Here is a 72,089-nt window from a genome sequence, read left to right as displayed (position 1 = left end):
TCGAATTCTCTGCATGCATTAATTATTTTTGGGTTGATTGATCAGTTAACTCAATGATCACGTAGTATGAAAAAAGTTACATACCCTTGACTAAACCTACACTAGTTCTACTAATAATGAGAACTAGTTACACTAACAATAACTCAAATTAACTGAAATAGATAGCTACAAATTAGCAACCAATCATATAGAACTAAACTCAAGTGTCTACAAATTGAATTTACTGATTTGATTGGGTGACAAGAGTTATTTCACCTCAGTTAACTACCTCCAAGTATTCTACTGAAATTGAAATTTGAATTTCTCCTAGTTTAATCAAGGCAAAATTAAATTAGGAATTTCTTGTTTCATTTTCAATACGCACTTTGCACTAAAATATTTTATCTTTAATACTATTGGTAACATTTTAGTTATAAATAGTGCATATTTTTGTATTCTTTTTCTAGTATTGTTTAGTTATAAATAAAGTGTTCATTGTGCGTACCTTTGCAACTGCAAACTAAAGGCTTCTATAAGTATCATTGAAAATAAGTTTTTTTTTGTTATGTTTATGAAATTAGTAAAAGAAAGCTTGTTTATGAAATTATGCACTAAAGGCTTATTCGCATCATTGAACATAATTGTTTCTTCTGGTTATGTTTCTGAAATTAGGCGAAGAAAGCTTTTACGCTTTTGTTATGTGAATGTTCGCAGTTGGAACCAAACAATTTGTTTGAGTGCAAAGATCGAGCATGGAAAAGTACAAAGTTAATATACCATACCGCAAAAAGTTCTTCATTATGAAATTTTTCTGATATTGTATAAATTACATCATATCTCTAGAATTTCAAAACGTAAACACAAGTATCAATTAATAATAAATAATGAATATTTCGATAGTCAATTTGCATATAGATGTGAATAGAATTCATCATTAAATAAATTCCATTTTTTTATAAAGTTGATTTGATTTAATTTATATTTATGATTTTTAGATTTATATTTTTTTAAGTAGGGAATTCCTTGTGCAGAGGTTTTACTGTCCGAAAAATCTTGTTTTGCACAATGAAACTTTTCATTGTAACCTTTGGACAATGACAAATATGTACAAGGAATTGATTAAAATTTGTAATGGGATAATCAAATATTAAGTTAGATGAATTTTAGTTAGTAATTATATTCTTAAGAGATCTAGGTCTCAGATCCAAAACTATTGTTAAATGTTATTTTTTATTTTAACTAATAACGCAGTATGAGATATAAAACAAAGTTTTGAAGCATATGTTCGAACACAAATAAAAAACATTATCATAAAATCGATACAGTCAAATAGTTTGAATGCAAAATAGTTCCTATAGTTCAATTTGTAAATAACGAATAGTTCAAAGTCTGTTTAGATTCAAGACATAGGCATTAAAAACAAATTTGCTCAATAGGATTAGAACTAATTTAATTTAATTTATATATATGATTTTTAGGTTTATTATTTTTTAAGTAAATCATTCCTTATGTAGAAATTTCATTGTGCACAGCAAAACTTTTCATTGTAACCTCTATACAATGAGCTAAATAACTCAGAATTAGCAAACGAATCTCAAAAAGATCAGAACTACAATACCTAGAGTTATTTCTCTATAGGAAGAAATGGTGTGTCAGAAACATAATTAATAAATTATTCCATGGAATGAAATTTGTTCAAGTCTAAAGACATTGTGCCAATATTATATTATTAAGAGATATATGTCTAAGATGCAAAATCATCCTCAAAAGTTCAATTCGTTTAAAGAAAAAAAACAACATTGAATATAATATAAAAGTTGAAAGCATATTTCTGGAAATTTATAGAAATCACAATCATAACATTGATACAAAAATAGATTCAGTAAGAATTTTATTCAAAATAAAATGACAATGACCATGGCCATACGATATTCATTTGTCTAGAGATTTCACTGTGCGGAAGGAACTTGCTTTGCACAATGAAACTTTTCATTGTAACCTCTATACAATGAGATCTATGTACAAGGAACTAAATAACACAGAATTAGCAAATGAATCTCAACAGGATCATAATTGTAATACTGAGATTTATTTCACTATAAGAAAAGGTGTGTCGAAAACATAATTAATTAATTATTCCGTGGAATAAAATTTGTGCAAGTCTGAAAACATTGTGTCAATATTCTATTATTAAGATATATATATGTTTAAAATGCCAAACCATTGTCAAATTTTCAATTCCGTTTAATGTAATAGAAAAGTTGAAAGAATATTTTTGGAAATTTATAAAAAAACACTATAGTAACATTGATACAAAATTGGATCTGGTAAGAATTGTAGCCAGAATAAAACGTCAATGATCGTGGCCATATCTTAGATTTGTACGACATCACATTCAAAACATAGTCTTAAAAGACAAAATTGCTAAAAAAAATTGAAATTGTGCAAAGAAAATTGTAAAATAAATGCATTTGTTGTAGTGGAAATTGGGGTTCTACTTCCTTGAATGACATCTATAGCCACAAAACAACAATTTGTATATAGAAATTAGAAAAGAATAGCATAACATAATCAACAAGCTAAATTCTCTTATATTGGTTAATTGAAAAATCGAATGTTGAACAATTTTAAAATACTCACACTTTGCACAACCGTTTTCCATGACTATGCTTTTGTAAGATGTATTAAAACTCCATGAATCATTGAAGAAACATGTCCAATACTTTTTTAGTGTAGTCCTTGTCAAAGGAATCTGTAACTTACATTTTCACGTTTTCTATTGAAAATATGTTTTTCAATTTCCCTAGTTTCTTCTTGCACCTCGAAAATTGATTTAGTGTTCTACTTATTAACCTTGGAAAAAATAATTAGCCATGTGTGAATGTGTTCTGTAGTAAAATCAGTGATGCTATTGAAATCCACTAACATTTTATATTTTTTCTGGTCCAATTCAGTTCATAACATGTCATTTGAAATTAACTCGGAATCTAGCAACATGCACTGATCGTCTAAGCCGTTTATAATATCCATTACACCAAGATAGGCATCACCTCTCCTACTGCATAGGATACTACAAGAATAATTGATATTCTCAAGTGTATTGATCCTCTCCGCCCATCTGGTTTCCAATTGCTTCACTCATTCAATATGTGGTAGTTGTTGGTTTTTCTTTTCGAAATCACGGAGTAGTTCTATCCTCTTCTTAAAAGTAACTACTTCATTGTTAACGAAATTCTTGTATTCTTCACAATTATTGTTAACCAAGTCCATAAATATCGCCATTTTCTCTTGCAAACACATTAAATCGAAAAATACTTTCCATGCATCACCAATAAATTCTAATATTTGGCATATGTTCTTGAGGATATACTCCTGCACTGCATTAAGCAGATTGGTAGCTTTCTTAAATATTTGCAGTGTTACAGCAACCAACCTTTATAATAAAGGTGATCGTAATTCCAGTGGAGTCATTAATAAAGGAACTGGATTTGCAATGTCTTGTAGTTATTTTAATTTCCTTTTCATCATGTGATTTTTTGCAAGCACGTTGGTAACGTTTTAAGTAATTGCATCATTGGCATATGGATGCAATACCATGAGCCTCATCATGTGGATGCCAGATATATCAATATCTCCATGTTTTTTAAGAATATTCTTTTTATTTTCAACTTCTACCTTTTCAACTCTCAATTTTTTGGTGGCCTTGTGATATTTTGCATTTCTCAATGTCACTAGATGTTCATAAAAAATAATGTCCTCTTCTACAATTTTCTCCATTATCTTTTGATTCTCTACTAAATGAGTAGAAACCCAATTAGGTGGTACACTACTATCACTTTCTAATTCTATAACCTGTTGAATTATTTCTCTATTTACGACACTTTTGGAGTTGGTTGTTTGAACTGTATGTGTTTGGTTTGGAAAGATTTTGCGAAAATTATCTTGGTCATCTTGACGACTTGTTGAGTCACCAATAACTAGTTTTCCAAAAATAGGATTTTTTCTCTTTCCTAGAGTCATGGATGACGTTGCACTAGTAACTAGTGTGGAAGGTGAAGATTGTTGTGTAGGATTTAGGGATTTTTATTTCTATTTTTCTTTAGCTATACTTTGGACGTTCATTGTCAATATTTGATACTAGATTATTTGTAAACTTAATAAACTTTGTGTTGCCTAAACATATTTTGAATTAGACAAAGATTTAGAGGCACTATTTTCTTGCACATTATGACATGTGGAAATTACATTGGTTCATTGTTTATAATTTAAGTTATTAGGCAAAACAAAATGAAAATACCAGAGGAAAAGAGAAAGAAATAGTGAATTGATAAAATGGAAAGTCGGTTGCATGTGACAGATTTGATAAGAAGCAATGACCACTACATGTGTTGGAACGTTTTCTATAGTTCATGTATTCATAAAGGGAGAAATGAGAAAATACAAATACCTAAACAATTGTATAGAAAAATAAATACGTTGTAGAGAAAATTTGAAAGAACCTGAACATTTGAGAAAATGAATTGTTGAATAACACTGAATCTGCTCAGATGTGAACACAAGAAAGTATTTGCTACTGAAAATGTTTTTGTTTCTCTTATTTTCCATTGGCATATTCAAATCCTGCTTGGTTGATTGTATAAGTCCAAGTATCTTTGTTTGTTTATGTGCTACTTATATATGTTTCCAATGTCACATAAATTAGCAATTTGCTACCCCATTCCCAATTACTAGTTGTTTATATTACTTGCATGGAAAATACCACATACAACACTCTTAATAAATAGGAAATGAAAATATCAAAGCCAAAATTTACGGGAAGTAATGGAAATAAGTATCAATATTGAAAAATCATCTTTTCCACCTACTCCGTATTTTTCTCTTGATTTAATATCATTAAAATATGTGTCATACAAATAGAAACTTTTGATATAATATAAGGTTGTTTCCTATATGTACTACATTTTGAAAGGTTTTCTAGTACATTTTCCCGCTTAAATTTCCCAAAATCTATCAATGATTTCTTGGATTCATGATTTTGGGTTGAAATTTCTACATAATATGACAGTCATACAAGTTTTCGAAATGGCTAGTGAATATATGCAGTAATAAAAAAGTTCATGACAATTATGACAATTAGTTTTGAAATTGCCAACAATACCTATAAACTATTGTAAATAAATATTATGCGTAGACGTGCTTGTCTATTACTATCAAAAAATGATTTAGTTACTGAGTTAGCCCCCACCACTAAATCATAGACGGTTTGTTTTATTTTAACATTGTAATATGGAAACGTTGAAGGGAACTTGATTTACAACACTCTGATACATGATTTTCAAGATCACGGTACAAAGCTAATTTCCATAACACATTTCAGCTGGCTACATATACATTTTCTCATGAAACAAAGGTTTTTGTCTACTAAAGCTATTAATAATTATTTAATAGTGCAATGCCAATTGTCCTTACCACCATTTTTCTTATCCTTTGTTGAATTCAGATCTGATTTATAGATTTATTGACACATTAAACACTTTCAATAAATAACAATTGAAATGGTAGTCGGTAAAATAAATATTGAAATTCGAAAATTATTTATTTCTTACTTTAGTAACTATTATTTCCTTAATGTTGTTGATATACTTGTACTAAATAACATGGATGTACAAAATAAATAAATAAATAAATATGGTTTCATGGTGATCATGTACATTATTGTACAGGTATTCATTACAAGAATACAAAAATATCATGAACATGCATGATCCCTTAATTTTAGCACAAAATGATTCCATGGCTCTGGTAATGTTCTATACTTGCTACCAGTTATCTCTAACTAATAATTAGATAAACAAAAATGGATAACACTATGGCTAGCTCAGGAGCAAAGGTGTGAAAAATGCAAGATCGATTAACTAGAAAAAATTCCAAAACATTTTACATTTAATATTGTAATGAATACCCTTAATTAATTGTTTTATTGACATCAAATCATGTTGCTAAACATTGGCATACAAATTTCTTCGCACAATGGTCACTCATTGACATTTTCAACCATTATTAATTGATGTGGGTCCCATATGTTGTGAGGAGGAAGCAATGTTTGTGAAATACATTACTAAATAGCAATTCAAAAAGAGAGGTGTGTATTTATTCTTGTGATAAATACTGGAAAACGCTTTGGGCATAGTCAAAGCATTGTCATATTGCATTTGTTGTCGAATATGAAAAACCATATTTGGATAGTGTTATAGAAATATTTGGGCATTGCAACCCCAATCACATATGTCCATAAACCAAGGGCTTCTAAGTCCCTAAAAGTGTTGTTTCATACCCTAAAGAAGCAAGGTTAGTTGATTACATCATCTCCCAGAAGTTCTCCATGGAAAGCTACTCAGAACTGGTCAAAGCAGGACCATACAGACTGCCCAGTGCTAAAGGTGCGATGTATCTCACTTGCCACATGAAAAAAGTGCGATGCATACTAGAAAGCCCTTCTATAGGGTGTGATGAGCGAGAGCAGACAAATGGCACAAGTAGTTTGCTAGGTGGAAACCCAGAGAATCTTCTAGAAACTGCTCATTTAACACTTACCTCTCTAAGTTCGCCCAAGGATGAGTAAGAGATCTAAAATCTCCATGTGGAACCAGGAACTATCAGAGAGATGACACTAATCAAAATCCCAGAAGCTGACTCACCCCCCTGCAAATATCTATAAATGGATCCCTCATCCAAGAGATCCAAAGGTTGGAATTGGGTAATTTGCAAAGAGGTGTTGGTAGTTTCTCTTTGAAGACATTGTTGGGTGATCTTGCTTTGTGTGAGCTGAAGAGGGCTTTCGAGCTGGGAGGATGGCGTTGGGTCAGACCAAGTGATTGTAATCCTCTCTTCTACTACTTTTACTAATAAAGCTATTTGAGTTTCCCTCCATATTCTTATGTATCTCTGAATATTGTGTTGATATATGCATTTGTATGGTCAATATATATCTAATCCTATATTGTTTACAGTGAAAGATCTCTATGCTTTGATGGTATTATGCTGCTGTGAATCTACAGGTGCTCTTTGAAGCTGGACAAGTGAGGAAGTAGTGGCGAGATTCTGTCAAAGGGGAAAGGAAACAAGCAAGGAGCCAAGCGGAAGATTGAGGTTGGTACTCTTTGCTTTTTTCTCATCTCTCTCTCGTAAAGGAAAAACAAATGACTTTAATCTGTTTGTTTCTAAGATATCTACCCGTCTTAGTGGGACTAGCAGCTCTGAAGAGACACTATATTTCCCGATAACAAAATAGCGACTCCACTGGGGAATGATTAGTTTGATTTCCTGTCTCTATTTGTTTGATTCATAAACCACAGACGGAGCCTGAAGTTAAGCCAGCTAGCCTTCGAACTACATTTTCTATGCAAGTACAAAGTAGATCAACGCTGCTTCCGTCAATCTTTGGGTTTGTTTATGAACTGAACAACTGACTTGCAAACATCCTAAGTGCCCTAGAGGTAGCTTGAGTAAACTCATTAGATCAGCCCTATACTTTGTAGTTACTGACTATCATTTGCTCGACCTAAATCCCTAGACTAAACTGCAAACTGTGACCAAAAACCAAGTTAAAGTCTCGTTCCTTGACCATCACACCCTCTCCTTTAGGAAATCTGGATGCATCGCACCTCCCATGTGTAGTAGGTGGGATGCATCCCTGTTTCCCTGTGTTACAGGTGCGATGATCAGACAAGGCTAGATCTGCCTCCAGATTTTGGTTTTTTCTTCACTCTCTTCAGTTTTATTTAGGAGTTTTGTTGACTGTGATCAGTAGACCACTGTAGAAACCCCCTTTCTTTGCATCATCCAACCTCTATTGTACAAAGAATTGTGAATGTTTTATATATTGTGCACCATTTACAGTTCTCTTTTACGAATAAGTAGCTTAATCGAACTGTTATCTTTTGATTTGGAAGTGTCGCAAGTGTCATTTTCAGTCAAAGAAAAGAATCCTATTGTTCTTGATATTCGATTACACTATTACTCTTGTATTTGATCTGAATTTATAAGTATTTCAAGTGTCGAAAGCAGTTTTCAATTCAAAATCACAAAGTGTCATCTTGCCTTCCTGTCGTTTTTTGAAAAGAAAATCATTAGTACTGTCGCTTTGAAAGAAGAGATAATTCAGATTTGTATTTAACATTCTTTTTGTCATTCACACATTAAGAAAGCGGAAAACAAATACATGCATGTGCATTTGCATTTAGATTGCTTGTTGATTGTGATTTAGGACAATGCATCTGGTGTGTGCTCTCTGCTCTATGTTGAAAGGATTTTATTTCTCTTTCTTTAGTAGCTAGGATTTTCATTGCAAAAAGAATATTAAACGACTGTTTATCATCTTAGATTGCATTTTAGAAATTGTATATCTACATCATGCGGTGAACCTTAAAGGAAAACTTCTTAAGAAAGATCAACTGTAAAATAAATTCAATGAACATAAAAATGCTTTGGAACCTAATGCACAACATCTAGAAGTCTAGGCTAGAGATGTATTCCAGTGTCGTAAAGCCTGGTAACTATCACTTTCATCGTAGGTTGGGTGATTCCTCCTCTTTGAGACGACAAGTGCCAGTACGGACTTGTGCTCCCACGTACCGTCGAGTATATATTGGGAGACCACAATAGGCTATATCCTTTATCCTTAGGAAGCCATGTCTTCCGCCCTATCGATCGCAATGCATTGAACACAACATTCGGGAAGATTGACTGCCGTAACGTAAAAGGTATTCTGCAGTTTTGTGATTGGTTTGGTAATCCCTCTATCTATATTTCTAGAGTAGTCTCTTTTGTTCCTTTTTAGACTCCTTCAAGGAAAAGGTCCATGTGAGCACTTGTCACTTTAGGCTCATTAAAAATCAAAGGCAACTAGAGTCATCTTTAGCTTTTTCTCGAATCTTAAAAATTGAAAAAGAAAGTTGTGTCAAAGCGTCTAAAATTTATTTTAATCAGAATAATGTCACTATTCCCTCGTTGGTCTTAGGTTGAGAAAATGGAGTCCACCAACCAAGGATTTCCCCTTGGGGGAAGTCCTAGTCCTTTCTCCTCTTGGGGAGATGTTGGTGCACCTCAAATGGCCACATTGTCCCTTCCAGGACTGACAATTGGCCTACCAGTATGGCTTTTCTCGACCTCTGTCGTTCAAAGCACCGTGATTCCTGAAAAATTGAATCAGCAACTAGATGATACCAAAGTTCCCCCCCAACCTTCTACTTCCTTTGTCTCTCCCTCTCCTTCTTCCTCTTTTCTTGGTAAAGATAGTAACACTAAAAAGCAAGTAACTGAGAAGAAGAAGAAGTGGAAGGAGAAGAAGAAGAAGGAGCCAATGACAAAAAGGGGCAACCGTGCATCGTCTAGCAAAAATCTGCACACTGCACCATCCAAACCTAAATCTCCATGTGTCATCTGCAAAGGAGACCACTATGACTGAGATTTTCCTTGCATCCCACGGATCCTAAGGGACTAGTCTCCCCGCTTGCACAATCCGGTGTCATCAACCTCTAACGATCATGTTGAAAGTGCACTATCAACTAGTGAAAGCGAAGTCACCAGACAAAAAGGAAAATCTAAATTTCCCTGCAGACTGTGTGAAGGCAATCATGCCCTCCATCGTTGTCCCTTCCTGGATAAAACTAAAAGAGTCTTGGATAATGATCATGTATCACCGCAGCGACTCCCTCATGGGTACAAGAAACTCTTGCCGAATCCATTGCTAGTTGAAAATCTGACTGACCCACCTTTGGAGTCGGTCGAAGCACCTATCATTGAAGATAAACCCTCTGAGTCCACATCGGACCAAAGTCAACAGGTCGAGATGGCAGTCGACCCCATCTTGACTTCAGAAGATTTACCTTCAGATGATACAGTCACCAAAGAGAATAAGAACGACATCGTTCAAATTCTTTTTGTAAACACAGACTCCGATGAACATGTGGGCAATCTGCCTATTCCTTTATCGTAGGAAGGAAATTCGTTAGAGTTGTATCCGACCATTTATTCAGTCCCACCTCCAATAAACCTAGTTGTTTCCTTCAATTGGAATCTACTAGGCAGACCCCGTTTACCATCTAATATACCATTTCGAATCATAGTGCAAACTTACAAAATGGTCATGGTTGGTACCATCATAGATGAAGGGGCTTCTGTGAGTATCCTTTCCTCAACTGCTTGGAAAGTGCTTGGTTCACCATTTATTTTGCCTGAGATGCGATATCTAATAGGCATCGATAAAGGAACCAGTCGGCCATTAGGGATCCTTCCAACTTTGCCTATAACTTTGAGAAGGAAAACCGTTTATATGAACGTAATGGTAGTCCAAGGACCTTTAGATTAAAATCTAATCATTGGGCGCGACTACATTTATAGCATGGGAGCCATCGTCTCCTCACTCTTTCGAGTAATGTGTTTTCCACATGAAGGCAGAGTGGTCCAACTCGTAGACCAACTTTCATTCCCCGTTTCACACATAGCTAATAGTCAAATGACATCCTTAACAGGTATTTTTGCACAAGGAATGTCTCATCAATCTCCAATTCTTCCACCTGATGAATGCGAGTGATACGGTGGTTGTGACTGAAACCCAGGGGGCATGCACCTTGGTCTACTTCGGCAGGGAAACTTTAGGTATAGGGTAGGTTTCCGCAGAGGATATATGACTGGTCTGACACACCCGTCTGTTTAGGAAAATGGGATTAGACCGGAATAAGATACCTCTGTTAGAAGGTAGGCCTTTCCCGATAGAACAAATGTTTTGTCTGCAAATTGAAGGGTAACCTAGAAAGGTAGGCCTTTCCTGATAGAACAAGTGTTTTGTCTGCAAATTGAGGGGTAACCTGGGAAACTCTACTTCGTTATACCTGGGGGCATGCAAACATTTTGCGTGAAAGTGAAAAGCGACCATTTATTTTCTTAGTTTGTAGGTTCTTAACCCTTTAAACTCGTAGGATTGGTCGTTCCTAGCTTGCATAAAGAAAGGAGTCGAAGCATAATTTCGAATGGTGCAAGCTCCCTAAAAAATGAAGCTATCGATGAGACATCCTTATTATACGACTGGCACGAGAAGTTTTACGCGAAGTTCAAGCTCGTTAAAAATTAAACCTAGCAATGAGCATATGTTCCACCAGAGTTTAAGCTCATTAAAAAATGAACCCATCTCCAGTAAATAACCATTGTGAATGCATTATCATCAGCTTTTGAGCCTTGGTCGTGTTCTTACCATCACCTCCACTCCGTTGTTGCCAATCATTCACCTCCATTTGATTGTTTACCCCTTTTGAGGAACAACTGTGACGAGTGATCCTATTAACCACCTTTTTACACTGTTGTGATTGGAAAGTTCCAAACCTTACCTGGAATCATCTGCTATCTGAAAACATCACTCATTCCTCAAAAAACGAGTCTCCTTTAAGCTCTTTTCTTCTGACTCGTAAAATATGAAAATATTGTTGAGCGCTTGGCCTCTCCAGCTCGTTCAAGTGATTGGAAGTGCTATCCCTCCTCTAGATTTTAATATTTTTGGACCTGAGGGATTATTACACAAAAAGATCGAGCATTTGTCTTGTTCGGATCGTTAAAACTATCGAAATGTCATCCCTTTCAAATTGCTTTATACTTTTTTCGGACTTAAGGGATTATATTACGAAAAAGGAATATTGGTGTTTTCTTTCCATCTCTTTTTAGACTCTCTAAAATTGAAAAGGACCAAGTTATCCTTGTCGTTAAACTCATTAAAACAATAGCGAAAAACTTGTCCATTCAGACAAGAGCGAGTTTCACTGTCACTAGGCTCGTTACAACATAGTGACGGGTTTGCCCGGAGGGCAAATTATAGAACAAGCATATGTTATCCTCCTCAAGCTTGACAAAAATAAAGAGGTACTGGTCAGAAATGATTGGGGAAATTGGGAAGAAAACTTGAAGAAACTTTATTGGTAGCAAGTCGCTCTTGAACATGAAACTTTCACTCCATCACCATGATTGAGTTGGGTTGGGTTATTACGTTCACCGATCATATCACCATTGGTCCACCGTACCATCCACTTTTGGGGTTAACGCTACCAATCCATTTTAGTGTCGCCGATATGTTCAAGAGAAGTTGCTCAGAGAATTCACCTACCCAACTTGTGTCTCATCTGCTACAATACCTTCACGCTTCATTCTTTCATGACCGCCACCCTGAACCTTGTATCATCAGATCGTTTTCACCTCTACAAAATCATTTGCTCCATTCTGTGTCATAGATGTGGGATCCATTAATGCCTTCCTATGACGGGTCACTTCTTGTTGACATCAGCTCATTATCCAAGAAGCTGACCTAGGGACAACCCTTCTAGTACTTTGAAGCTTGCATGCCTCAATGGCAAGTTTCTCACTTCTAGTGACAAGTTTACACTAATGGCCTTCGACCGAAAGATTTTGCATGGTGTTCGACATCAAGTCATGTATCCACACCACGTGAATTGTACTGCAGTACCTTGAGGGTCATCATCAACATCGGTGATTCCTCTCGCATCTGTTAACAACTTACATCATTGGCTGGTAATCAGGTGGTGTCCTTCCATGTTTGACATCAGAACATCTTTTCGCATGGATCGACTTGTACTTTCGGGTGAGGATTCAACGAATTTTGAAGACCCCGGATCTAGTTTCATCCATCCGAGCTTCGATATATTCAGGAAAGTAAAGACATCAAATGTACATCATTGCTTCATAGATAATCATCCAAACTAAGGGATGATGGCTCTACCAGAATCATCAGTATGCACACAGACGGTTGTCTGTCCTATGTACATGAAATGAATTTATCAAAGCTGAGCATGGGAATGCCCGACTCAACCAGATCATGAAAAATATTATGAAGATAATTGTTACACTAAAAAATGTCACCATGACTATTTGCAGTTAGTATGGCTCCATCTACTGTCATACTATCCTCCTTGGCAAGTCTCATGCCTCTGCTCTCCATGTCAAACTTCAAAAAAGAGAGAAAAGTCATTTAAAGTCAATTATCTCTGGTACGCAGTTTCTCTTAGCCTTACCTACGGGTACGCAACCCAAGTTCACAAAACCTGCGTACTTGTACACTCTGTATGTAAAGGGATAGGTGCGTACTCCTGTAAAGGTCAAAAGGCGCAAGTTTCACTCCAAAAAAGTTACTTGTGGTCATTTCTAGAGTCTTCTAGAAGTATGTTTGACGTGTATGAAGCGCCTCCAGATGGTTCATGTATCCCTACCAAAGAGGAACTTATCCCATCAATAGGGGAGCTATCCCATCCAAAGAGGGACTTATCCCATTGATGGTGGACCTGAATAACTTCCTCTAGAGCACTATAAATATAGGCATTGGGCCAAAGGAAGGGGAGGTTGAAAGATGAACATTCCTAAGGGTAGATGCTGCTGGAATTAGGACTTCCTTGTAGAAGCTTGTGAGGAGAGATTACCATCTTTACTTGTTTCCATTGGGAGGTGGGTGAGCTGATCAGAGTAAGGGAGAACTCTTGTGGACCCTGGGAGGAGCTTGCACAACACCAAGGCTCATGTTGTAATGGTTCCTTTTGTTACCTTTTAATACAAATTAGTCAATTCTTCTCAACAATTTGTTATTAATGAGTTGTTTCATGTACTCCTTGGTCTACATGTTAAATATATTTTATTTTATGTGATATTTAGGTGCTATTTAATCGTTTGATTGTTGGTGAATGCAGGTTTCGAAGGGAAGGAGGAGCTCATCCGGATCAATGAAGCTAGACTACTACAACAGCGTTGGATTACAGGTAGGATCTAAACACTTGATTTCTCATATTATAAAAGCATATTTAGGGAAGGATTTCTCTTATTTGTCTTGTTTGTCATTAGAGAGTCTTAGGCTTTCTAGGAAGGTCGGTTGTGTCCGCACTAATGACTCTTTCCGCGTGACAAAATGGCGACTCCGCTGGGGAATCCATTAATGTGTTTGAGTTCTTTTTGATTTGATATTTTGGTCTGAGAAAACTTGCTTGTTTTCTGATTTTTGTTTGTCTAGCTGTGTATTTGGGTGGGTTAGCTTAGAGTCAATTTAGTTTTTTTATTTTTCTTAGCCTTGCCAGCAGTACACAGTCTCTGGGTTTAACACAATGCGTACTTGTACGCACTGCGTCTTTGCGCACAGTGCGTACCCGCGCCTGTGTGAACAGATGACCTGCGTAGCCCTGTCAATTTTGAGAAAATTTCAATTTTTGCTTTTTGCTCTTTAGATTTTGCTTTTACTTTGTTTTTTCTGCCCAGATCCATCAGTTTACTGTCAAAGATCTTCACCTGAACTTGTCCCGTTAGTGTCGAGGGTTTTGGTGGAATTCATAGGGATTTTGCCCTAGGGTTTGATTTTTAACTGGTCCTGTAGTGACTTTGGCATTAGGGGTTGTCAAAATTTGGATCTCCCTGGTTTTGATCAGTCCTCTTAGGAGTCGGGCCTGTCATAGAAGTCACCCTAGTGAGAGACCTACCTTTGTGTCTTCTCTTTGCGAATCTCGAAAAGTTTGTTTGTTAAAGCCTTGAATTCCATTCTTGAGAAAAAAGAACAAAAAGATTTCGATTTTGTTTTTTGGTTAGTTTATGATTCTACATGAACAGATCCTTAGTTGCATTTTGACTAAGTAAAACATCCGGGAATCATTCTTGTAGGCTTTTTTCCTCATTATTTTTACTTTTAGGTAAATTTTCTTTTGATTTGCTTTTGAATGAATTTGATTTGATTGTATTAGATTTGTTAAATTCGATTTGATAAAATAGTTTTACATGCTTTATTAACATAGAAAAAACACAAAAATTCTTTTGGAAAAAGTTTGCTTTGGTAGCATTTGTAGACTTTTGAGAGAAGAAGGAAATTTCGTAGAGTAATTAGTGGTCATGAGTTGTGTGTTTTGAAAAGATAAAGAGAATTGTTTCTTTGATTGTCTTTACTAAGAAAGTTGTTTTCTATAAAATTTGCATTTTCCAACTCTCTTAGTTAGGAGATTCATTGAAAATGAAAAGTAGTGTAAATCATCTTAGGTGCATGTTTGTAGTGGTTGTGAGTCGAGTCTACACACCACCAGTTTCATCTCCATCACCTTTTTTGTCTTTAAGAAAAACCATAAAATTAATGCTTAAAGTAAAATCAACTTAGTAACTTTTATTTACTAGGGCTCTGAAACACCAATTTAGATCAGGCTAGTGTCTTGGAGTAGGAGAGTAATTAACTCTCCAAGACAACAAAACCAAACAAGTAGCTTATCTTGTGATAGAATAAATCCAATTGTCTCATTTGTACTCTGGGAAAGCTCCTCTTAAAGGAGAAGCACGAGCTCGTGTCCGAACCAGTGAGGGGATCAATCCTCCCTCGTTGGGAACGACGCCAGACATGCACGTATTACAAATGGTAAACCTCGAATTAACCATTGTCGAGGAGCCAAGGGTCACTTGTCGATAAATCTTCGATTATTGTCAAGGAACCGGCAAGGGGATTGAGCTTGATACTCTGCCCTTGCGTGCTGTCGGAGTGTAGACTGTTCCCCCAGGTGCATTTGTTGCGGTTGGTAACCTTAGTGACCATTATCTTTAGGATTCTACCGAGGTGACTGTGGAGGGAAGATCCCACTGTACCTGGAGCAGACGTCGGCTAGACTCACTTGGATTTTTCGGGGGGTTCACTTCACTCGAGACGGTTAAAGTGGAGGAACTTGTGCCGATCTATTCATTAAGCAGGTTGCCGGGGTAACTGTTCCACCTGCCACTTCTGTACTGAATCCGGCGATGTTGGGTTTCATCTCCAACTAGCGTTTTCGGTCTGGAAGGCTACTGTTTGTGCTTGGTTTGACACCCTAGATTCTTTAGGCGTATGATTTAAATTTGTTTGGTTCTTTAGAGACTTTAGGTGGTTTGCTTTGAGATTTTACTTTGTTTGTGTGTGCAGTAGTTAAAAGTTTTTAACTGTGGCGGAATTACCGAGATAGTCCCGTAGACTTCGGGGCAAGTCTCCTGAGGTTGTTTCTGTGGCCGAATTGTTGAGAAAATCCCGTAGACTTCGGGGTGAATCTCCTCAAGAGGTCCCAAGTCATTACAAAGGTTTAAAGGTCCTTGTAACTCCTCCTAGCGGCAGTAGAGTAGGTTCACCAGAAGAAGGAGAGTCTTCGTTGGTAGTCCATCAAGATTACCAAAGTCTAGAAACAGGTTATAATCCTGAAGCAGTTGAAGTTTCTGAGCTTGCTGGTAGTTTTTCATCTACTAGTGATATAGGCGAACAACCTGAAATATCTGAACCTGTTACTCCAACTTCTAGTGTACCAGATTCACCTAGGGTAGAAAGAGTCATCACCGAAAATCTTCCTAGTGGTTTGATAGCTATTGAAGAACTTGCTCCAGAGGAAGAATTAGGCGTATCTACCCTTGAAGATCAACCTACTATTGATCTAAGGGAACGTGAATCTATCTTTTACAGTCCTCCTAGAAGTACTACTTGGTACCTTTCGTTAACCAATTATTTAGACAACTCAGGGGTAGGATTTTCTCCACCTCATACTCCTTTTCCACCTGGAGGTATTTATACTTCGGTAAATATGTCTGGTCAGTCGTCCGTGTTTACTCAATCTCCTGAATCTTTTTTACACGGCGGTCCTTCTGTTCCCACCGGGTATCAGTCACTTTCTGGTACCTTTGCAGGGGCATCCCCTCAACCCATTGATCATGGGTTATTAGCTGGAAACAATGGTAATAAACTGTTGGGTGTAGGGGACATTTACATGATGTCAGGTTCAGTTCCCGTTTCTCAACCTCAAGGTGGTCAATTACCACCTGGGGGGCAGCCTCAGTTAATGCCTGGGGGGCAACCTCAAGGTACACAAATTGTGTCTGGGGGGCAGCTTCAAGGTCAGTATGTACCCATGGTACAATACATGCCTCAAGGTCAACCCCAACCTCAATATGTACCCCAGGGTCAACCTCAGTATCAATATTTACCTCAAGGGTATCAACCCCAAGGGTATTTACCCCAAGGTTATCAACCTCAAGGTCAATACTCGAGTCAAGGTTATCAACCACCTCAAGGTCAGTCATATGTTCAAGGTATGGGAACTATGCCTTTCAGTTATCAATCCTATCCTCAATCTGATTATGGATCTCAGTATCCTCAACCTGTTACGGGTCAATACCCCGAGATGATAGTGTGGGATCCATCACAGGGTCAACAGGTGTTGCAGCCAAGTATACAGTTGTTACCTCAAACTGGACAACCCGTAGTTTCTGGTTCACCCCAACAACCGCAACCTGTCCAGTCAAACGTTCAAACTTCTGTAACTTTGGTAGTTACTCAGCCGCCAATTGCACCTAGTACTCCATCTCAAACAGCTGCTGCAACTACCGCAACATCTACCGCACTTACTTCTAGAGTATCGACAGCTCCGGTTTCTACTGTCTTTGCAACCACTCCTCAGACATCTTTACCGTTGTCCGGATCCACGATTCAAACTACGGTCCGGATGCCTGTAGGGCAGCCTGGTATAAGTACTGTTGTAACAACTCAACCTCAATTTACCCACCAACAGTACCAGGGACAGTACCAACTCGGTCCTGCTGTCCAACAACCGGTTTACCAGTATCAACCGTATCCTGGGTACACTTATCAACAACCTCAACAACCCCAGTACGGTTCGGTTAATCCTGGTTTTCCAGGAGGATATAATATCCCTAATGTGATTCCTGTTCCTAGTTATCCTGGATATCCTCCTCCTGGGACTGGTCTTGTGACCCAGAGTTTTAGAGATCCTAACCGGCAGTTACCGTTTATCGCAACTTTGGATTTACCAGACTTGATGCGCCTAACGAACGATCCAATTCAATATCTTCCGTTCTGGCCGCCAATGCCAAATAAGTTGCCCAGTGATATACCCAAGTTCGAAGGTAAGTCTGGAGAGGATCCGTCCAATCACGTGATGACTTACCACCTCTGGTGTGCTTCCAATTCTATCTCGGATGATTCAATCCGCTTACGTCTTTTCCAGCGTACGCTCATTGGTCTCGCGGCCAAGTGGTACATTGAGTTACCACGGGCCTCTTTTTACAATTTTAGCCAGTTAGCTACATCGTTCCTAACTCATTTTCAGTTGCCGGTCAGATACGATAACGGCACGGAGTTATTAACTTCATTAAAACAGTCGACCTCCACTTACATTTCCGATCATATTCATGAATGGAGACGTCAAAGAAGTTTAGTGAAAGTTTTTATCCCGGACCAAATCTTAGCTGAATGGTTTGTAAAATCATTATTACCGAAGATTACTGAAGATGTAGCTAAGGCCGGCGTAGTTACTGAGGAGCAAGTCATTGCTCAAGCCCAGTACCTTGACTTAGTTTACACTCAGTCGGGTACGTTGCACGAGAAGATCCCAGATCTTCCTAAGTCGAATCAAATTGCTGCTGCTCCTTCGGGGTCTCATGCTGCTGATGGCATGATTGGTACGGTGAATACTAAAAGTAAGAAGAAATCCTCAAAGAATTCTTCTCCAATAATAACCTTACCGGACTCCCCGACAGGAGAATCTTCTCCTGAAATTACTGCTGATATTCATGCTGTAGAGTCATCTACGGCTAAATCAAAAAACGGTGGTAAGAAGAAAGGCAAGAAGAAGGATAAAGCAGACAAGGCTCCAAAGGAGAAAAAAGAGAAGTCGGAATCTAACGACGAAAAGCGCAAACCTCGCTATCCTTGTTTAATTTGTGAAGAAGATCATTTCACAAGAGATTTCCCTCATCGGGCAGAGGTTGTGAAAATCGTTAAAGGTTCCCCAACTCCTGCTGTTTTGAAAGATCCCTTTCCAAAGCAGGCGAGTAAAATGATAGGTTCTTCCTCGAGTGCCAGTGAAGAACCCATATTGATGATGTCTCATGTACGGATTGCGACTCGATCACAAGATTATGGTAGTAAGAATCCTGTTGATGGTAAAGAAGCAGAATCTTCTCATTCTAATCCATCAACCTCAGCTCCCGGTTCCGATCCACTACAGATCGAGAAACCTAACCTGGACTTGATAATTAAACTGCCCGCCAAGGGTATACTTCGAAAGTCTACTTTCAATCCACATGCGAGAGCAGCTCAGAATTATAACATTGTTGAGGATTTAGTTGTTTCACCCTCAGCAATGTCGGCTTTGGAAGTGCTGCAATCATGCCCAGCACAACGAAAATTACTTTTGTCTGCTATAGGTGCTATTGATATTCAGGACCCGAACCTGATAATCTTTGATCTAGAAAATAGTACACCGCGTCTCCCTCATCAAATGGCTTTCCAGATTCCAGTGATAGTAAAAAACAGGCCTATTCATCGGACTGTAATTGATGAAGGAGCTTCTACGTGTATTATGTCGATTCAGTGTTGGAGATCGCTTGGTTCTCCTTCACTGAACCAATCCCCAACGATTCTTAAGGCCTTTGATGGCCGTGGGTTCCATCCGTTTGGCATTCTACAGGATTTGCCTATAGGGGTTGAAGGAAAAACCGTTAGTCTGGATGTGGAGGTGGTTGATGCCCCTCTAGACTACAACCTTCTTTTGGGTCACAGTTGGTCTTACGCTATGACAGCAGTCGTGTCATCAGTCTTCAGAGTTATAAAGTTTCCACATAATGGTAAGATCGTGACGATAGACCAGCTGGCTTACTTTTCATCCGACCCAGCCTCTTCAGAGAGTATCCAGCATGTCGGTAAAACGACGATCCCTTACAAGGATGTTGGTGTAGGATTGGTTAAAGATTCCGGTTTACTGGGAACTTTTCCCTTTCCTTCGATCAATGCAGACCCTTCATTCGCATCCATTCATATGATTACTTCAGACACTATTATTTACGATGATCCTTAGATTGTTCCATCTGAATCTGAGATAGACTCATTCGGTAATGCAATGCCTTTGAGTCCATATGAAATTGCTTATGAGGCCGTGCAGTCTTTTTCCGACTCCAGTTCAACCCAATTCAACCAAATGAATGTGGTTCGTGAGGAATCACTTTTCACATGAACCTCAGAATGGATAACGTTTCCCGAAGTTGTGTCATCTGACGAACAACTTCGCGAAATCCTAAGTGTAGACGATCTACCATGGGAAGATCTTCATCATAGATCTTCGTTTTTACCTGAGGCTGATGACTTTGGAAATGATTTTTCATCAATTTTCTTAGCTGAATATGTCAAGGACGCTCAGAATCCCATGAAGCATCTTGATTCAGAGTTAAATTTGGGAAATATTTCCCAAACTATTGCCATCGACATTTCAGTCAAAACTGGAGTTATTGAAAACATTCATATAGGTGCCTCGTGTACAGATAACGAAATTCAAACATACAAGGTCCTATTTCAAGAATTCCGCGACGTGTTTGCCTGGTCCTATGAGGAAATGCCAGGAATTGATCCCTCTATTGTTGTTCATGAAATCAAGACTTACCCGGACGCTAAACCCGTTCGGCAACGTTTGCGTCAGATACACCGTAGGAAAGTGGCTGCGATTAAAGCAGAAGTCGAGAAGCTAATGAAAGCAGGTTTCATTTATCCGATCCCGTTAACGGATTGGGTATCGAATATTGTTCCGATTAAAAAAAGCAAGGAACAATAAGAATATGTATTGACTATAGGGATATAAATCATGCTTGTCCAAAAGACAACTATCCTACACCCTATATCGATCAAATAATTGATGATTGTGCCGGCAGTGAAATATTTTCCTTTATGGACGGTTTTTCTGGTTACAACCAAATCAATATTCTACCTGCCGATCAACCAAAAACGGCTTTCATTTGTCCTTGGGGGACATTTGCTTACTGCAAATTACCTTTCGGACTTAAGAATGCCGGAGCCCCTTTCCAACGGGCAATGTCTTACGCGTTTCACGACATCAAGCACATTGTGCAACCGTATCTCGATGATTTGCCTGCTCATTCTTTACATCGAGCTGATCACCTTGTCCACTTACGCGCTATTTTTATGAGGTGTCGGCATTATCGAATTCGGTTGAACCCACATAAATGTGTCTTCTGCATAGAAGTGGGACGATTGCTAGGATTTGTCGTTTCAAAAGCCGGTATCCGCGTCGATCCCTCGAAGGTCGAAGCTATCATCAAGTTGCCTCCTCCTTCGAGTTTGCGCCAACTCCAAAGTTTGCAAGGGAAAGCAAATTTTTTACGTCGATTCATTCCTAACTACGCCGAGCTTACAAAGGGTTTCACCCGGTTGTTGAAACAAAACGCTCAATTTTCTTGGGATGAGATAGCTCAGAAATCTTTTGATGCACTTAAGCACGCGTTGACCCATGCACCGTTGCTGCATCCTCCCAACTACAACCAGGACTACTTTTTGTATCTCGCCGCCTCCCACTCCACCATTGGAATGGTCTTAGTTCAAGAAGATGAATTCAGAACGGAACATGTGATATATTATCTTAGTAGGACATTAAATCCCACTGAGCTAAAATATTCGCATGTGGAGAAATTGGCCCTGGCAGCTATTCAGGCTGTCCAGCGTTTTTGTCATTACATTCTTCTTCGTAAAACTACAGTGATTTCGGATTGCAACCCTATGATCTACATTTTGACAAAACAATTGCTAGGGGGCAAGTACTCCAAATGGATTGTTATCCTGCAGGAGTTCGATTTGGAGTTCAAGAAGTCCAAGTCTAAGAAATCCTTAGTTTTTGCGGAATTGATGTGTGACTTCCCGCGTGCTGACACGGAGACTGTGGCAGAGGAACCCATTACGGACGAATCTCTGTTTCTTATCGGCACTTTAGATCCTTGGTATGGAGATATAATCGTCTATCTCCAAACCCAATCCTTTCGGCCCGATGCTTCAAAGTCGGAATGCCGGAAAATTCGATTCCAGTCCCAACAATACAGAATTATTGGAGATACTCTTTATCGTCGTGGGACGGATTTGGTTTTTCGTCGTTGCTTAACTCATGAAGAGGCAGAAAGGGTTTTGAATGACTGTCATTCTGGAGCGTGTGGCGGTCATATGTCTGGGTATGCCACAGCTCAGAAGGTGTTGCGTGCTGGCTATTTCTGGTCGTCCATGTTTAAAGATTGTATCATTGCGGTCTGAAAATGCCACAACTGTCAAGTGTTTGATCGCAAGATGCATGCACCACCTACTCCTCTCCACCCTATAATTGCCGTTGGTCCTTTTGCGAAATGGGGTATCGATTTTATTACTTGTAACCCTCACTCGGCCGGGGGGCATGCGTATATCATCCTTGCGGTTGATTATTTTACTAAATGGGCCGAGGCGATGCCTACATTCGAGGCAAGTGGCAAAACAACAACGATTTTCATATTTAATCATATTATTGCTAGGTTTGGTGTCCCACAAGTGATAATCACTGACCATGGGCGCCATTTTCGAAACATTATGATGACAGAACTTACAAGCCAGCTTGGTTTACGCCATGATAGTTCTACTCCTTATTATCCTCAAGCAAACGGTTTGGTTGAATCCATCAACTAAGTTATAGTTATCATGATCCGACGAATCATTGGTATTCATCGGTCGAATTGGCACAACATGTTATTCTCAGCGCTTTGGGCGTATCGAACCTCAGTAAAAACATCAACAGGGTTCACTCCTTTCCAACTAGTTTATCGTTTGGAAGCAGTGTTGCCCATTGAATGTGAAATCCCATCACTTCAAATGGCTATCGAATTACTCCCAGCTACTTCCGAAGAGGAGAAGCGTCTGTTATATTTAGCTAAATTAGATGAGACTCGGCGTGATGCTGCTTTGGCAATCGAGACTCATGCAAAAAGGATGAAAGCTCAATATGACCGTAACGTGACCCCTCGTAATTTTTCGGAAGGAGACTTAGTGCTATTATATGATCAAGCTAACGATAAATTAGGTGTTGGAAAATTCGTTCCCATGTGGCATGGGCCCTACATTGTCAAGCGAAAGCTGGCAAAAGGGGCCTATGAGCTGGTAGATTTTGATGGGGACTCTTTGGATAAGCCCAGAAATGGACTTTACCTAAAGAGGTATTATGCTTAAATGGTGGGTATGGAGATTTAGTTAGTTCTAGTTAGGTTAGTTTTCTTTCTAGTTGGAATGTTTGCTTAGTTTAGGCTGTGTGCTTAGTTTAAAGAGTGTGCTTTTGTCGTTATTCTGGCTTATCTTGGTTTTACTCTTGATATTGCAGATGTCGACGCCTCTCCAAACATACATTGGATTTGCTGATGGTGCTTGTCGTAGTACACGGAATATCTCTTCCGCAGCTTGGGTTATCTATTCGCCCTCTGACGAGTTAGTTTCTATGCATGGGGTGAACCTCGGTCAAACAACAAACAACATTGCAGAATACAGTGCAGTGATTGAATTATTATCTGAATCTATTTCATTTGGGATTCGGAGTTTGATAGTGAGGTTAGATTCTGAACTCGTTGTATTACAGCTTAATAGAGTCCATGCCATTAGAAATCCAGTGTTATTAAGATTGTTTTTGAGGGTGCGTCTCTTGGAACGTGAATTTGATTACATTGAATATCAGCATATTCCAAGGTCTTTAAATACATTAGCAGATGCAATGGCGTCTCGAATGTTAAATAGACATTTGTAACAATCATAAATGTAAATTTATAAACATTTCATCACACATGTTTAACAAAATAAGCCGGTAATAATGATATATATAGATAGGAGTGTGTCAAAAATATACATCGTCTTCGATCATAGGTTGAAAAACACCTTATGATCGGCAAAAATGATAAGTACAAAAAACCAAAAATGTCATATGTGTCTACAAAAGTGACTAGCCAATCACTGGTGGTGCTCTCTATACGAGACCACTGCCCGCACTACCCTACACAGGAACCTCCTGAAAGGTCCTGGGACTGCGACCAAGTAGCGCTGAAGTCAGATAGGAATGTCATCTATAGTGGTCTCTGGTATATCCGTCGTCAGACAGTCTAGATCCTGTTCCAGCTCGGCTAAGGTCTCTGCGGCCGCATCTTGTGGGGCTGGTGCTGGTACAGCTGGTACTCTCCTCTCAAAAGCCCGGAGGTTGGCCGGACGCCGTGGACCTACATCTGCATTTTGAAAATTTGTGCTGTCAGTTTTGAGACGATATATAAAAAAACAAAAAAAAATACATAATTTAAAAACTTGTGAATAATGAAGTACCTCTGTCGTCCCATTGTTCTCCCTGTGGAAGAACCATGTCCGGATCATTCCGAAAATCCATTCCGACGTACGGAAAATCTTGAATCACAAAGACCTGGCCCTCTAGCCAGTGAAAGTAACCATCAGGAAATTGAACAACTGCTGCTCCCTCATCAGGATGCCAAGCCATTACTGCGACCCATCTCGTCAACTTAGGCTCCCGAGGAGCCCCAACTGGAACTGTAAGATGCTGGGGGATCAGCATTGGAACTCTCTCTAGGGCAAAGCTCACAACTAAAGGCCTGTATCCAAAGGTCTTCAATTGTCCTCTCTTTGCCCTAGTTAGTTGGCCCTTCATATTGGCCAACAGAGCATCGCACCAGTTGAAAATGGTGCCTTGGAAGCAATCTATAGCCATCCGCATTTGGGATCCAGTGGCCATGTGCAAAGTGGCAGCACCGCAAATTCTGGTAACTGTAAAGGCAATTACCATAAGTTCATGTCGGGATATATATTTGATTTCTATCCCCTTCTCCTGGTTTTGATTGTTGCACCACTCTAGCCGGAGACTAGCAAGGGATTGGCCACCCGACCTAGTCCCGAATAGAGAGAGTTGCTCACGCCTGTTAGGCAAGCCAGTGAGAAAGTATATATCGGAGGATTCTATATCGAGCTGGTGTTCTCCGATGTAAAAACATTGCTCCTGAATGTTCCACCTTTCAACCAGCCACTCTAAGAATGGCACCTGGGCCCTCATGCCAGGTATGGCCCAGTACTTATAGAGTCTGCATGCCTTTAATGCATCAATAGAAGGTTGATGACCTATTGCGGCCAAATCAACGTCTTCGTGCTCTCTTTCACGCCAATCCAGCATGGTGGGTGACCTACACACCAAAAAACAATAGTTAGAATTCATTAAATAAAATTTGGTTGGTTAAAATTGGAGTTTGGGGTTTAAAAAACCGTGTTTCAGGGGGTACGCACCCCGCGTTCAGAACACAGAGCGGCGGTACGCAGCTGGTCTCAAGGCAGGCTGCGTACCCCGACCTTTTTCCCATATACAAAAAAGTCGGGGTACGCAGGTCGCCCATGGGGCACCTGCGTCCCCCGAGAAGCACATTTTAAAACCCTAAACCCTCCAAAAAATCAAACTAAAACTTGAAATGAAATTCTAAACAGATGAAATTGAAGAGAGGATGTTGTGAAATACCTGAAAGAGACGACGCTCGATTCTGACGGTCGGATTCTCCGCAAAGTCCACGTCAAGTTTTCTTGTCAAAAGCCCTTTTCTCAACCTTAGTAGTAAAATGGTAAAAATGACATGGTAAAAAGTCCTTTTATAGGTTTTTTGGATGAATGAATGCTAAGTTTGTTTATTTTTCACCATGAAAGGTCATTTTTCAATGTATTTTTACCCATCTTAAACAGGTATGAGTAATGTGTTGTTTTTGTGCAGGACAAAAGGACTTTAGAGCAAAATCATCATTTTTCACGAACCAAAACATCAGAGTCATCTTTTAAGCTCTTTTCTGACTCCTAAAACATGAAAAGATTGCCGAGCATTTCTTTTACACTCGTTAAAACGGAACTAAAAGACGGTCCCCTTATAGCTCTTTTCTGACCGTAAAAATAGGAAAAGATTGCCGGGTTTTTGTCGTTTCAAACTCGATACGGAAATAAAACGACGTGTCCTTCATCGCTTTTTACTTTTCAGGTCAGAGACACTAATCATGAAAGTACTCCTTGGTCGTGAGATCAAGCGGTTCTCTCAGGTATTATTTTATATTTTTTCGGGCTTGGGAGACACAAATTTACGAAAAAGTTCACCGTGGAGTCTTCTTTAGTTTTTTCAGACTCTCTAAAAAAGAAAAACGCTGAGTTTCTCCTATACTGGACTCGTTAAAATTTCACAGTGCAGGACCTGTTCAATTACAAACAGGAACGGACCACTCCTTCTTAGGGTCCGAATCTAAACTAAGTTGGACTCATCCGAAGGATGAGCTTATAATCAAGCATATGTTATCCTCCTCAAGCTTGTAAAAAATAAAGAGGTACTTGCCAGAAATGGTGGGGGAAAAGAGAGAAAAAAGAACCGATTTGTCATCCTTTGTTACAGAAGAACCTTATCACCACTCTTGAACACGACACTTTTCATTCACCTGGGTTGGGAAATCCTTTGCCTTAAAAGTTGATCAAACCACTTTGAAAGTCTTCAACTGTTTCCGGGTATTAACTTTGGGTCAATTGTCACCAAACCATCTTTCGTGTCGTTATGTGTTCAAGAGGTCTCTGCAAATAAACCATTCATATGCAAAATACTTGTCATCCATTTGACCATCCTTGAGTCAGTCCTTACAGCAACATTTCTTCAACTTGAACAATGATTTCGTGTTGTGGGCTTGCCTGCAACGAGTCGCTTTCTATAGACATCAACACATTATCTAGAAAGATGACTTAGAAATCGACAGTACCTTGAAGTCTGCATGCATCAATGGCAGGTTTCTCGCCTTTGACGACAATTTACATCATTGACTTTCGATCAAAGGATTCCGTGACGTGTTCAACATCAACTCATTCATTCACATTTCATGGATTGTACTGGGTACTTTGAAAACCATTGACATCACTGGTGGTCTCTCTCACACTTGTTAACAATTTACATCATTGACTGGTAATCAAGTGGTTTCTACCATGCTCGACATCAACTCATTTATTCGCATGGATAGAATCGTACCAATTCGGGAAGTAGAAATGAAGACCCTGGATCTAGTTTCCACCATCCAGGCTGTGAGGAGTTTTGTATTCATTATACAGTAGACTAATCATAAACAGATGGCTGTGTCCATACTGTGTCTACAAAAGTCTATGATTGTGATGTACTGCAAAATGATTCTTGTATCAGAGCAGTAGTTAGATCATTAGTTAAAGTTTTCAATCTGAGTATGGGAATGCCTACCTCAGCGATGATATCATCTTATATATGTATTTTGTGTTGAATATTTGCAGGTTTTGACCGGGTCCTCCACAAGATACTCCTTGAAATGATAAAGTACTTCACCCTTCCAAGATCATAAAAACCCTAATCTACTACAGGCTTCGCACTTTAGGGGGCAATCTGTTACACTAAAAAATGTCACCATGACTATTTGCAGTTAGTATGGCTCCATCCACTGTCATACTATCCTCCTTGGCAAGTCTCATGCCTCTGCTCTCCATGTCAAACTTCAAAAAAGAGAGAAAAGTCATTTAAAGTCAATTATCTCTGGTACGCAGTTTCTCTTAGCCTTACCTGCGGGTACGCAACCCAAGTTCACAAAACCTGCGTACTTGTACACTCTGTATGTAAAGGGATGGGTGCGTACTCCTGTAAAGGTCTAAAGGTGCAAGTTTCACTCCAAAAAAATTACTTGTGGTCATTTCTAGAGTCTTCTAGAAGTATGTTTGACGTGTATGAAGTGCCTCCAGATGGTTCATGTATCCCTACCAAAGAGGAACTTATCCCATCAATAGGGGAGCTATCCCATCCAAAGAGGGACTTATCCCATTGATGGTGGACCTGAATAACTTCCTCTAGAGCACTATAAATACAGGCATTGGGCCAAACGGAGGGGAGGTTGAAAGCTGAACATTCCTAAGGGTAGATGCTGCTGGAATTAGGACTTCCTTGTAGAAGCTTGTGAGGAGAGATTACCATCTTTACTTGTTTCCATTGGGAGGTGGGTGAGCTGATCAGAGTAAGGGAGAACTCTTGTGGACCCTGGGAGGAGCTTGCACAACACCAAGGCTCAGGTTGTAATGGTTCCTTTTGTTACCTTTTAATACAAATTAGTCCATTCTTCTCAACAATTTGTTATTAATGAGTTGTTTCATGTACTCCTTGGTCTACATGTTAAATATGTTTTATTTTATGTGATATTCAGGTGCTATTTAATCGTTTGATTGTTGGTGAATGCAGGTTTCGAAGGGAAGGAGGAGCTCATCCGGATCAACGAAGCTGGACTACTACAACAGCGTTGGATTACAGGTAGGATCTAAACACTTGATTTCTCATATTATAAAAGCATATTTAGGGAAGGATTGCTCTTATTTGTCTTGTTTGTCATTAGAGAGTCTTAGGCTTTCTAGGAAGGTCGGTTGTGTCCACACTAACGACTCTTTCCGCGTGACAATAATGTACTGCATTGTATCTTATTACAGGTCACCTTCCAGTGTGAAAAATCCTCGGATCCTCACTATAAAGCATTTCACCCCACATCAAAAGATTTACGACCTCATGCTTTACGGGGCAACTTTTATAGACATATTTGGGCACTGCAACCCCAATCACATATGTCCATAAACCAAGGGCTTCTAAGTCCCTAAAAGTGTTGTTTCATACCCTAAAGAAGCAAGTTCAGCTGATTACATCATCTCCCAGAAGTTCTCCATGGAAAGCTAGTCAGAACTGGTCAAAATAGGACCATAAAGACTGCCCAGTGCTGAAGGTGCAATGCATCTCACCTGCCACATGCAAAAAGTGTGATGCATACTGGAAAGCCCTTCTATAGGGTGCGATGAGCAAGAGCAGACAAATTTCACAAGCAGTTTGCTAGGTGGAAACCCAGAGAATCTTCTAGAAACTGCTCATTTGACACTTGCATCTCTGAGTTCGCCTAGGGATGAGTAAGAGATCTAAAATATCCATGTGGAACTAGGAACTATCAGAGAGATGACACTAAGCAAAATCCCAGAAGTTGACTCACCCCCTGCAAATATCTATAAATGGATCCCTCATCCAAGAGATCCAAAGGTTGGAGTTGGGTAATTTGCAAAGAGGTGTTGTTGGTTTCTCTTTGAAGACATTGTTGGGTGATCTTGATCTATGTGAGGTGAAGAGGGCTTTCAAGCTGGGAGGATGGCACTGGGTCAGACCAAGTGGTTGTAATCCTATCTTCTACTACTTTTACTAATAAAGCTATTTGAGTTTTCCTCCATATTCTTATGTATCTTTGAATATTGTGTTGATAAATGCATTTGTATGGTCAATATATATCTGATCCTATATTGTTTACAGTGAAAGATCTATATGCTTTGATGGTATTATGCTACTTTGAATCTATAGGTGCTCTTTGAAGCTGGACAAGTAAGGAAGCAGTGGGAGATCTAAATCTCAAGGAAAACATGTAAAGGTATGTTGGTAATGTGAAAAGGAAGGGCACTACAAAAAGGACTATAGATTAAAATCTCCTAAGAAATGAAATGGATCTGATGACGCTCCTTCTAACAGAGGAAAAAACCACCTCAGATGAAGGTGGGGATGTGTACTTAGCTTCTTATTCAAGTACACATGTAGATCATGAGGCATGGTTGATTGACTCAGGTGCATCCTTTCACTTCAATCCCCATAGGGAGTGGCTCTGCGAGTATGAGAAATATGATCATAGTGATGTCTTCTTAGGGGATGATAGGAAGGCTAGAATTGTTGGACACAGAAAATTCAAACTAAAGTTGCAAGGTGGAAGGATTAGAACACTTCCGGGTGTTCTGCATATTCTTGCATTGGCCATAAAGCTGATTTTTGTAAGAAATATGGACGATGCAGGTGTAAAATAATTGTTCGAGAAAAATACCTACAAGATGGTTCGAGGAGCACTACTATTGATGCGGGGAGTTTGGATTGGAACTCCTTACAAGTTTATGGGTAGTAATGTTATTAATGGGTGCAACAATTCTGTGGTTCCTGAAAATGGAGCAGAACATCTAGTGGTCTCTGGAGAAAAGACAATGCTATGGCATCAAAGACTTGGACATATTAGAGAGAAGGGCCTTAAGATACTTCACAATAATGATATGGTAGAAGGTATGTCTAATTTCTCTATGGATTTCGATTTATATGAACATTATGTATATGGGAAGTGGAATCGGGGGAGTTTCCCATCTAGTGCAAAGAGGGGGAAAGGGATATTAGAGATTGTGCATAGTGATGTGTTTGGACTTATGTTGGTTCCATCACTGCGTAAGTTTGAGTACTATGTATCATTTATAGATGACTTCTCAAGGAATACATGGATATATCTCCTCAGGAAGAAATCTGAAGTCTTTGACAAGTTTAAAGAATTTAAGGCTCTGGTGGAAAACTAGACAGATAAAAGACAAAGGTGTTGAGGACAGATAATGGTTGAGAGTTTTGCAAGAAGGAATTTGAAGAGAGTTTTTCAAGAAGGAATTTGAAGGGTTTTGTAATAATTGTGGTATAGAATGGAAGAATACTACTCCATACACACCTCAGCAAAATGGAGTTGTAGAAAGAATGAACGGGATGTTGATGGAAAAGAAAAGAAGCATGCTCAGTGGTGTCAAGTTAGGACAGGAATTCTGGGAAGAGGCAATGGAGACTGCATGTTACCTCGTTAATAGATCACATTCATTAGTGTTGGACAATATGACTCCACATGAGGTGTGGAATGGGAAGAAACCCTCCCTTTCACATCTGAAGGTATTTGGTTGTGATGCATATGTACATGTTCCAAACGAGAAAAGAACCAAGTTGTATAGCAAATCTAAAAGGTGCATCTTTATTGGGTATAAGGATGGTTTAGAAGGTTATAAGCTTGGAACCCAGAAACAAGGAAGGTTTTGTACAGCCAAGATGTGCTGTTTAGAGAGGTGGAAGATGTTATTAAACATGAAGTCCTACCAAAGGAACCTGAGAAGATAGAGTGTGCTCTAAAGGAGGAAGAATCATACTCTACGATAGAACATGAATCATAATATGAAGAGCTGCAAACTCTAGCTGTGAGAATATCAGTTCGAGAAAGAAGGAAACCAAAAAGGTATATTCCATATGCATTCTAATCAAATTTTCCTTTATCTATTACTGATGATGATCCCATAACTATCAGGGAGGTAGTATATTCAGAGGATGGAAAACTCTGGAAAGAGACCATGGTTGATGAAATGGCATCTTTGGACAAAAATGAGGCTTGGGATCTAGCAGAGTTTCTAGTTGGAAAGAAACCCATTGGAAGAAAATGGGTGTTTAAGAAGAAGATGAATGCAAAAGGTAAGGTGGAGAAATAAAAAGATTGGTTGGTAGAAAATGGTTATTCCCAGGTGTCGGGAATGGATTTTAATTTTATTTTTTCTCCTTTTTCCAAGGTACCTTCTATTCGATTAGTTTTATCTATTGTTGTTTCTTTTTATTTTGAGGTGGAACAAATGGATGTGAAGACAACATTTTTTTACAAGGATCTAGAAGAAGAGATATACATGAAGCAACCTGAAGGCTTTGCGGTGAAGGGAAAGAAATAACTGGTATGCAGGTTAAAAAAGTATTTGTATGGGTTAAAATAGTCACCAAGGATGTGGTATGACAAATTTGATACATATATATGGGGACTTGTCTTCACTAGAATAAAAATGGATCACTATCTGTATTTTAAATTAATTGGTGACTGTTTTCTTTATCTAGTCTTGTATGTGGATGATATGTTTCTGACTGGAAATGAAAAAGAAATTAGCTAGGATTTGAAGACCCAATTTTCCTCCAAATTTGGCATGAAGGATCTTGGTGCTGCAAACTATATTTTGGGCATGGAAATTAAATAAGATCAATAAAAGAGGAAGCTCTGGTTAAACCAGAGGAAGTATGTCGAGACAATACTACAAAGGTTTAATATGCAAGATAGTAAACTAGCAAAGGTTCCTATTCCTGTAGGTGTAAATTTACCTGCTAAATAGTGTCCCAAGACACAAGAAGAGGAAGAGGACATGTCCCATGTTCCATATGCAAGTGTAGTCAATAGCCTGATGTATGCAATGGTATGAACTATATCAGAAATTTCACATGCAGTGGGAGTATTGAGCAGGTTTATGTCAAAACTAGGGAAGGAGCATTGGACAACAGTGAAGAATGTTTTTAAGCATTTGTGTGGCATTAGTGATTATAGTATGTGTTACCGAGGAAGACTATGACTGGATAGAGTTTTGGAAATCCATGGATTTGTTGATGTTGACTGGGATGGATATTTGGATCGGAGAAGATCTACAAGTGGGTATGTGTTTAAACTATTTGGAGGTTCAGTTGGTTGGATGAGCAAGAGACATTATGTAGTGGAAATTTCAACTACAAAGGAAAAATGCATGGCAACCACTCATGTAATCAAGGAAGCGGTTTGGTTGTACAGATTTTGTTCATGAGGTTAGTGCAGTGAGCTATAAGGATATACTATGATAGCCAAAGTGCAATTTTCTTCGAAAATAACCTTGTTTATCATTCAAAGACAAAGAACATTGATGTTCAATATCACTTTGTGATGGATATGGTTGAGGAAAAAAAGGTGTTGTTGGTAAAGGTGGACACATTGAAGAATGTTGCAGATGCATTGATGAAGTCTCTGAGCACTAAGAAGTTTTCTTGGTGTAGAGAAATAATTGGAATTACAGGGTTGTACTAATGACTAAGCTCTCTTGTGACCCCCTATGTGGAAAAGAAAACAACAAGTGGGAGAATGTTGGGTGTGTGTTATATTCTTTACATGACTAGTAGCACAAGCAGGGGGGTCACAAGGCAGGCAGAATATCCCCCTATTCATTGCGTTGGTCACAATAAGGGGGTCATAAGGTGGGTGATAGCACCCTACACAGGGTCCAGTGCAGTGCCCCTAGAAAAAAAATTGGACCCTTTATTAAGTGGGCAGACCTACCTATGGTTTTTTGGATGGGTTTTGCACATGGTATTTTTTAGATCCGGTCAAGGGAACTATGGTTATCTTCTAATCTAGGGTTAATGGATTAGGGTTTATGAATGCTTCATTATGTATATATATGTATTGTAACATTGAAAGGAATATAATGAAAAATAAATCTAGTAGTCTTGGTTTTGGGATCCAGGGAAAAATCTTTATGTACTTGTTTTATATTCTCATCATTGTTTACTTTTTGTTTTTAGAATTCATTTGCAGGTAATTTCTGTATAGGGTTAAAACCTACACCAACAAAGCTCCACACTTATGCATGTCAACATTAAATCTGTAAAAGTTCACTAATTGAAAAAATAGTTCATTTAAAATAAGATCATCCCAATGGAATATTCATCATACTATCCCCCTCTACGCACACACAAATATGTTTGCACAACTTCTTTCATATATATATAACCACTTTCATACAACTCCCTCTACACAACCATCTTTGTATACACACGACCAGTTTCCCACATCTTTTTCCACGTAGCTAGTTTAAGAAGTTCTCAAGATTTCATTGTTTGAACTTTGGTACTTCACACAACTCTATGCAATTTATATTCCACATAGATGATACTAACGTATAATTTCCAAACAAAAGAAGAAAACTTAACATTATCCTTTATTATTTGATTGAAGAATCTAACTATTATCGAATAGCTTTTCTGGTTTATTGAATCATTGAAATATGGTTTAACGTTATAACTAGCAATATCTGAATCTATGGAACTTCTCAATAATGGTTTCTTTGCATTCTCGCAAAATAATTTTCTTCCACACTAAGTACTTTGGACTCTATATTTTTTATCTGAACACGTACGAAATTACAGAGCTTTGTTTGGATGTTGAGAATAAGTGCGGAAATATCATAGCCATACAATATCACATCTCATTTATCAATCTTAGTTTTGTGTATTGTAGTGCTTTCCAATGAAATTAATAATCATGTTTATGACATATTGTATCTCGTAATCATCATACTGATAGTAGGAAATGCACAAATTGTTGAAATAATTCTCCACATTCTCGATGTAGAAACTTGGTTTTTGCACTTGGAATGCAAGAATTAATTAATGCCAAGTACTGCTATTAACATCCATTCAGTAAATGCACACACAATGACGTTATCACAACTAGTTGCAAAGATATTGATAAGGTCATATATATAGAAATTATAAAATACTATTTTTGATATCTATTTGGTGAATTCAGTATATATATTGCTTTTGAAGGACTAGTATTTATCATTCGGTTAAGTCATCCTAGATTAGAGAAAATGCTATGAGTTTTGGCTAGAAGTGTTATTGGTGTTGGTGTTTGTGTGCCCCTTGCTACTGTAACTATTGTTGGTGTACTAATGAGTAGCCCGTATATATATGTGACTAGTGAGATAAGTTAGTCATAGATAGATGACATGTGGAGAAAGTGAAGCTAATGAATTAGAGACTAGGCTGGAAACCAAATGGTGCTTACGCAAATAGACTTGTTTTCATTCCTTGCATCATAGATTGAGCATATTTCATAGAATATTTTTCAACTGGATAGTTTGAGGCTCATTTCTATTACGTGTGATAATATGAGGTTGCAAAATGGATATGGATTGGCATTTTTTTTTAGTTGTGAGTTGCAGAGTACTATTTGATGTTATCTTCCTAAAAAAAAATGTGTGAAGGTGGTTGTGCGTCTACAAAACCAATGGCTATTTTATTATTAATAGATTTTGTGAAGTGCAGACAATAGTAAAATGAAAGCTTGAGAATTTTTGTGCATTATGAATTTTCTGTGCAGTTTTGCATGTATGCATTTGTGTTATGTTTATTATTATTATTATTATTTATGAATGTATTCCACAACTATGAAAATAGCTATGCGAAGAAAGTTGTGCAAGAGTGGTTGTGCGGCATTGGTTCTAAGAAGAAAGTGTGTGCTAAGAAGAAAAAACGCATGTGCTTAAACATAGAGATCTTTGCATACGCCACAATTTTAAACTTCGATAAATATGCCTCATTTACAATGTTAATTATAGCTAGATTGTTCAGTTTCAGAATTGCTAATGTCTAAACCATTTGGAATAGAAAACATTTGCAATTTGATTTTGACACTCATGACTTTTGATACAAGATCTTCATTCTGCAGAGCTCTCATTGTAACCTTTACAGAATGAAATTAATATTACTAATCTATTTTCTTGAATGGTTTACTACAAAGCTTGAACATGGACATGTTATCGACATATGAATTTTTTTAGTTGTTGGGATTACTAGTCGTGGCTCTTATTCTCATTGCACTTATATTGGAGGACATCAGAAAATATGCAAAAAAGGAGAATATCATAAGTTGTAATTCTAATATCATAGGTATTTTTCTACTCTTTGAAAAAGAAACTTTACAAAATGAAATTATTATTATCTATTTGAATAACTAATTTCATTTAATTGGACTATTTTGAATTAGAATTTAACTAAAAAAAATATGATTTAAAGTAAACATTTTACAATAGTATTTTCTGATCAAAGATTAAGCAAATCAGTACTAGCAAAATTGCAAGATTGATAACGACCATTACTTAATGAATACCATTAAAATTGATAGTAGTTAAATGCCATTTCATATATAGTCTAATTAATTATGATAGGATTAAGGTGGTTGTAGGTTATTTTCAAAAACGAGGGTGGGAGGAGAGAGCAGGAGGTTGAAAGAAGAGATTTCATTATACGAAGTATGGAATGATTTCAGACATTGGATATCAATTTCTGTTGTTAGTGAAAAAAAAAAATTAATGTTAAATTTCTCTAGTCTACAAATAACATAACATAGCAAATGGTGTATGAAAAATAGGCCAAATGAAACCCTAGCATAGACCTGGTGTGAAAATGGGGACTCCCTTGAACTCGGGAGTGGAAGCAGGGTGAGGAGAAGGACAAACCCACTGGCAGACAAGGCACAAAGCGTCAGGTATTTTTTAACCACGATGTTTTGGAGCCACACTTGGTCACGTGGATTTGTCGGGTCAACAGACTAGGGGATCGAATGATGGAGGTAGTCAGTGGAACTACTGGTCCAGTGTCTGTCGGAGGGTGTTGTGCATAGTAGAGCATAGGGACAGTGAAATGGTGAGAGTGAGAACACCATTTTTGCATGGACAAGTAACTTTTTGATTATTCCTTAGATACAATGGAGGCTTCCCAAATATGGGTGGAGGAGCCACATCAACACCGAACTAGGGTTTCACTGGTGCCACCCCATGAATTGGAAGTCCAGGTTGATGCTTATATTTCTAAGCTGGTTGATGTGGAGGGTTCCTTAAATGCCCTAGGTTTTACTCACCTGAGCTCAGTTGTGAACACAAAATTTCTACAGCTATAAGAGGACTAGGCTCACCCGTTTCTATATATTTGATCTCCATCGGACCTACAATATTGGGAACTCAAGCAACACGAACAGGAGAAAAATGTACAGGGTGCATCATTCATGGCGGACAGGGCCACGAGCCATTATGGGGCTGACACATATGGTTTTTTCAACTCAGGGCATAACGTACAAGGCTTAACAGGATCCAACCCCCAAGGTTCGAGACCTCCTCTCGCGGCACACACATCAAGGTGTTTTGTTGGAATTCCTCATCAAGAACAAAGTAATGAGGACACTAGAGCTTCGAACTCAAATGAGTATCATCCTGAAGAGGATGATCAAAACCCTATAGCCCACTCTTAGAGGTTAGGTGGAATGAAAAAATCAAAATGTACCAAGGTATGTGAGCAGGGGTGTTTGCTAGTATTTAGAGAAGGAATCAGTATAGCACAAGCCACCCTCACTGAGAGCATGGTGCTTTTTGGAAAGGTTCGAGGCTAGAATTATACATCTACTCGGTTGAAGTGGTGGATAGTGGAAATATAGGGTCACTTGTTGGACTAGATGACAGTTGTTCTTACCATGATGAGAGGTTGGTTTTCACTTATATTTCCACAACCGAACCAAGCCAATTGGGTCATGTCCAAATATTTTCATATTGAGATGACTCTAGTTCTCCTCAAGAGGTCATCACCACTATTCGACCCAAAGAAAGAGAAATTGGGGGCAGGTCCAATATGGGTTAGACTCCCCAGTTTTCCACTACAATTTTGGTTGGAAGAGGTCTTCAAGTGCATTAGGGACGACCTAGGCATCTATCTCGACCATGATAGATCATATATGGAAACTGAAAGTTTAGCAATTTCCAAGATTTTGGTACACCTGGATACTAGAGAGGGTTTAGTTGAAAGTTATCAGCTTCAAGTCAAGGAGATAATAATATGGTAAATCATAGATTACAAAGGAATCCCATTCTGGTGCATAAGGTGTCATGAGGTGGGGCACTTGTATAAGGATTGTCTGTTGATTATAAATGTGCATATCGAGCCCCCGAGAAGATTTGTTACTACTGGTACTCAGACACAAACGGATGTTGATTCGACCTCTGAGCAGAACATTACAGCAGAACCCCAGAGGAGGTGGAGGGTGGTGGTGGAAGATCTTCATCATGTGGGCACCCAGAATCCTGATGCTCGGGTCACTGGAGCATGCTCAAAGGACTTGAAATTCTATCGGATAATCTTAATTTCCCTCCTCCCTCTTCTCATATTTTATGAATTCTGGCATTGCTATGTTATATTTAGTAGCTTCGAGTTTGGTTTTATATGCATGTAAATTGAGTTCCATTAATTTTCCTATTGCATCAGCTCCCCCCACTGATTTGGTTACTGCACCTACCCTTACCTTGGATTCCCTTTCAATTCTTCCTGATAGGGAGGATTCTTCTTACAATGGCTCTCATAGGTACAACCTCAGACCTTAGGCCCACCCTCGACCCCTCACTTTTGGACTGGGAGAGGACCCCCCCACTAGAGCTCAGAAATTGCTTAGGGGTAGACATTCCAATATTTATAAATCTATTCAAAAAGCAGGTATCGAGGTGGCGACTCCTATTCAGATTCCAATTGACCGGGTTATTAGAGCATAAGGAAACCCTGATCAGGTTACCCCATGAAATGCATTTCTTTCAATTGCAGGGGTTTCGCTAGCCCAGACAAGAAACTAGTGCTTAGGTGACTTTTAGGCTTGGTTATGATTGATGTATTACTGCTACAAAAGACATTGGGAGAAGGGGGCACTATTAACACTATTTTGTCGAACATTTTCTCGGGCTAGATTTTCCATACTATGGATGTGAGAGGGAGATCTGGGGGATGCACTTTGGGTTTCAATAACAAGACTGTCAAGATTGACAATATTTGGGGTGGTGAAGGATTTTTGGGGGTAGACTTTAAAGCCAACATTGATGTACCTCACAGATTGATAAATATTTATGGACCCTCTCATAATAGGGAGGGCTTTGGGGATAAGTTGGGGACTACATCTTTTATGAATTATGAAAATTTCATCATAGGAGGAGACCTGAACTTCTCCTTGGGTCATGCCGAATCATTGGGTAATAGGGCACATACTGACCCCTTGACGGAATACTTTGAACACCTATGGACTACAATAACCTCATGAACATTGACTTGGCCAAGATTTTTCCAAATTGGTGGAATAGGAGAACAAGTGATGATACATTGGCTAGAAGATTGGATTGTTTTATTATTAAATCACCCTTGGTGGAAAATCTGGATAGAACTATATAATGGGTGGGTTCGGGGGGGGGATATTTGACCACTCCACGATTTAGTTGGAAATTAGAATTCCAATTACAATCCAAATTCCCCTTTCAAATTTAAATCGACATGGCTTGTAGAAGAATACTTTCACAAAATAGTTATGGAATCCTAGATTCATTTTGGACAAGAAACAAACTCCACACCGGCTGTGGAGATTGCCAGTAATTTAGACCGAATTAAACTCAAGACTATAAGTTGGGCTAAATATAAAAATAAAAGGGATGAGGATACTATTCTGAAAATTGAATCTGACATATTGGAGATTGAGGGCTTTGGTATTGTTAGTTATTCATCTATGGAAAGTAAGGAACACCTGATAAGGTTGGAAATAGAAAATATTCACTTCCTGAGACAACAAGAGGAGAAATGGATATTGAAGAGTAGATCCATATCTCTAAAGGCTGGGGATGAAAACTTGAAATTGTTTCAACAATGTGCCAAGGGGTGGAAACTAAGCAATGTAATTTGGACTCTAACAGACCATACTAGAAGGGAAGTCAATACTTTCAATCAGCTTGCTGGCATGGCTATTAGACATTTCTTCCAAATGTTTAGGGCGCCTAGAGAAGCTACCATTACAGAGGTACTCTGCATAGCAAGGACATTGCCTAGATTTGTAGAGGTAGAGGATATAGAGAAACTAAACAAGATGGTTACTTTGGGGGAGATCGGAGCTGTTTTGAAGTGGTTTAAATGAGATAAAAGCTTGGGACCAGATAGTTGGCCTATGGAATTCTACCTTACCTTCTTTGAGCATATTGGTTTTGATATTCTAATTGCAATTAAGGAATGAAGACTTTTGGGGAAGATGCACGAGGGGTTCATTCGACTTTTATTGCTCTCATACCCAAAGTTGATAACCCTCAAACATTTGCTGATTTTCATCCTATATCCTTATGTAATTGCATATACAAAATTATATAAAAAAATTATTGCAATTTGTATCAAGCCTATTTTATCCAAGATGGTTTCCAAGGAACAATTGGCATTTCTCGATGACCGCCAAATTCATGAAGCCATTGGGAATCCACAAGAAGGGATCCACTCTATTAAGCTCAAGAATTCTAAGAGTATCATACTCAAGATTGACCTATCAAAAGCATTTGACGGAGCTAGTTGGACTTACCTTCATTCTGACCCATATTGGATTTCCTCACTCATTCATTAAATGGATTATGTGTTGTTTCACATCTGCATAATAGAGCATACTCATTAATTGGGTTGCATCTGATTTTTTCCATGTTAAACATGGACTGAGACATGAGTGTCCTTTATCACCCCTATTATTCCTCCTGATCATGGAAGGTTTAAGTATACTTATATCAAAAGCTCATGTTGAAGGGTCATTATGTGGTATCAATATGATAGATGTCTCCTATCTTTTGCATCTATTATTTGTAGATGATGTACTTGTTTTTCTAGATGGTTCTATCTGTGATACCACTTTCTTTAAGAATATTCTATCCTTGTTTTGTAAAGCTATAGGTATGGAGCCCAACTACAACAAATCCACCATTATACATGTGTCTTGTTTACAAAATGAGAAAAGACATGCACTTCATCATTTTCAAATTGTTAGGCTTGAAATGGAGGTCGGACTCAAATAATTTGGCTTCAGGCTCAAGCCAAACGATTATCACATAGAAAACTAGACATGGCTTATTGCAAAAATTGAAGGGTGTATCAACATATGGCAGTAGAGATGGCTTTCCAGAGTGGCTAGGCTAACACTTATAAAAGTTGTGTTGGAGTCCATCCCAATATATTGGATGGCACTTGCCTGGATTCCAAAAGGCATCATCAACATAATACAACAAATTTGTTGTAGATTCTTATGGAGAGGGAAAAAATTTGGGAGTACTTTTTCTTAGGTTAAACGGGAAAGAATTCGAAAACCAAAAAAATGGGGAGGATGGGGTATTAAGGATTTGAACTTATTTGCAAAGGCACTTGTAGTGAAGGTGGGCTAGCAGATTATTACATCTGATAACTTATGGAAAGAGGTGGTTTGTTATAAATACACACACCCTCTATTAGTAATGGCTTGGATTCATAAGCTGATTCGAGGCAATAATGGATCCTCCATCATTTGGAAAGCTATCATGCACTCCATAAATGTCATTAAGAGAGGATTGGCTTGGCGAGTTGGAAATGGTGAGTTGATTCGACTAGGCATTGATGCTTGGTTGGGATATGGAAATACACACATCCTACCACTAGAGTTCAAACAGATACATTCACTATATGGTATCACACATCTCTCACATATTGCAGATGGTAGGAGCACATCCTAGATCTCTAAGAAATGGTTAAATGAATAGGACCTCAAGATACCATAGAGGTGGAGCATGGATTAGAACCATTTCATTGGGGCACTTGAAGAAGATCATATTATGATTATTTTTCAGGAGGATGATATCATTTGGGCTGCAACATCACATGGTTGATACACTCCCTGGGATGGATACACCTATCTCATATCAGCACAGGAACCAGTGGAGGCGATTTGGTGGTGGTGTTCATTATGGAAGATTAAGGCACCGCACAAAGGTTGTTTATTCATGCGTTGTATACTATCAAATAGAGTGCCGAGGGACAATAACCTAAATTGATGTGTCTTTCATGGTCCATCTCAATTTTGTCTTTGCAAAGACCGAGCCGAAGATATTGATCATATATTCCTCCACTGTTCAGTGACAAGTCATGTGTGGCTACAGATTACTAGCTCCCTTAACATCATGCATAGATGGAATGGGACTCATTTATCAATTGCTTGGCAATCTTGGTGGAATTCTGCAGCATCATAGAAAATCAAGAATCTCCCTCTGCTAGTTTGTTGGGGTATTTGGCTGGTTAGGAATCAATCTATTTTTCAGGATGCTCCCATCCAATGGAAAGCTACATGCAATCACATTTTTGAATTATATCATTTTATTCCTAAGGAACCTGCAACAAAACCCGTCTATGTCATCACTCCTGAAGTCATTGATAAGAACTTTCCTTGGGCCTATTTTGATGGGTCGGTTGAGGACGCTGGATACGGGAGTGGAGTTGTACTTCACATTACTGAAACACATTTTTTCAAGCTCAAAATGGGATTGAGGAGAGGCACCAACAATTTTGCTAAACTCAACAGTCTCAAACACCTTCTCATTTTGCACTGGAAGAAAAATACAACAAGATTCAAATATTTGGGGACTCTAATATTGTTATAAACTACATCAACTTTCCATCTCATTGTCACGTGCACACACTCAGGGTTTTATTGGATGAATTCATTAATTTAAAATAACATTTTGATTTTATTGTATGATCGCATATATACAGGGAAAGGAATTCGATCACTGACATTCTTTCCAACGAGGTTGCGCATCAACACAGGGGGCGGTGGATAATTCAAGAATTCAGATACCTAGAGACCTATCAATACCTCCATGGGCCATTCATTGAACTAGATGTGGAAAATTCTGAATGATTTACCATGATCATTCAACGGTTATAGCAATTTTGTTTTTGTTTTTTTTTTTTTTGAACTATGTGAACAACTTTATGTTATTACTTGTACATATTTATGTATTTTATGTATATGTGGATGGTCTATATGAACATTGCACTGGATAGAATGGCTTGGTCCATTTCTGAGATTTTTCATATTCACATGCAGATGATACAACATGTAATTTTCTTATTGCTAATGAAAATTACAATTTTTTTCTTGGGAAAAAAAAACAACACAACAAATTACAAATATTGGTCAAAGCTACATGACAATATTCAAACTAAAATTGGACTTTGTTATATGTGTTATAAAAAAATAAAATACATCATTCATATAACAAGAATTGTATCCAGGTTCAAATTTCAATTACCATAGCTATGATTAAAATAAAAAACAAAGCTTAAACAAATTTTCGACAATCGAAGTCGCATGTTGATAGAAGGGTGGAAAATGTGCAGAATGATGGAGCGGTCTTCATAGGTGGTAAGCATTAGCTCGCGTGCCCTAAAATCTCTAAGCAGAATTCCTAAATTTCACATGATTCGCCTAAGTGGGTGACACGTGCACTCTCGGTCAGATATCAGTCATGCAAGACTTCACGCGATATTACGCAATATCTATTGGATGATGCGGGATTGATCAACGGTGGAGATCGGCCAAGCTAGTTGGCGAGCGGGTGACGTGATGGAGTGGTCTTCATAGGTGGTAAGTAGTATCTCACGCACCCTAAGAGCTATAAGCAATATTCCTAAATTTCACGTGATTAGCCTAAGTGGGTGAAACATAGCATGGGAAAACCACTTTTCTCACACGCTCTCGATCAGATATTGGTCATACAGGACTTCACGTGAGATTGCGCAATAGCTGTTGGATCATGCGGGATTGATCAATGGTGGAGATCGGCCAAGCTAGTGGGTGAGCAGGTGACGCAATAGCCATTGGATCAAGTGAAATAGATAAAAAATGGAGATTTGGAGTGCCTAAAGTCAAATGTTGAAATGAATACGTCAATTATGCGACCCGTTGTTGACAGTGATTGGTCAAGTTCGTTGTGGATCGGACAGTAAGGAAATCCACGGGTATAATATAATTAAGATGTGATTTATTTTGTTCTGCATATATTATGCATGAAGAAAGTGCTGAAGGAAATGAGAATATGAGTGAGATCTTATTACAGAAAGAGAGTGATGGTAAAATATGATAATGAAATAAACCAAGTACTGAATCAAGACAACAAACTCCAAAGCTCATGCAAGAACTAGAAATCTGTGTTTTTGGGGTTGCTGAAGGGTATCCTCCTCAAGTCATGGTCCCAGAGGGAGGAGGTGAGGCTGAGACACCTACTGACAACCTTATGGGGATCTTTTTCTCCTTGCTAACCTACTAAATGAAAGAAGGCACAAATGGAAGAAAACTAAAACACAACCAATTTACTCTACATTGTTGTAATGGAAATGTCGCTACTTAAGCAAATGAACAATTAAACCATGAATATATGCTAGCATACACGTACAATAAAGAGGAGCCTTGGCTGCTAGGGTTGGGCCCTAACCCAAGAGCTTCATCCTCTGAGTTAACTCAGTGTTGGCTCAAAACAAAACTCATTCTTATTATCAAAACCATGGATTACATCAAAAACTATCACAGATCTTGCAGCTCGAAAATAGAGTAGAGTTTTACAATAAAAAATCTGAATCCTACTGAGGTCCTAGGCCTCTCTACTTATACATCTGAAGTCTCACAGACTCAAGATAAACTGGTGCTTTGACTTTCACTTACTCAACTGCCTTCTAGTCCTCATGATTTGGCTGTTTGCACTCCGAGATGATGGAGGAATATTCAAATGGAGGGGTAGTAAATGAGGAGGATTTACCTCCTATAATTCCTCTCCCTTGTCCCATTCAAGTTTTGACCAACGTATTTGCCAAAATTCCTTGCTTTTATCCTTTAATCCTACATTAAATGCACATTAGACCACAAAGAAAAATATCCAACTCTAACTCATCTCATAAAAAAAATATAATCAAAAGTATGCAATAAGTTGTGAGAATATTTGGTTTGACTAAGCTAGGAGGTGAACTAAGGCCCATATAATTACCCAATGATGAGGCTCATCATCACCCCCCTCCTGAAAGTGTTGCTCATCTTCTGAGAAACTTAGTCAATTTCCATGTCCTTCATGGCTCTGGCAGTCTCTCTGACATCCCATGCCTCTGTTGTGGTCTCTTCTTCTTGTTCGTAGAAGCTTGCTTTATTTTATACTTCTTCCCACTGCCTCTTTTCCTCTTCTTATTTTCTCCCTTCTATCATCCCTAGGAGTAGTGGTGGAGTGATTTTTAGACCTATCCAATTGACCTTCAACTTTTGCATTGATTGCTTATACATAGGTGTCATGTTGAGTGTCGCTCTCAACCTTTGAGGGGTGTGATATTCTCTTAAGTTCAAGCTCTGTGGCGGTGTGTTCCATCTCCTTAAGTAGGCATGTATACTATCATCTCCTATTAGCCTAAACATATCCTCAAAATGTGAAATTTCTTGCTCTTGGGTAGCAAGATGTCTAGGTTCCAGCTGAGGATCATTTGCAATTAGATTATGGATGCTGATTAGGGCCATAGGTTTTGATTATTTAGCTCTGATGATAAGAGGTTCATTTTGCTCTCTGGCCAATATCCTTTTCATCTCTGCAACCCTTGACTACTCATGGTTCATCCATGATGCCAAATCCATTAACTGTAGGTCTCCTAGCTTGGCATTAGGATCCCAAATATTCATGTCTGTGAGGGCCATGTTCTGCAAGTAAAACTCTACCATTTTGGACCTATCCTCTAGTGTACTTTGATCACAAAGATCAATAAACTGCCTGTAGTCTTAAAATAGCATGGTGCCCCTTTGTGCTAGTGTTTTAATATGAAATTGCAGCCATTTTTCTCTGAGGTAAAGAGCATAGGATTTACTTGGCATCCTACACTGGATGGCCTCCAAGGAGAGGATGGCCATACATGCTAATTGGTTTTCCCTTTATTGCAACTGTCCTCTCAACCATGTATTTTCCCTCTCGAGTTGATCTCTCATTATTGCTTCACCTTCCCTTAAACCACTTAGCTCTTTGCCCATTTCCTTGAGCTTCTCTTCCATGTGCCCAATGTCTTCCACCCCTTTTGACTTGGTGATTTGCATCCATTTGTGGGTGCTGGCCCTCTCCTTCTCAAGTTCGGAAAACAGTGGGATGGAAATTTTTTGAGGTATCACCCTGCCTATTTCAATAAACCGGTAGTAGGAGTCTAGGTTAGGTTGGAGACTTGGTTCCTTTTTTTCAGGGTCTTCCTCTTTTGTTTCTTGCTGCTCCCCTACCTTTCTTTCCAATTTATGTGCTTCTTTTAGTTTTTTCTGTGGATCCTATAGGATGGCCTTACCCTCTAAGGAAGTTGATCTGGTACTAGGACTCCTTACATAGGTGATTGGTGACTAAGGGGAAGTCATTTTGTCTCTTGGTTAGGGGAATCTTCAATCTAATAGGGATATTTGTTGATATTTGTGGCTCCCCTTGTTTGATTCTTGCGCTCTTTCTTGTCTTGAAATATAGAGGGGTTTTCCTCCTTTTCCTTTTTTGCTTGGCTGGGGTGCTGAGAGCAGTAAGGGTAGTTGTTGCCTCCCTTTCAGGGGCCTCTGGAGACACCTTAGGTGACTCCTTCTTGTGTTCTTCCCCTTCTATTTCAATGCCTTCTATTGAAAATGGCAACAAGAAATGCTAAAAATAGAAGTGCTAAAAATAGCACTACTATAAATAGAAGTTCGGGTACCAGTGTTGGACATAGCAATGAGGAATGAAAAATGGAACTGATAAAAATAACATTGCTATAAATAGTATTTCAGGATAGAGTCCAATTTTACTTATTCCCTGAACTAAAATTGAGAATTAACATCCGAATTTGATTTTAGAAACTGTTTGTAAAATAATTAATTAATTCATCTTCAGTTAAATAGTTGGAGAAAATCAAACATGAAGTCTATGTGAAGACATGCAATAAGTTTCCCTTTGATTGAGGAAGTTATCCCTTAATTAAAGTGATCATGATGAGTTGTACTTTGAGTTGTAATTAGTTAGCTCAGTTAATTGAGTTAAGTCCAGTTAGATTAGTTCCAACAATCTATGGAACTAATTGTGAGTTCAGTTAGTTAATGCATGCATGCATGTAACTGCTGCACTTTAGATAACTGAATATTCTCTCATAAATAACTCATGCTTGTTATTTCAATCAGAGACCCAGTTGAAATCAAAGGAAGGGAAAATGTACTATCAGTTGGAGGAATTTTCCTATATAGGAAACTCATCCATGCAGAAGGAATTATATCCTTCAGGATCGCGTAGTCACTTCTATGTTTGGTGAGCAGTGTGAGAGGTGAATTGACATAGGTGGAAGCAATGGACCATAGGAGAAACCGCGCAAGAAAATAGGAGGCTTGGAGGGCTGAGGGAAGGCATATCTTGTGTCTATTCAGTCTGTGAGCTATATTGTTTGATTGCAGAGAGAGAAGGATAGCTTGTGTGTTGATTCTTTTTGTAATCTGAACATATTTCCACTTGTATGATAATACAGAGATTGGGGTTTTAGGCTGAGGCTTTCCCCGAGTTATTCTTCTGTGTTCATGTGTGGTTGATTTCTCATTCTCAGTTATATGTGTTCTATTTGATCTTGCTCATTTTCTATTAAGCTTCTGCAAGTTTGTTGTAGAACTAGATCTTGTATTTTGCTTTAGTATATTACATAATTTGTTGATCTACAGTGGGAATTTCTACATGGTATCAGATCCAAGTTGATCAAAGCGAAGAAAAATATACAAAGAATGGAGAAGTTCAAAGTTTCAAGTTCCTGATTACAGAAATCGAGTTCTTATCACATCTCAATTTCACCAATGGAGTTTAGCGGTTTAAGACTCGAGTATGTCCTTGATGGAAGCTCGAATTATATAGCCTGGAAGGATTGCATGGAAGTAGTATTAGAGGACAATGGTCTAAAGGACTTCATTGATTAAGAAGTCCCCAAGCCAGCAGCAGCTAATGCTATAGAATTGGTGGAATGGAAGAAATGTGTGGCTAGAGCAAGGAGAATCCTCCTGGAGGGAGTTCGAGACCACATTGTCTCGAGCCTCCATGGGAAGGAGACACCGTTTTCAATGTGGAAAACATCGAAATATTTATAACAGAACAACAATGATCAGAGGAAGCTAGCACTGAAAGACAAGCTTCGGAAAATCAAGTGTGAAAAGGGAGACACAATCTCTACATACCTAAACAAGCTCACCACCTGTAGGGATGAGCTTGGAAGTGTAGGGATCACGACAGACGATGATGACATGGTGATTCTTGCTCTCCTTGGTCTTCCTAAGAGATAGCATAGCTACCAAGACTCGGTAAATGGAAGAGAGAAACTGCCAGATTGGGAACGAATTTGGTTGGATTTGATGCAGGAGGAGATAAGGAGAAGCACCAGAGATGGTTATTCATCAAAGGAGGATGAAGAAAATTGTGCCTTAGCGAGTAAGGCATAGAAAGGGAAGGAGAAGAATTCTCATCCCAAATCAAGTTCTTCCCATGGTGGGAAGAAGTTTGACAAATTGAAAGTGTGATGCTTTCATTGTCATGAGGTGGGCCATTTTGCTACAAATTGTCCACTGAAGAAATCCAAGATGGTATCCAAGGAAGGATCTGAAGGTGAGGCATTGGCCTCATAGTTCGAGTTGGATTTCACCCTCTTCACATACATGGTTTCATCCATGGTGAGATGTGGTTGGTTTCTTGATAGTGGAGCTTCATTCCACATGACTGGTGATAAGAGTTTGTTTAGTACCTTGGAGGAGAAATATCTCTAGATACTCGTAGCGATGGGTAATGATGAAAAGTATAGTGTCACAAGAGTAGGCATAGTTGCTTTTCAACCAGAGCATGGAGCTCGCATAACCCTGACCGATGTAAGGTATGTACCAAGTCTGAAGAAGAATCTTGTGTTCGTCACTATGCTGGAAGACAAAGGATATGATGTAGTCTTCAGTAAGGGAAAGGTTTTCCTTAGACATGTCACCACTAGACAGGTGAAGCAGATCGGTTCATGAGTCAAGAACCTGTATGCTCTTAAGGTTCAAGATGCATGCAAAGCCTTGAGGAGCAAGGCAACTGTTGGAGACTTGGTGGTTGAGAGGGAGAGTACATTACCTCTCAAAATGCAACGCCAAAAGAAGTCTTAGACAATTGTGGAGGAGCCACAATTGGTGAAGTAGCTTCAGGAGGTTGTGGAGTAGCCACAACTAGAGAAGCCAAGAGGAGACCGAGTGGAGGCGTCCACTCATGAAGAGACCTCCAATAGGGGGAAATTTAAAGCCAAGTTGGCAAAGGGATCACATGCATCCATACCTCTAGGTAGGAGGTGGGCCGATGTGGAGTGACAGTCCCAAGAAGGCTGGAATAGGGGCAAGATCATTGAAGTACCCAACCTCTTTGATTAGACCTTGCTATGGGAGCCCCGATGAGAAGTAGCAAGACTGGCTGAGTGGGTAGAGGTAGATGCGAATGGAGCGGCAGAGAGAGCTACAGTACATGAATCTAAAGACAGTGTAGAGCTAGCAAGCTGCAACAATGCGAGAGGCACATGAGTGTTGCCCCAGTGCAGGATGGCACAAAGAAGTGTGCAACAGTGTGAGATGCATGGAGTGTTGCACCAGCTCAGAGGTCACAAAGGGAGAACTTGTATGCGGCAGAGGAAGCTTCAGCATCAGAGGATGTTTCTAGCCCAACAGGGAGGTCAGTTGGTAGATTTTTTCTTTCTAGAGTTGTTGGAGCAACAGCACTTGGGAGAAGTGTTGCATGCAGAACATTCCAAAGGTTCAAGATCAGGTTCGAGTTGAATGCCTTTCTTGTTGAGAGGGAGTGTTGAAAATGGCAACAAGAAATGCTAAAAATAGAAGTGCTAAAAATAGCACTGTTATAAATGGCAGTTTAGATACCAATGTTGGACATAGAAACATGGAATGAAAAATGGAAGTGCTAAAAATAACATTGTTATAAAAAGTATTTCAGGATAGATTCCAATTTTAGTTAGTCCCTGGACTAAAACCGAGAATTAAAATTCAAATTTGATCTTAGCAGTTGTTTGTAAAATAATTAATTAATTCATCTTGAGTTAATTAGTTGGAGAAAATCAAACATGAAGTCTATGTGAAGACATGCAACAATTTTCCCTTTGATTGAGGAAGTTATCCCTTAATTAAAGTGATCAGGATGAGTTGTACTTTGAGTTGTAATTAGTTAGCTCAATTAACTGAGTTAAGTCTGGTTAGATTAGTTCCAACAGTTTTTGGAACTAATTGTGAGTTTAGTTAGTTAATGCATGCATGCATGTAACTGTTTCACTTCAGATAACTTAATATTCTCTCATAAATAACTCATGCATGTCAATTCAGTCAGATACCCAGTTAAGATCAAATGAAGGGATAGTGTTCTATTAGTTGGAGGAATTTTCCTATATAGGAAACTCATCCATGCAGAAGGAATTATCTCCTTCAGGATTGCATAGTTACTTCTGAGTTTAGTGAGCAGTGTGAGAGGTGAATTGACACAGGTGGCAGCATTGGACCCCAGGAGAAACTGCGCAAGGAAATAGGAGGCTTGTAGGGTTGAGGGAAGGCATATCTTGTGTCTATTCAGTCTATGAGTTGTATTGTTTGATTGCAGAGAGAGCATGATAGCTTGTGTGCTGATTCTTTTTATAATCTGAACATATTTCCACTTGTATGATAATACAGAGATTGGGGTTTTGGGCTGAGGCTTTCCCTAGAATATTCTTTTGTGTTCATGTGTGACTGATTCTCATTCTTAGTTATATGTGTTCTATTTGGTCTTGCTCAGATTCGATTAAGTTTCCGCAAGTTTGTTGTAGAAGTAGATCTTGTATTTTGCTTTAGTATATTGCATAATCTATTGATATATAGTGGGAATTTCTACACCTTCTTCCTCTCTTTATTTTCGAATCTTCTTCCTATTGTTGTTCTTTCTCACCTCCATCAGTTTCTTCCTTCATTTCCTCCTCTGTCTTTGAGTTGACTATAGCCACGTGTGAGAGGACACCCAGTTTTGTATGTGATGACTGAATGAAGGTGGCCAAGTTAGGTAGCCACATTTTCACTTATAAACCAACTACCTCATAACCCTTACAAATTTTGATCAAATGATGCATATGAGCGAGTGAGTGGGATACTTACCTGTGGTCTCGATGCCATGCTACAGTTGTCATAGATCAGAGGTGTTGCATTGTTTATTTTCTATATGGTCATTCTTCTTCCTCCTCTGTTGTTTGTTGATGGTTTCTTGGCTTTTGCAAGTTTCTGTGACTGAATATCTAATGTTGCTATTGTTGTGGAGCTCCTAGATCATCCTAGTTAAGACCTATAGCTAATGATTGATATTTTGTGGGATAGGCTGCTACAAGATTTCCTATAGGATGCCTTGTAGCTGCTTCTCCCTTAGAATTTCTTAATCATGTTGCTGGTTGGGGCTATGAGGATACTGCAATGAATGGATAGAGGGAGTAGGAGTGTGTGTGGAGCAAGGGACATTTAGGTAATGCTCTTACTCTCCTTTTCCCTTTTTTATTTTTCTTTTCATAACTAGTAGAAACTAATCTCTTTTTGTTTTGAATGGTGAGTGCAGGGATGATGGTAATGGATGAGGTGAGGGGTTAGATCATGTCTAGAATGAATTTTGGGGACCTAACCAACCTACCATTCACCCTCGGATTTCTTCCTGTAGGCTTTTGGGGCCACTATAATTCCTACAAGATCATCCTGTAGGTTTTCATGGGGTCCTCTAGGAATACAGGGGATCCTGTAGAAATCACAATCTTCATCTAAATTGAAGCAATGAAGTGAAAAAAAAATGGAATTGATCAAGGGATGCATGGTAAGGAATGGAGGAGATGAATATATGTGAGGCAGGGTTCCCTTTGGATCTTCTCTTTGCTCCTTGATTGTCTTTCTCACCCACCTGCAAATAACAATTATGTCTTCTTCTTTTTTTAAACACTTAGGTTGCCTCAAGGAAGGTTTTCACCCAGGGATCTTCTTATTCTTTTTTTCCTTTCTTTTCATCATTGGGTCACCTCACGAGGTTTTCAACCCAAATATGGGACTCAAGTGCCTCATGGAGGTTTTCACCTGAATCCTTATTCTTTTTTCTCTTTTTCAGTGACCTAATGAGGGAGGAGTTGGAATTTGCTCCACCATCATCATTGTCTTATTGATATTGTCAATGAACTCTTGTTTTGATAAAGGCCTCTTGTACATTTTCAATTAGTGTCCATTACCATGCAATGGAATGGATTATTCATCTATATTTATGAATTTCACTGAACCATTATCATGGCATCTTTCCACCACTTAAGGTCCGAGCCATCTTGTCCTTAGCTTGCCCTTGAAGTCTTTATACCTAGAATCATATAACAATGCCCAATCACCCTCTTGAAATTGTTTCTCCTTAATATGTCTATCATGCTAGATCTTCCTCTAAAGATGAGCTATCTCTAAATGTAGGAGGGCCTACATTCTGAATTCATCCAAGCCATTCAAATGGAACAATCTTTCTTTCTATGCATGACTGAGATCCAAATCTAGTTGGGCTTCCATCCTTGATAAGGAGTGGAGGTCCTATGCTTGATTTTGTGATGGATGAGCAATTCTTCAATCATGTTGGAGGTAAACTGGCTGCCTTGGTCTGTGACTAGCTCCCCAGGGTACCCAAATTTGTAGAATACATTCTCCCTTAGGAACTCAGCCACCTTCTCTTCTGTTGTTTCCTTAATCACCTTGGTTTCATCCCACTTAGTCAAATAATCAGTGCACACAATAATGTATTGGTTTTTGCTTTGAAGGAGGGTTGATAGGCCCAATGAAGTCCATGCCCCACTTGTCAAATGGTTCGAAAGTCACTTGAGGTTGTAGGGGAATTTCATCTCTTGGAGTAGGCTTTCCCATCCTCTGGCACCAATCACACTGACTAATGTACTTTTTGACATCTTGATGGAGAGTGGGCCAATAATAGCCCACTTGTAACACTTTCAATGCTATCCTTTTTTTTGCAAAGTGACCTCCACAAGACCCATCATGATAGGTCATAAGGATTTCAAAAACTTTCTCTTCCCTTACACACCTTCTCAAGATTTGATTTGGGCCAAGTTTGAAAATATTGCCCCCAATCCAGGTGAAGGGGGTGCTTTTCTTGACTATCTTGCTCTTTTCTTTGGAGGGACAGTTTGGTGAAAAATGTGTTGATACCAAATAGTTTTCTATATCAGCAAACCATGGGGAGAGAACTGAAATAGCAAACAAATGCTCGTCTGGTAACTAGTCACCCACCATTCCTTCTTCAACTATAGGAAGATTCATCCTAGATAGAAAGTCTACAACAAAATTTTCCTTACTAGGCTTATCAACAATAGTTAGATCAAACTAATGTAATAAAAGAAACCATCTTATAATTCTAGCATTCACATCTAGTTTGTTCATTAAATATTTGATTGTAGCGTGGTCAGTATGCAAAAAATTTTGGTAGCGAGTAATGTAATGCTTAAATTTGTTTAATGAATGCATAACATCTAGGAGTTCCTTTTCGGTCACAGTATAATTTAACTCAGCCTTTAACAGGTTCTTACTGATAAAATAGATGGCATAGGGAAATTTCTCCTCTACCTGACCTAAGGTTGCTCCTATGGATTTGTGTGAGGCATCACCATGAATATGAAAAGGGAGGGCCCAGTTTGGGCCTCAAAGAATTGGTGCAGTGGTTAACTTACCCTTTAAAATGTCTGAGGCCTCTTGACAGCTTTTTGACCATATAAACTCAGAATCTTTGGCCAACAACCCAAATAAAGGAAAGGCCAACTTGCTGAAGTCCTTTATGAACCTTCGGTATTATCCATCTAACCCCAAGAAACTCCTGACATCCCTCTTCTTTTGTGGAGGTGGGACCCTTTGGATGATTGTTATTTTGTTCGGGTCCACCAACAGTCCTTGCTGAGATATTGAATGACCTAGCACGGTCCCTTCAGTCCTTAAGAATTCACATTTTTCTGGACTGGGAAACAGGTTCATTTCAATGCATTTGTGCAATACTTTTCCTAGGTTAGTGAGGGCTTCTTGAAAATCACAACCATAGGTGTAAAATCATCCATATAAATTTCCACCACATCATGTACTAATTCAGTGAAAAAACTCAAGACTACTCTCTGGAAAGTGGCAGGAGCATTGCATAGGCCAAAAGGAAGGATCCTATAGGTAAAATTACCCCAAGGATAGGTGACTGTGGTCTTATCCTAGTCTTCTGGGCAGATTTGGATTTGGTTGTACCCACTGAATCCATCTAGGAAATAAAAACACTTCTTCCTTGCCAGGTCATCTAGCACTTGGTCAATGAACGGTAGGGGAAAATGATCCTCATTTTTGCCTTTGTTCAACTCTTTGTAATCGACACAAATCCTCCACTTACCATTTTTCTTGGGAACTAACACTAAGGAGAGACCCACTCACTGTCGGAGATAAGGTAAATGAATCTTGCATCTAGCAGTTTTTGCAGTTCTTCTTTGACTATATCTTTAAGATTTGGATTCATCCTCCTTTGTGGTTGTTGGACTGGCTTGCAACCTTCTTTGATGTATATGTAGTGAGTACACACTGAGGGGTGTACTCCCTTCATTTCCTTGTAACTTCAAGCGAAGGCTTCTAGGTTTTCTCTCAACATGTTGCATAGCTTTTCCTCTTCGAGAGTAGAGAGAGATGGATTACTTTTCAAAGTTTTCTTTGGGCCAAATTATATGGTTTTGACATGGAGTGGGGTGGAATTGGCCAAGCATAAGTCAATTGGATGATTGTTTTGGCTTTCCCTCACTTCTTCTTCTAATGGTAATGAATTAGGAGTTGGACTTTGGAGCAGGTGTTCAATTAAGTCATCCTCATCTTGCTATCCTCCTCTTATGGTTGCTTCCAAAGCATAAAGTTGGGTGGAATAAACCCCATCTTCTTCCTCCTCCTCCAACAATAAAGTAAATCATGCTCTAGCGAAGGTTGAGTAGGATGGTATAGGACTAAATTTTTGGACATATGCCCATTAGTGATGGTCATATTCCCAGCTATGAAGCTAATGTAAGCATTGGCTGTGGCCAACCATGGCATCCCAAGGATGAGAGGGTAGCCAGTAATCTTAGCCTTAGGATGGAGAATTAGAAAATCTACAAGGTACTCCTAGGAGTCAATGGAGACCATCACATCCTCCACAATTACCTCACGGGTGACTGTGGAATGGTCTGCAAATTGCAGAACTGTTGTGGTCTTCCTCAATGACCATTGGAGGTTGAGCTTGAGCATGGTGTCCTTGGTCATCACATTAGTGGAATCCCCAAGATTGATCAGAGTGTGTGGGATGATGGTTCCATTGATGTGCACATCTACTACAGGGCTTCCAGTGTCCAAATATTTTGGACATATTACCTACCCTGGCATTAAGTCAGACAGCTGCCCAATGACATTAATGGTAGGGGCATCCCTTTTTCTTCTTCCTGCATGCTTGAAGCATTTCTCCTTAATCAACTTATTGTAAATGGGAGCATATTTTATTTCCTGGACAAGGGGGATATTTAGACATAGATTTTTCAATTCTCCCTGAAGTCTAGTTTCTTCTAGGGTAGACTGGTGTGGTTGGGCTAATCTCTTAGAAAAGGGTGGATTTAATTTAAGGTTGCTTTCCTCTCTTTCTTCCTCAACCTCCCTATGTGGAAAGGGAGGTTGGTTATCCGGGAGAATTCTCCCAGATCTTAGGTTGATCTCTTAGATTTCTACAACATAAGATGGGTATGATGTCTCTCCATTGTATACTTGTTGAGCCTACCTATTGTTTGAGTTCAGATTTGTCTAGGCAGGCATTTGGGGTTGCTTTGGTGGAGCAGAGTGTAGGAGTTGTGGTTGGGTAGGTGGTGGAGGTAATAGAGCTGGAGCATTGTTGTATTGGAGCCTCCACTTCTGGAGTAGGGTATTCCACTGAGGTTGTGGCGGAACGTAAGGTTGAAATCAATGGCTGGCTAGTTGGGAATGATATTAAGATGCATAGGACCAAGGAGGGGGTTGTAGACTAGGAAGGATGAGCAGGGGGTCCCCAAGAAGGTATAGTTGTGGTTTGGTTGGGGTTGTCATATGTGTTGAGTGATATTAGGTGTCTTTTTAACTCCTAATTATCTTCACATTAATTGTCAACCCAGGGACGATTTTTAATTTCAAGAGTGTACTCAGTCTGAGACGGTCACTTGCTCAAGAGTAATGTTTTGCAGTATAGTGCTTAAAATGCAAAAGTAATGAATGCTGGAAAAAAAATCTAATTGGAACAGCAAGAAACTGAAATGCTCTGAACTAAATCATTCACTCAAGCAATCATCAGTTGAGGACTTAGTAATGATAACTCTCTCCCTTGTAAACTGATGCAAATGAAAATCAATCATAGGCAATATCTTCAATCTGAGAACTTAGACAACTATTGTCAATGTTCTTTAAAATTGTTGATCTTTCAATCCACACTAAAGCAAATAACTGGAAATGGAAATTCAATTGGAAATGCTTACTAAAACACACTTGCTGTAATATCAATTAAAAGATAAAATCAAATCCTTGCAGAAAAGAACAACGACTAAGTCTATTGAAAAACTGAACAACAAAGCTTAACTTTAGTGGAAATGAATTGAACAGCAAAGCTCATCTTACAAAAATGAAATATTAATGGAAAGGAATAGTAATACTAAATTATTGAAAATGAAGAGCAACACTAAATGGAAATGAACCGCAAAGCTAAATGAACATCAATGCTAAATGGAAATGAACAGCACTACGAAATTAATAGAAATGAGTAGCAATAATAAATAAGTAGCAACCTGTAATGAATGGCAAAATTTGAAGTGAACAGTGAAGCTTTATAACCAAAATGAACAACATAAAAAATTTAAGTTGTAATGAATAATAATCTTGTTATGATGGAAGGAAATGGGAACGCGATTCAATTGCAGAAGGTAATCATTAAATAAACCACACTTGTAGAAATTAGAATGATATAATACAGGGCAGCAGCTTAATCCACTAGAGGCTGGGCCCTTAGCCGCTAGTGAATGCTACTGGGCTACTTCAGATAAGGAGAATGAATAACAACCTCCAAATTATATATTAATCATTGAACTTGAGTGACATTACAATATGATCGCGTTCTCTTGGCACCACAAGTCTGTAAATCAGAACTACAATTTGAAATAATAGAGATCCATCCCTTTTCCTCCTATCCTATCCTATCCTATCTCTAATATACTGACCCATTTAATTCTCTTTCTAATCATCCATCATGAATCATGAATCCATAATTCCCTTCTATGATCTCTGTTTTCATTTAAATACAGAGACAACAGAGAGTAGTTACAACAGAGATGATTACAATATGATTCTTGTTACAAAATTGGATTTCTCACAACAAATTGATAAACAAGATCCTATATGGAATATCTCTTCATCAATCATTCAACAGGAACAGGGCAAATTTGGCATTGCAGCTGAGATATTTTGGAAAACAGCCACAACAATGAATCTGATAAAAATGTCTTCAGATAACCTTCCTTTTCTCTTAGTATGGACAGAATTAGGGAAAATGGCTCATCCCAAAACTAATTTGATCAGTTCTGGACAAAACCCATGTTTCAGATTTTCCAGATTCTTCTCCATTTGCCCAAAACGTCCAATGCAAAATTGTCACTTCTTATTCTAGCAAATTTCTGAGTTGGCACATTTAATGATCAAATCTTCAATCTGGAAAATATCTTGGAGGCTAAAATGGTGAAAAAATTTATTAATAAACCATCATTGGTAGAATCATGCGTAATAATCAATTTATTAAAAATAAAGGAGAAGAAATAATCTTTATCCATAAAAGCATAAATAATTATAAGATGGAATTATATGATAAAACATAATAAATGACGTGATAAAGCATGGTAGAAATGGATGAATAGGTGTTAAAAAGTGATAATAATAATGACATATTAACAGCCCAACACACCCCCAAATTGAATATATTGCATGTCCTCATGCAACCCAAAGACTTTGTGTTAACCAAGAAATAAAGAATTATTCATCCCAGCTCATGAAATGGATAGAACAAATGAATTCTTCCTCAATTAATGAATATTCAATTTTAGCAACCTTGATGAAGGCATAACAAAATTTACATTGACATTCAAGTTATGTGTATATGAAGTTGCAACAAAATATGATATAAGTAACAACAAACTTCATTAGCCATTTTCTTAAAAACTACAAACCAGATTTTGTTGTAATTTTGCAAGTAAATTTCTACTATATTAATGCTTCTATGATCCAAAAATCAGATCATTTTGATGCACAGATCATGAGATATAAACAAAATGGTTGTAGGTGATAGTGCATGATTTCTGAAATTTTATGAACTAATTTAACTTGAAATTATCTGGGTTTGTGTATTTTAATGATACGTATGTGTTTTCTAGAGATCAGAAGAATTGAGTTCATAGTTTTAAAAATATGTGGAAATAAATTTCTGCATTGTATAAAAATGAAGTTATATTCCTTAAATGAGAAAGAAAATAGAAAACATCCATCATGCATAACAATTTATCCCCCAAACTGAAGAATTAACATGCCCTCATGCAATGCTAGAAAAACAATTGAGGTGGTTGCTACCATCTGTTGAATTCTATGCTTGGTGTAAAACAACATGGAATAAGGGAGGTGTTGAGAATGAATAAGAATAGCAATGGACGATAAAGAATATTAATGACATGGTCATAAGAATGAAATGAATGAAATCAACGCTCCCTCAAACTGAAAGATGATATGCCGCTGAAAAATGGGAAGTGGTAAAGATGTGGAATGAAGGATGATAAATAATACTCAAAATGAATTTTCATGAAATTCTCCTCAACTCGTAATAAATCAGAAAATTATGCTATTTTACCTCAAGTTTTACCTCCAAAAAGAAAAATGTGAAATGACATATATGTACTGGCATTTGTTGAAGCTGATGTAGGCAGAGTTGGTGCTGAAAGTGATGCAAAAGGTGGAATCCAAGCAAACACATCATGTTTAAACAATTGTTCACGTTCGCAAGTTGCTCGAGCCTTTTGTTAGTTGCAATAGTGTGGTCATGCTGCAAATAGAGTTCCCTCCCCCCATACTTGTTGTTCTCCTATAAACAAATCACTATTTTGCATACAATGTTCTTAAATCCACAGTGTTAGTTTTGAATAGCAACAGATAAGATGCATGCAAAAATTTCAATCAGAAAAACTTTTGTATACGTGCAATACTAATATTTTGTCAAATCAATAAGTTATGGCAGAGTGCAGTAATCATATTGCATGCTATCCCATAATGCATACATTCCCCCCTCCAATTGGAAAATGGATTCCATGACCATAAAGCCTATGAAAGGTGTTATGCTGACAGCAAGGCAAGGGAATGAACAATACAACAGTAAATGAAGCAGAGTACACATATCAATGATAGGACGGCGAGAGTTATGGTTATAATGAGAGCAGAGTGTGTAAAGATAGTTATGAATGAGAGATAGGACACTTTGGATTGATGATAAGTTATGAAAAAGAAAAAGGACAGCAATATGCCAAAAAAATGCTTTGCTGACGGTATTCTAGCTGAAAAATGATGCGATTGATCAAAAAACAATTTCTCATGCATAAAGGTTCAAAAAAGGAAAAATTAAGGAAATAACTTCTCTGATAAAAAGAGAGAATAAGAAAAGGGTATTATAGTAATAATTGACGATAAGATATAACTTTAATACCATAAGCAGAGCCTCTGCTGTCAACAGGCGTCCATAGCCTCAGTAGGGTTGCTTTTTAACCCATATGAGCTAGGATCCTCAATTTAGAAATGGAGAGTTTTAGTGCTTCTCTACAGAAGAGATCAGTGTGCTGGTGTGGTAACCAAATAACTACACTTCCATTCACTGGGATGTAGCAAAAGTGATCAGGCCGGATCGTGATGAGACTTCCCGTTCCAAGGATAATTTGGTTATCCAATAGATCATAATCCTGGTGTGGTGGCCATAATGGGAATGTCACTTTGTTACAGCCTTATGAACATGGTAGGTTGGCTCGTAATGAGACCCCTTATCCTCCATCTGCAAACAAAATTTTGTTGTTATTACACATTTCTATGATAAAAAGAGGGAGGCTCAGTATTCCTTAAGAGCAAGGATGGTGGAAGAAGTTGAACATGTCAATAAAAAAATATACCCATAATATCATTTAGTACAGATAGAGAAGATTATAACCATGTGAAACCAGCATGGTATTAAGATGATCAATCAGTATCATGTACATCAGAAAACAATGCAGTAAAGTAGTATATAAATAATTGCGTCCCTTTTGAAAATAATCTATCATCAAGGAGTTGTCCTGTTAAAGATCATAACGTGAATGATATTAACTTGCTTCAATAGAATCCATAATTTTTATTCTCATAAAAGTAGTGTACTTCATGCCATGAAAGGGAATCAATAAAATGTGGTTGAGATGAACTAGGAATAATCCCACGAGAGGAAGGAAGGGTTGTTCTCGAAAATACTCCCAAAGTGTTATTTCTTTGAAGGAACAACAAAAACACTGAAAAAGGTGTTGTTCTTTGTAGGGAACAGGAAAGGAAATGCAAACCAAAAAGTGTTGTTCAGAGATATCTGAGAAGAGGAGGTATGATGGATATCATAGGGTATGAGGCCATTTCATATCATCAAACATCAAGTCTCCATCATTTGTCGAGAAGTCATTCCAAGGAACAAGCCATTCACCACACATAAGGGACAGTTTTCTTCAAACTGTGTTTCTAGGCAAGAAAATATGAATTTAAGAAAAGTGAGAGAGGTTTTTGTCCATAATTGACTTACAAAAAAAAACTCTTTTATTTTTGACACAGGTTTCATGGTTTGGGAGAAATGTCAAAAACATCATTTGCCTTGGGAGGGTTAGTGCACCTTTGGAGTGACCTTGGTAAAATCAATTTTTGTCCTATATGAGATGCCCAAATGACTTGATTGATGATTCAACTGATAAGTAGACATAAATAGATTTCCAATGAGCTATCATGAGCTCAATTTGTAGTTGAAAAAGGCCTTAAAAATTTGATTGCAACATTACTATGCATTTCAACAACGTCATTCTACTCATTTGGACCAGTCTTGTGAGATTGGACTTTTGACAGAGCAAATGAACTCCAAATTGAAAAACTCAAGATGTTCTGGAAAGTAGATTTAACAAGCTTTCCAACAAGATATTGTGTACTCAATTTGGCTAAGGGAAATGCCTCCAAAAGTAGGTGGAAAGCGGTGTTGCATTTTTGACCAATTTGCCCAAAAAGTGTTGTTCCTTTGAAAGGAACAACAAAAATGCGAAAGTGTTGTTCCTTCGAAAGGAACAGCAGAAATGTGGAAGTGTTGTTCCTTTGAAATAAACAGCAAAAATGTGGAAGTGCTATTCCTTTGAAAGGAACAGCAAAAGTGCGGAACTGCTATTCCTTTGAAAGGAACAGCAAAATGTGGAAGTGTTGTTCCTTTCGTGTTGTTCCTTTGAAAGGAACAGCAAAAATGCACAATCATAAAATGCAAGCACGCAAAAAACGAATTATTTATTCACTAAATTGATGCTAAGGATGGATTAAAATTGAAAGGAAGCAACACCTGAAACACAAAATATAAGAGAAATAAAAAAAGAAACAACATTTTATTTAAAAACAGTATGTAAATAAATAAATTAAGTTACAACAGCTATGATGTTATGTAAAAAAATGACCTCTTTGAAAAATGTTTTGGAGGAAGAGACATGACATGAATCTTCGAATGGAAATCAATTCTTTATTTCTTCTGTTATGAATCCATTGGGTAATGAGTTGGATGAAATTCCCTTGTTTCATTAAAATTTCTTTCAAGAATCGTTTGTCCATTAATTGGCTTTCTTTATTCTCTTGGGACCTGCAAAAAAATGAGTGTCTGCCTACAATAAAACATTAAATCATAGAGAAAGAGAGATGATCGAGCTCCCCTAATCCAAGAATTATGAAAAAAACAACAATTAGTTACTCTGTATAACAAATCCACGGAGAAAATAACAAAGTAAAATTTATTTGTCACTTGTGGGAGAGCAGCGGCCAATCATGCTAACCTGCAGTGTTTTAATCACAAATTCTTTGTTTTTCATCAAAATTGAGTGATTCCAAAGCATATCTTCAATAGAAACAGGTTTTAAAAATTCAATGATATGATATGTCAATTTTACTTAGAACAACCTGCATAACGAAGTCATTTTCAATTACAACACTTAGAGAAACAGTGGATATTTTAAGCACAGATTCTTCGTTTGATGTCAGATTCAAATGATTCAAATTGGAAAGGAAAGTAGATTAATTTATTTATCTCTAATAGAAACAGGTTTTGAATACAAGAAGAATTGATAGGTCAATACTCTACAGGACAGCAAGAAAGACAGAGTTTTAAGAGTGCTGATTTACGATAGACAATCAGTATTTTCATCATAACTTCCTCATATGATATCAAAAATGAGTGATTACAATTGCCTTGTAAATTAGATTCATAGGGGAATTTAGCATAGAAGTAGGTCTTAAAAATTCAATCATTTAGGCCTCCAAATACTGACTGTCCCAACTCTGTTCTTGAGTCGCTCGCTCGACACCCTGTCAATGTTTTGGTTCTAACTTTTTCGTTTCAAATCCAAATTGAGTAATTAAAATTGAATTGGAAAGTAGACATCAAGGGATACCTAGGATGGAAACAAGTTTTAAAAATATAGTCATTTATTCCTCCAAAAACTAACTGTCCCAACTGTGTTCCTAAGCTGCCTACTAGACACCTTGTCAATGTTTTGGTTCTAACTTTTTCATTTCAAATACAAATTGAGTGATTCAAATTGGGTTGGAAAGTAGGAATCAAGGGCTACTTAGGATAGAAACAAGTTTTAAAAATATTCCCCTTTGGCCCCTCAAACATGACTGTCCCGACTGTGTTTTTAAAAATTTCATCAAGCCCACAAGCCAAAAAATTTGATATTCAAGCATTTTTTTCCAAATTGGTGATAAAAATGAATATGAGTGTTTTTAGAACTATTATTTCCAATATAATTTATCTACATACACAAATTAATTAAAACATTTATCATCAATGTTGATTTCCACATCGTATTGCAACAAGAACAACTATTTTTACATTAAAACAAAATATATTTATTTATTCCCTTATTTATTTTATTTTCTACACTAACCTATTCTGATTTGAAAAATGAATATGATTACGTATAGGAGTACTTCCAATGGAACCATTTTCAAAATAGGGCTTCATATATGCACATACCCAAATTTGAAAAATGCATATTAATGAATATTAGGGTATGAGAAGCCAACTTCCCTTGAAAAGATGGTGTCAAAAATTATTGAAGTATGGAGTGATGCTGCAAACAAGTGATGGAGTGAAAGCAATCTTCAATATATCCTTTACTTTCTTGATTTCCCATAGCCATCATACCATGAAGTTCTTGAGCTTTTAAAATGGCTTGTTGATGCAAACTAAAAGAAACCTCATTTTTTCCCATAACTTCTACAATTTTTGAATTTGAAACATTCTGAATCTCATTGTAATTTTTCTCTAATGGCGCATGTGAGATAGAATGGGTGGGATGGGTGGGAAGGGTGGGTAAATTTTACAGTCAACACTGTAAGAATGTTGTACTGGTTTATTATGGTGAGGGTGTGGAATGAGTTGAGCAAGAAATTGTGTACGGAATGGATCATTTTGATGATGTAGATGATTGTGTTGAGTGGATGATTTTGATATGAAAGCAGGATGTTGTGGATGAGCTGGTGAAAAATATGGATGATGTGTTTGTGCCACAAGATGAGGGAGAGTAGTCATACAATCATAAGGTGAACCATGCCAAACTTGTAGACAAGATTGGTGGTGGTTATATTGAGATTGACATGGCTGCCCTAACACATTAGTATTCCATAATGGACTATGCAAGTAAGAGAATGGAGAAAAAGTGTTTTGAACCATACATGTAGGCCATGATTTCCATGGTTTTGACCTTGTTGTAGCTTCCTCATCTCTTTGATATAATACTTCCATCCTATATAAGGAACAACAACTATTTATGGGATGCTCCTTCCGGTAATGAGGGCAAAACATTTCATCAAATTCTTGATTTTTCTAAACCTACAAAACATCCAATTGTGAATTTAGAGAGCTAATAAAATCAATTTTAAAATGTTCAAATAAATCATTGATTTCAGCTCTTATGATTCTTGTTCTTGTAGCAGATTTGGAAAAGAAAGAACAAATGTCTCTAGAATTCTTACCAGCCTTGGAGATTCCTCTTGAGTACCTTATGCACAATTCAAAAAAATCATCATATGTTAACTGAAAAACATCACCTTTTCCTATCAGATTTAAGAGTTCTAAAAATTCATTTTTGATTCCTTTGAGTATGAGTGTTTTTAAGATCTCTTTTTTCAAATGCTTATGCTTTGATTTTTGAAGGTTATATTGAAATCGCTCTACCTAGTCCTCCAAGCTTTCATCTTCCCCTTGTATCAAATCGAAAATATCTTCACTGTCATTGCAATAGGCTTGGTACTTCTTCAAGAATATGTTCTTCATGTCCTCCCATGTTTGGATGCAGTTCCCACCTAGGCTCATGAACCATCGGAGAGCTGCTCCTTTTAGAGTAAGAGGACACACTTTCAACCTTTGAACATTAGTACAATAATCATATCCTTTACAAAGTATTTCTAACTCGAATAAGAATGTATCTGGAACTTCATTTGTCAAACCATGAAAATTTGGTAGAGAAGATGGGGGAATTATGTGCATTTGTGTCACTTCTCCTAGATCTTTGACAGGAAATTCAAAAGTTGAAATGTGAGCCATTTCTTACCATAATAGAAGATGTTCTTCATGTGATTCTTCAAGGCTCCTTCTTCAAATGTTCCTGTCAATCGGTTAGTGAAATGGGTGGTGCTTACATCACCACTTGAGTGAAATCGTGAAATTTGTTTTTCAAAATTTATATTTGTTTTTCCTAGTCATTCACACAGAAATTCAAACATTTATTTCTACCCTAAGTTCTTTAACGATTCTACTGGAAAGCGGACAGGGGAGCAAGGCTTTTACATGCTTCGTATGCAGGTTCTTACCTTCTATTTTTAATACCCAATTCTTTCCTAACAGGCACACATCAGATGCACACTACTCTTTAGAAATGGCTACACTCTCCCCAGCAACGGCGCCAAAATGTTGAGTGATATTAGGTGTCTTTTTAACTCCTAATTATCTTCACATTAATTGTCAACCCAGGGACGATTTTTTATTTCAAGAGTGTACTCAGCATGAGGAAGTCACTTGCTCAAGAGTAATGTTTTGCAGTATAGTGCTTAAAATGCAAAAGTAAATGAATGCTGGAAACAAAATCTAATTGGAACAACAAGAAACTAAAATGTTCTGAACTAAATCATTCACTCAAACAATCATCAGTCGAGGACTCAGTAATGATAACTCTCTCCCCTGTAAACTGATGCAAATGAAAATCAATCATAGGCAAGATCTCCAATCTGAGAACTTAGACAGCTATAGTCAATGTTCTTTACAGTTGTTGATCTTTCAATCCACACTAAAGCAAATAACTGGAAATGGCAATTCAATTGGAAATGCTTACTAAAACACACTTGCTGCAATATCAATTAAAAGATGAAATCAAATCCTTGCATAAAAGAACAACGACTAAGTCTATTGAAAAACTGAACAACAAAGCTTAACTTTAGCAGAAATGAATTGAACAGCAAAGCTCATCTTACAGAAATGAAATATTAATGGAAAGGAACAGTAATACTAAATTATTGAAGATGAACAACAAAACTAAATGGAAATGAACCACAAAGCTAAATAAACATCAATACTAAATGGAAATGAACAACACTACGAAATTAATAGAAATGAGTAGCAATACTAAATAACCAGCAACCTGTAATGCACAACAGAATCTGAAGTGAACAGCGAAGCTTTATAACCAAAATGAACAACATAAAAATTTAAGTTGTAATGAATAATAATCTTGTTATGATGGAAGAAAATGGCAACACGATTCAACTTAAGAAGGTAATCCTTAAACATACCACACTTGCAGAAATCAAAAAGATATAATACGGAGCAGCAGCTTAATCCACCAGAGGCTGGGCCTTAGCTGCCAGCAAATGCTCCTGGGCTACTGTAGCAAAGGTGAATGAACAACAAACTCCAAATTATATATTAATCATTGAACTTGAGTGACATTACAATATGATCGCATTCTCTTGGCACCACAAGTCTATAAATCAGAATTACAATTTGAAATAATAGAGATCCATCCCCTTTCCTCCTATCCTATCCTATCCTATCTCTAATCTACTGACCCATTTAATTCTCTCTCTAATCATCCATCATGAATCATGAATCCATAATTCCCTTCTCTGATCTCTATTTTCATTTAAATACAGAGACAACAGAGAGAAGTTACAATAGAGATGATTACAATATGATTCTTATTACAAAATTGGATTGCTCACAATAAATTGATAAACAAGATCCTATCTGGAATATCTCTTCATCAAGCATTCAGCAGGGACAGAGCGAATTTGGCATTGCAGCTGAGATATTTTGCAAAATGGACACAACATCGAATCTAAGAAAAACGTCTTCAAAGAACCTTCCGTTTCTCTTAGTACGGACCAAATTTGGGAAAATGGCTCGCTAGAAAGCTAATTTGGTCTGTTCTAGACAAAACCCATGTTTCAGATTTTCCAGATTCTTCTCCATTTTACCCAAAACGCCCAATGCAAAATTGTCACTTCTTATTCCAGCGAATTTCTGAGTTTGCACATTTAATGATCAAATCTTCAATATGGAAATATCTTGGAGGCTAAAACGGTGAAAAAATTTATTAATAAAACATCATTGGTAAAATCATGCACAATAATCAATTTATTAGAAATAAAGGAGAAGAAATAATATTTATCCATAAGATCATAAATAATTATAAGATGGAATTATATGATAAACCATGATAAATGATGTGATAAATAATGGTAGAAATGGATGAAATAGGTGTTAAAAAGTGATAATAATAATGACATATTAACGGCCCAACAATATGAATGGGATGACCCTTGCATACCCTGCTGGTATGGTCTAGGCCCAGGAGGTCTCCTTTGGTCGATGTAGCAAAGATTCTCAGTGACCCCTTCAGCTCCTTGATATACAGCTTTGAGTCCGGGTAAAGAAGGTCACTTGTCTTCGGAGTGGTTGTCTTCACATACCAAGAAAAATTCAATATAGTTCAATGGACATTCATTCCTAGGATGCCTCCTGGTGCATCTAGGCCAAAATATGGCCAAGGCTCTCTCTGATTTCTCTTGCTTCCTTTTGATGTTCATGGTGTCCAATTACAAGGCAAGGGTTTGCATCATCTCACTTTTGAAATCTTCCAGCATATTTCCAATTTCACCCTTGATGGATGAGTTGGAAGATGATGTACTGGCCATAGGCTAACTACCCTTACCCTTTTTCCTGGCTACCCTAGAGTGGTTTCTAAATACAGTCTCGATATCCTGATAGGGTAATTGGTAGATATCTCCTCCTGTTAACAAATGTAAGGTATCCAAACGATCTTCCCTTACTCCTCTGAGTGGGACCAACTTTATTGACTCGGGGTCAAGTGTGCACCTAACCCTTTTGTAACTGAGCTGGAATCTTTCTTCGTAGTCTTCTAAGGGTTCATCCTGGCCCATGGTCATCATGAAAATTTATTCTTTAGTATCATTTGACCTACAATAGTCCTGATATTTGTTGTTAAAAGCCTACTGCATTTGAGCTCAAGTTGTGATACTATTTCTAGGTAAACCCATGAACCAATGCAATGCTACATCCTTGAGGGTAGATGGAAACAATTTTAACTTTTTCTCATCATCTGTATAGTCATAGGTTCGACATATAACAACAAACTCAAATAGGAAAGTGTCTTGGTCCTTTGTGGTCAGGCCATGGAAATGAGGTAGGGCAGAGGGGCTTATATTCTTCATCTTGGTGTCCCCATTGGTTTCCTTGATGGGGAAGGCACCCTCAACTCTCTATCTACTCCCTCTGTCATTTTGGTTTTCAACCATTGGTTCAGTAGGAATGGGTTCCTCTTCTTCTTCTTCCCCTATAGGTTCTTAAAATATGTATGGTTTCTCACCTAAAGGTTCCTCCAGTTCACAGCCACCGAAGAAGAGAGAATGTTGGCTGTTGGATGCAGTGGGTGTATTTGGCAAGAATTTCCCTAAGTTTTCCCTATTTCTACGAGGTATGAAAGGAAATGTTTTTGGGTTCCTTTTTGTAAGATTTTTTAAGCTGAAAAGTACTTTGCAAAAATGAAATTGCTGATTGAATGAAAACTACTGACAGAAAAAATAACTACTTGTTGAACTGAAATTATACTTGCAGAATGGAAAGGAAAGCAGATAATGACAACTGAAAAAAGGAAGCTACTAGATTACTTTTGTAGAAATAAATTAATGGCAGAAAATGGGAGAATAGAAATAGAAGAAACGAAAGTAGTAATCACATTCTACTCAGACACTTCTGTTATAGACTTTTTTGTGCCCTACAACTCCAAGCATGAAATGTCCATAAACCAAGGGCTCCTAAGTCCCTAAAAGTGTTGTTCTAACCCCTAAAGGAACAAGGTCAACAGATTACAACTTCTCCCAGAAGTTCTCCACCAGAAACTGCTCACAATTGGTCAAAACAGGATCATTGCAGCTACTCCACTGACTAGGTGCGTTGCATCTCACCCAAATGCACTGTGAGGGTGCATTGCATTTCAAAAATACCTTCTGTAGGGTGCGATGGGCGAGAAATGACAAATGGCAGTGTCATTCTGCGAGGTGGAAAGTCAATGGAAGCTTCCAGAATCTTCTCCTGTGACACTTGCCTCACTGAATTCGACCAAGGATGAGTAAGAGGCCCTCAGTCTCCAAGTGGAAGCAAGAACTGACAGAGAGAAGACACTAATCAAATCAGAATTTGACTCATCCTCCTTACAGATATCTATATATGGATCCCTCATCCCAGAGATCCGGAGGCTGGATTTTTGCATATTGTAAGGAATTGTTGTTGGTTTATAGAGACAAACATCAGATTGTTGGGTGATTTATGCTTTGTTTGAGGTGAAGAGGGGCTTCTTTGCTGGGAGGTTGATGCTGGGTCGGAACCACTGGTTGTAACTCCTCCTGGATATTTTCTTGTTTATCAATAAAAACTATTTGAGTTTTCCTCCATGCTTTTGTATCATTGATGCTTGTTACATTTTGTATGGTTAACTTAAATCTGATCCTAAGTTGTTTATGAATATAGATCCATGTCTTTGTATAGTGCTCTTCTTCTGTGATATTACAGGTACTTTGTGAAGTTGGGCAAGCAAGGGAGCAGGTAGCTGGAGACTATAAAAGAAGAGAGGGATTGGATCAAAGGATTAGCGCAAGACACAGGTTGGTTCTTTCTATTCCTCTCTATCTATAATTCATAAAGGAAATACAAAAGTAGTTTTTCTCTGTTTGTTTCTAAGAAAGCTGTCACACCTTAGTGGGATAGAGAAGTTCTAAATAGACACTTTTCCCGGTAACAAAATGGCGACTCTGCTGGGGAATGTCTAATTAGTTTGTTCGTGTATCATTCTTTTTTTTTTTGTTTCATAAACTTATAAGTAGCTTTCGAACTGCATTTGCCATAACAAATGCAAAGTAGATAACTGCTGCTTCAATCCATTCACTAGATCTGTTTATGATTTAAACAACTGATTCACAAACTATCTGATTGCCCTCGTGATAGCTCTTAGATCCTCCTTAGATCTACCCCTGACTGTTGCATTACTGATTGCTTTTTACTCGGCCAAAAACCAAGGACTGAACTGCAAACTGTGACCTGGAACCCGGACAGAGTCTCATTTCTGGCCCAGCGCAGATACTGTTCAGAGATCCTGAATTTCAGCGCACTTCCTGAAGGGGCAACCTGCGCTGCATTTCAGATTCTCTGTGTTACAGGTGCGCTGATCAGACTGGCTCTGTGCAGTTGTGGTTCTTGTGCATCATTATTTCCAGTTCTATCCCTGAATTTTGCTGCCTGTGATTAGTATATGTCTATTTGAAACCTCTTTTCCTTGCTGTTATTCTGCCTCCTTTGTATGAAAGAAATGTAGATGTTTTTGTGTGTTTGTTGAGTCATTTACAGTTTTCCATTGCAAAAGTAGAGTAGTCGTACTGTCGTCCTTTGATTTGAATCTGTCACAAGTGTCGATTTCGATCATAGGAGAAAGTTTGATTGCGGTGGATGGTCGATTATACTGTTACTATTGCCTTTGGTCTGAATTTGCAATTTTCTAGTGTCAAGAACGAGTTTTCATTTCAAAATCGTAAGGTGTCGTAATCATCTCCGTTTTTGATTTCGAAAAAGAGCTTGTTTATATTTGTTGCTTGAAAAGAAATTCAGATTTGTACATCCACTTTCTTTTTAGCATCAATACTAAGAAAGTCAAAAACCAATACATGCATGTGCATTTGCATATAGACAGTCTGTTTGGCTTGATTTAGGAAAGTGCATTTACAGTGTGCTCTTTGCTCTTTGTGAAAAGATTCTGTCTTTGTTTTCCCCTAGTAGCTAGGATTTTCATTGCACAAAAGAGATAAAAGTTTGTTTATCATCTTTAGATTTCATTTTAGGAATTACATCTACATCTCGTGGTGAACCAGAAAGGCAAACTTCATAAACAAGATCAACTTAAAATAAATTCAATGAATCTAACAACGCTTTGGAACTTAACACACAACATTTAGAGGTCTAGGCTAGAGACGTATTCCAGCGTCATAAAGCCTGGTAACTGTTCTCACTGATGGTTGGGTGATTCCTCCACTTTGAGACGATAAGTGCTAGTACGGACTTGTGCTCCCACGTACCGTCGAGTATATTTTGGGAGACCCCTATAGGATTAAATCCTTTATCCTTAGGAAGCCGTGTCTACCGCCCTATCGATCGCAATGCACTAAACACAACATTCGGGAAGATTGACTGCCGTACCGTAAAAAGTATTCTGCAGTTTTGTGATTGGTTTGGTACTCCCTCTACCTAGATCTCCACGTAGTCCCTTTCATTCCTTTTCAAACTCCTTAACGGAAAAGGTCCATTGAGCACTTGTCACTTCAGGCTCATTAAAAATCGAAGGCAACTAGAGTCATCTTTTGTTTTTTCTCGACTCTTAAAAACCGAAAAAAAAAAAGTTGTGTCAAAGTGTCTAAAAATTTATTTTAAACGAAATATTCATTACCCCTTTCCTACATTGATCTTGGGTTGAGAAAATGGAGTCCACCAACCAAGGAATTACCCTTGGAGGAAATCCTAGTCCCTTCTCCTCTTGGGGAGATGTTGGTGCACCCCATATGGCCACATTGTCGCTTCCAGGACTGACAATTGGTTTGCCTGTATGGCTCTTCTCAACCTCTGTCATTCAGAACACCACTATTCCTAAACAATCGAATCAGCAATTAGACGAGTCCAGAGTTACCCATCAACCTTCTACTTCCTCTAATTATTCGTCTCCTCCTTCCTCTTCGCTTGATGGGGCTGGTAAAGCCAAAAGTCAGGTTCCTAAGGAGAAGAAGGAAAAGAAGAAGAAAGAGAAGAAGAAGAAGGAGCCGAAAGCGAATGGGGGCAAATGAGTGTCGTCTAACGAAAATCCACACACTGCACCTACCAGGCCTAAATCGCCATGTGTCATTTGCAAAGGAGACCATTTTCACAGAGATTGTCCTTGCATCCCTCGGATCTTAAGGGACTGGTCTCCTCATTTGCACAACCCGGTGTCATCAACCTCTGATGATCATGTTGAAAACACACCATCAACTAGCGAAAGTGAAGCCCCAGGACAAAAAGGAAAATATAGATTTCCTTGTAAACTATGCGAAGGCGATCATGCCGTCCACCGTTGTCCCTTCTTAGACGAAGCTAAAAGAGTTTTGGATGATCGTACGGTTTCACCGTTACGACTTTCTCCTGGATATAAAAAACTCTTGCCGAGTCCGTCACTAGTTGAAAATCTGGCTGACCCGCTCAGAAGGTCGGCTGATGCATCTGTCATTGAAGATGAACCATCTGAATCCATACTAGATGAGAGTCAAAAGGTCGAGGCAGCAGTTGACCCGGTCTTGCCTTCAAAGGTTCCATCTTCAGATGATACAATCACTGAAGAGAACAAGGATGACAGTGTCCAAATTCTTTTCATAAGCACAGACTCCAACGGACATGGGGATAATTTACCCGTTCCTTTACCGCAGGAAGGAAGTTCGTCAGAGTCGTACCTGGTCGTCTATTCGGTCCCACCTCCAAAAAACCTAGTTGTCTTCTTCGACTGGAATCAACTAGGCAAACCCCATTTACCAGCTAGTATACCATTCTGAATTATTGTTCAAATATATAGAATGGTTATGGCTGGTACCATCATAGATGAGGGGACTTCTGTGAGTATCCTTTCCTCAACTACTTGGAAAGCGCTTGGTTCGCCATCGCTTTTGCCTGAGATGAGAAATCTGACAAGCTTTGATAAAGGAACCAGTCGACCGTTAGGGATCCTTCCCGATGTGCCCATAACATTGAGAGGGAAAACTATTCACATGAACGTAATGGTAGTTCAAGGACCCCTGGATTACAATCTACTCATTGGACAAGACTATATTTATTGCATGGGAGCAATTGTCTCCTCACTCTTTAGAGTAATGTGTTTTCCGCACGAAGTAAGAGTGGTCAAGCTCGTGGACCAGCTTTCATTTCCTGGATCATACAGAGC

The sequence above is a fragment of the Pinus tabuliformis genome, chromosome Q (genome assembly GCF_031772625.1).
Source record: "Pinus tabuliformis cultivar Carrire ecotype Pingquan chromosome Q, CPIR1, whole genome shotgun sequence".
In the NCBI taxonomy this organism is placed as follows: Eukaryota; Viridiplantae; Streptophyta; class Pinopsida; order Pinales; family Pinaceae; genus Pinus; species Pinus tabuliformis.
The sequence above is the reverse complement of the archived record's forward strand: the minus strand, read 5'-3'. Positions refer to the sequence as shown.